Consider the following 72,089-nt stretch of genomic DNA (forward strand, 5'->3'; position numbering starts at 1 on the left):
TTAAGAAGTAACTTTTTACAGCTTTTAAAAGATTTTTAAAAAAATTAATAACTCAGAAAAAAGTTTATCAATTACAGAATAATTATTGATTTAATATAAAATGGCTCCTTTGTAATGTTTAAATGCTACAATTTTTAATTGACCAGTAAAGACCAGTTATGACCAGTATTGACCGGTTTTAACCGGGTATTGACTGCCGGCCCGGTCAATACTCAATTGACCGGTCAATATGCCAACCCTGCATTGAAACCTAATATGCATTTATCTATTATTATTTGGAGACAAATAATTTTACTGTGTGAAGACCCTACATAAAAATGCTGATTTTTTTCTTACTTGGTACCTGGCGACACACATTTTCAAGTCTATTTCATTAAATTTGGCATAGATATTTATAAAAATGGCATCATATGAACCAGTAGTCATAGTATAAGCAACATTGAAGCCTAATATGCATTCATCTATTATTAATTGGGCACAAATAATTTTACTGTGTGAAGACCCTACATAAAAATGCTGATTTCTTTCTTACTTGGTACCTGGCGACACACATTTTCAAGTCTTTTTCATTAAATTTGGCATAGATATTTTAATAAATGGCATCGTATGAACCAGTAGTCATAGTATAAGCAACATTGAAGCCTAATATGCATTCATCTATTATTATTTGGGCACAAACAATTTTACCGTGTGAAGATCCTACATAAAAATGCTGATTTTTTTCTTATTTGTTACCTGGCGACACACATTTTCAAGTCTATTTCATTAAATTTGGCATAGATATTTATAAAAATGGCATCGTATGAACCAGTTGTCATAGTATAAGCAACATTGAAGCCTAATATGCATTCATCTATTATTATTTGGGCACAAATAATTTTACCGTGTGAAGACCCTACATAAAAATGCTGATTTTTTTCTTACTTGGTACCTGGCGACACACATTTTCAATTCTATTTCATTAAATTTGGCATATATGTTAATAAAAATGGCATTGTATGAACATATCGTCATAGTATAAGCAACATTGAAGCCTAATATGCATTCATCTATTATTATTTGGGAACAAATAATTTTACCGTGTGAAGACCCTACATAAAAATGCGGATTTATTTCTTACTTGGTACCTGGCGAATCACATTTTCAAGTCTATTTCATTAAATTTGGCATAGATATTTATAAAAATGGTATCATATGAACCATTAGTCATAGTATAAGCAACATTGAAGCCTAATATGCATTCATCTATTCTTATTTGGGCACAAATAATTTTACCGTGTGAAGACCCTACATAAAAAATGCTGATTTTTTTCTTACTTGGTACCTGGCGACACACATTTTCAAGTCTATTTCATTAAATTTGGCATAGATATTTATAAAATTGGCATCGTATGAACCAGTAGTCATAGTATAAGCAACATTGAAGCCTAATATGCATTTATCTATTATTATTTGGGCACAAATAATTTTACTGTGTGAAGACCCTACATAAAAATGCTGATTTTTTTCTTATTTGGTACCTGGCGACACACATTTTCAAGTCTATTTCATTAAATTTGGCATAGATATTTATAAAAATGGCATCGTATGAACCAGTAGTCATAGTATAAGCAACATTGAAGCCTAATATGCATTCATCTATTATTATTTGTGCACAAATAATTTAACCGTGTGAAGACTCTAGATAAAAATGCTGATTTTTTTCTTACTTGGTACCTGGCGATACACATTTTCATGTCTATTTCATTAAATTTGGCATAGATATTTATAAAAATGGCATCGTATGAACCAGTCGTCATAGTATAAGCAACATTGAGGCCTAATATGCATTCATCTATTATTATTTTGGGCACAAATAATTTTACCGTGTGAAGACCCTACATAAAAATGCTGATTTTTTTCTTACTTGGTATCTTGCGACACACATTTTCAAGTCTTTTTCATTAAATTTGGCATATACATGTATATTAATAAAAATGGCATTGTATGAACATGTCGTCATAGTATAAGCAGAGAAGCATAATAGGCATTCATCTATTATAATTTGGGCTCATACAATTTTACCGTGTTAGCACCATATATCAAGTTGCAGATTTTTTAAATATTCGCCACATACCCAAAGGCATTTTCATTAATATCTCAGAAAAATAGACCTATACATTAATACACATGGCATCTAAAGAACATTTTATCATAGTAAAACATGGTTCCCAGCCAACCTGGAAATCAGGGAAAACCTGGAAAAAGACTTTCACTTTCACTAACGCCCAGTACAAATATATGGACAGAATGATTTTTTCACTTACCGGTATGTGGGTGTATGTTGGCTCCACTTCACAAGATACAGTCATTGTAGTTTAATTGAAAAACGCATCTTACAATGTGAGATGAGTTCTGGGTTCAAGCCCCAGCAGTGCCCTATCATGTGTGATATACAGAGCCATTATGATTAAATATACACAGTTATCTTTTTAAACAATACAATTAAATATAAGGAATAATGTTAAAGGGGCATTGCTGCTTAGCCATTTTTGGGATTGTATTGTGATTTTTGGCCAAATTTGACACTGAATAACAGGGTTTATATACATCCCAAGCATAAATGCTTCTAAATTTGTAAAAAAAAACAAGTCGAAGTGTGCAGAATATTAAAAATTTGCAATTTTCTGATGTCTAAAGGTCATTAAATGCCACTTAAAGTTTACATTTTTTGTACAAAATGACCCATTTTGTGCTGTCCATTATTGGTTAATGTTTTACGCCGTCAGGTCCAAAAACGCTAATTCTGTAGCTTGTTTGGACTATAATCTATAATGTGGCCAAGTTTCAGCAGATTCGACCCAGTGGTTCTGATTTTATACGCCGTGCCTAGCTTTTATTAGTCCACTACCGGTTTCACCGGAGGGGACTTATGGTTTGCGCTCTGTGGGTCCGTCAGTCAGTCACACTTTTCTGAATCCTGCGATAACTTTAAAAGTTTTTAATATTTTTTCATGAAACTTGAAACATGGATAGATGGCAATAAGGACATTATGCACGTGATTTCATTTTGTTCCTACGTCAAAAATTCTGGTTTCTATGGCAATAAATAAAAACATAAAATAAATTCTGACAATGGTGGAGCCGGTAGGGGACAAATTTGCTTGACAATAGTCTTGTTGAGTATTACTCACTGACTTATGCATATACGCTCGGCTGTTTTCGGAGAATACCTGAGGTATTGTCATAGCCAGCTCATCGCGTCGTGTCGTGTCTTTTCGCCGTCCGGCGTCCGCCATGCTAAAACCTTAACATTGACCCATTGTACCCACAATTTTCGTACCCACATTTTTTTTCGTAACCAAAATTTTCGTACCCACATTTGTTTAGTACCCACTTCACAAACAGCGCTAGAGATCCGCCATCTTGTAACGCAACAAAGAAACTCAGTGTCATTAATTCAATAAACACAGAAAAATATGATTGTGTTTAATAATCATTAATACAAATGTCTATATTTTGTGCAGCGGATGTTTATTCAGACAGATACGGCAGAATTATGTAAGTATCTTTGTGTACTTTACAGTAGATTTGATAGTGGTAAACAACTCCGTACCGGTAAAGTTCAATCTAGCCGATTTTACTACGCAAGTAATTTAAGTATCTCACTGGCAAAATGAGCTTGACACATAAACAACAACCGGATCCGATTTACATCCACATAATATTGTGGGAATCCGATGCAATGCAAATTACTCATGTTTGATAACGTTTGATGAATTCGTTATATCAATATGCATTAACTTTCAAGGGGAATAATTTTAAATTGAAATGTGCGATTCAATGACAGTGTTATATTGGGATAATAAGTCGTTTAGCCGTTATCATGATAAGTATATTGTTTGTTGTGTTTCATTTTCATAAAAAACATACTTTTACTGTTTTTTCCTTAAAGTAAAACAGTTCAGTAGTCATTATATCTTGAATTTTAAATATTGAAATAGATGTCGGATATTTCATATTTTCGGACGTTGCTACGTAAGCTAGTTGTCAACATAATTATTAATATACTGATTTACCTTTTACGCATACAGTTGTGCAACTGTTGTCTACGTAATGATACGCTATTTAATGTCTATAATGTCTTCCTGCCCCTGATGATAATAAGTCTTTAACTCAACAAACCCCAGCAATGTCAATGGTCTGTCAACATTAGAAAAATATTAGCTAAAGAAACTTCAGCGTACAATTTATATAGTATTGACATACCTGTACGCTCAAGCCAACCCTGTATCGAAAGTCAACCAGAGTGGTAACATATTTATGTCACGCTATAAATCAAAGAATACTCATTTTCTTGGATACATTTCTACATATATTGATGAATGAATATAAATTACTGCACCGAGGAATATTTTAAGGTTCAAATGTTTCAAATGCATCTTACAATAGATGAAAATAACTCTCATCAGTCTGAAATTCACAATTTTGACACCATTGTCGCTTTGTCCAAGACTAGTTTTAATTTGGATACTTTCGAACGACCTTGACATTTTTTTGCTGAAATTGTAAACATCACTTTCGTTTTGTGAAATCTATTATTTGTGATTAACAACATAAGTCTGGTGGATTATAAAACTGATTTCAGTGTGAATCGGGTAGTTTTAAATATTTACTTTTAGTTTGTATTTACACTACAATTTGTTCACAAAACAAGCCAGAATATTCTAAAATACCGGGAAATGTCATTCTGAATTTGAAAACACTTGAGCACATGGTATGTTACTAAAAGTAGAAATACCATCATATGACCGTGAAATCTCGGGAGATTCGCATTTCAAAAAAGTCTGTCGCATCGCTGTTTTTCTCCATATGTAAGAGCATAATAGATAAATTTTAAATGTTTAAGATAGTAGTTTGTGAAAGAATGTATCAGTTAAATGTGAAAAATGTCAATCTTTCCAATCAAGTGATTGATATGGGCCAATAACTGCATTTAAAAGCTGTTTTGGACCGGTCTTTGTTAACTGTCCACTTTTGGGCATTTTCTGGTTGACTTTCCTAATGGGGTTGGTCCATAACTATAAAGTCGCGCCAGTCAAAAGTCATAAAAAGCGACATTTAAAGTTATGGTAGCCAGAATTAGAAAAATATGTACAACTGAGCAATCAATCATGGCAGACTGATGTCTCAGGTTAGTGCAGTGATTTTTCCACCAGATTCTCACCAAGGTGATCCCGGTTGATTTCACCACAATTGAATATATGTCAGTACACAAATAAATAATACAGCAGGTAATGACAATCGATAAATGTCTTAGTTTTAATTTAATTGTTCGCACAAATTTGGACACTCTTTGTGTCTGAGATATGTTGGGTTAAATGACCTTTACAACAAAACATACATCTCTGAATCTGCGATACATTACAGTTAAAGTTTAACACATGTAAAATACCAGTATTCAGATCTGAAAATATCCTTAAAAACTCGTATGGTATGAAATACATATATCTTGTGATGTATTTTCATTTTAAATCTTGAATTTGATGACTACTTCAATTTAAAGGGATCTTTTCACGCTTTGGTAAATTGACAAAATTGAAAAAAGTTGTTTCAGATTCGCAAATTTTCGTTTTAGTTATGATATTTGTGAGGAAACAGTAATACTGAACATTTACCATGGTCTAATATAGCCATTATATGCATCTTTTGACGATTTTAAAACCTAAAAATTATAAAGCGTTGCAACGCGAAACGATTGAATAATTTGGAGAGTTCTGTTTTTGTCGTTAAATTTTGTGAAACTACGAAGATTGCTTATATAACGTATAAAATACTTCTAGTATGTGTACTCGGCGGAATAGCTCAGTAGGCTAAAGCGTTTTTACTTCAGGACTCTGGCAGGACTCAAGGGGTCACTGGTTCGAAACCTGCTCCGGGCAATGTTCTTTTCCTTTTTTAAATTTTATTCTTGATTTTTTACTGGAGCTTTTACGATCCAATGTTTACAATTATCAATATAAAGCATTTAATGAATAAGTTAAAAAATGCCAAAATCTGTGAAAAGGCCCCTTTAATGACGACAAGTCGGACATGCAGTTAAATATTTTAATACGTCTATCGTGTGACATAATTTCATTTAAACTCTAGATTGTAACGACATTAGTCTGACGCGTGCGGCGTTATTTTGTTTAACAGTAAAACAAAAATTAAGTAGACTATCAAAAAAATACAAAAAGTGTACTTGTAAATAAAAACTCCTTCATTCCGTATAAAGATTGTACGTTACAGCAGAGCTCCAGATAACTTTTCTGAGTAATTTGGTTAATACCCACTACTTTTGAGTTCAATTGGGTATTTTCATATTCAATTGGGTACAAAAAAGTCGGTACCCACTACCGGGTACTTTAATTGACAATTGGGTACCTTTGTTTTAAAATTGGGTATGTTCATTGTCTTAAATTCTCACCTGCTTACCTGAATAAGCTGGTTGTAGTTCCACTCTTAATTGATTAGTTTCAGAGATTTTGTGTAATTATGTAGATGTATCCATAATATACAGTCTTGATTTAAAAAAAAAGTTCAACGATTTTTTCCACCAGTTTTCTTACAATGTAAGCACTGACAGCGATTGCCTCCGACATAATATCGTCAAGAATTAGTTTCACTATATTTTCCGCTTCTGATTTTGTGTTGCCTGCGGTTAAATATCTTAAAATTGAGTTTCTTTGTTCCTAGGATACGATGTTTCCATTTTTAAGGCCTCACGGTTTCAACATTTTCACAACAATAACACGTAGTCACAAAGACACTTTTTTCCGTACATATTATTGTGCGGAAGGTTATACTGAAAGCACTTGGACAAAGCGGAAAGAATCCGGGTATTTCTGACCAGGGTATTTCCGGGACAAATTTACTCGTTATGCAAAGGAAAAATATGATATGCGTAATCGGCAATTTCAATTGGGTTTCGGAACGCATGGTTTTATTTTTCTATGCGTAATCGGCAATTTTACATTGGGTATTTACACAAATGCGCACCTTATCTGTAGCTCTGTTACAGTATTCTGTGAAACAAAGTCATTAATAAAACAAAAAAATATGTTTGACCACAACGGTGGCTAATAATGTTTACGAAAAATACAAACAATATAGATTTATCTATTACATAACATGTTAGAATATTATCATGCATTTATAATCACTCATAAAGAGATTTCAATAAACAGTTACATGCATAGACAGTTTTTTTAAGCCAGTGTCTTTTGAATTCAGAAAATAATCAAGATAAACCATAAAATTGGGAAAAATAGATAGTAAACCATAAAATTGAGAAAAATGAGGCATTATTAATATGATTATAAATAACAGAATTACAATAATATTGTTTAAAAGTGCATGATTGAGTGCATTTTAAAATTTATATTATAAAATGCTGCTTGAATTTATTTTTACCTTTCATATGTAAAAAAAGAAATATTATCTGCTAATGCAAAATATGCGTAAGCTGGTTTATGGTCATTTCGTAGCAAAAGAGAAGAAAATAAGTGCATTAAATAAATGAATTCATATTTTTGTATCTGGAATAGTTGTACTTTAAATAGATCCTCCACCCTTTTATGGCCGAATAAGGGCTAAATTGCTTTCCGACTTGAAATGAAAAGGCATATTGGTTGATCGTGTAGCGTTTATGTGCAAAATTTGAGAGCCAATCAATAAAGCTTGTTGATGCCAAAACAGGTAATAATAATAATTTATTATCAGGTACATGTACACAAGCAAATAAGTATATTTAACCCTTTCAGTGCGGGAACCGAATTTTAAAGGCCTTTGAAAACAGTTTGGATCCAGATGAGACGCCACAGAACGTGGCGTCTCATCAGGATCCAAACTGTTTGCTATTCTGATAGTATTCTTTGAAAAAAAAATGAAGAAAATGCTGATTTTAGAAATTCAGCAGACGACATTTGAGCAGACGACAAATTTCCCAGCATGCAAAGGGTTATTAAGATGCTTAAGGTGTGGAAGACTCATAATCAGGTTTGGTGTCCCTCAAACCCTAAGCGTCTTGTAATTCCTTATGCAGTTTGTATAGATAGTGCCGCATCCTGACACGTAAAGCTTGTGCTTTGTTGGCAGCGTTAGTTGGCTGTTAACAGGTTCATTGTGGTTATCTCCAACATCAGTCTGTCCGTCTGTCCTAGCCACTATCTCCTACACCATAAGCACTAGAACCTTGAAACTTAAACACATGGTAGCTATGAGCATTATGTGCGACCCTGCACTATTTGGAATTTTGATCTGACCCCTGGGTCAAAAGTTAAAGGGGATGGGGTGAAGACGGGTCAGAGATTTTCACTTATTTTTAGCTCGACTAATATATATGAAATATATATAATGGAGCTATCCTGATCACGTCGGCGTTATTGTTAGCGTGCACATGTTAAAGTTTGTGTACTACCCCAAATATTTTCTTTGTCCTTTAACAAATTACTTTTATATTTTGCATACATGTACTTCTTTACCAACATGACCCTTATCTATAAACAAGAGCAGACAACTGTATCAAGCATTTTGACAGGATTATTGCCCCTTTTATACTAAGAATATGCATACACTGTCACTCCAATATAACGCGGATGACGGGGTCCAAGCCACTCAACAGCGTTATAAACGGAAAGCGTTATAAGTTTTGAGCTAATTTATTTAAGGGGCTATAAAAACAGGTAAAGTATAGCCTATAATATAGGTCTTGTGTATCTTCATGCTGTGTTGTCAACCGCAAATACATGCATGTAAACCGAATCAAGCGATAACAGTATAACAACCGCTTTTCTAATGTGCACATTTATCCGATAATCCAATATAATTACATCACTTACGAAAAAATAATGTTTAACATTTATGACAAGAAATATGTTTACGAACTTCGTAAACAAATTCATATGCCTACGCCATTTTTCAGAAAAATTAGTACAGTGCATTATGGGACACAGCTTTCATTGGACGAGCGAATTTAAATTTAGATTGAATGCAATACGAGGCAATACGATACATGTACAAAGAAATGTTTTATTGCGTCATACGCAGCATGTAAAAAACGTGCTTTCCGTGGACTTTCTGATAACTGGCAAAAATTTAAGTGCATCTCTGTTAACTATTACACTGCGTTAGCATGTAAATAAATCGTCAGGATTTTTAACCAGGTTTTCCAAAGGAAAAAAATGGTTATTAGATTGGCGAATGCGGGCGGGCTGGTGGAACAAGCTTGTCCGGGCCATAACTATGTCGTTCATTGTCAGATTTTATAATCATTTGGCACATTTGTTCACCATCATTGGACGGTATGTCGCGCGAAATAATTACGTCGATATCTCCAAGGTCAAGGTCACACTTTGAGTTCAAAGGTCAAAAATGGCCATAAATGAGCTTGTCCTGGCCATAACTATGTCATTCATTGTGAGATTTTAAAATCATTTGGCACATTTGTTCACCATCATGGGACGGTGTGTCGCACGAAAGAATCACGTCAATATCTCCAATGTCAAGGTCGCCACGACTAAAAATAGATTTAAAAAAAAAAAAACTTATAAAGGGGGTTAATTTTGTTTGTTCATTTCAAAAGTTCAGTTTGACTTTTCTCCCTTTATCAGATTTTTTTTTCACAATGAAAACCTGGTTTTGTGACAATTTTGTCCCTTGTTAAATGTATTTTTCGTATACGTACTGAAACATTAAACACACACAAAGATAACTTTATTTATCAAGCATGTGTAGCATATAATAAACAATAACAAACTTACACAGCCATATTTTATACCAACGAAATACAGTACACGATAAATACGGAACATAAACAGGTAATAGTTTTAAATAACTTTAATTTGATAATTATTCCGCTTGCACTTGCCTTATTGAAATTAGCGCATCGAACCGCTCTGATAGGGAATACATGTAATAAACACCGACTCGCTTGTTTTCACACCTTTATTGACATTACACAACAGATTAACACCAATTAGCTGTCGAGTGTCGTTTAACCTCTAATCGATTAAAATCAGTTAAACGGGCGGATAAAGCAATCAAGCTGTGATCGCCAGCTTCTTTGAATTTATGAAAATACATGAAGTTGCATAACATGGATTTGAATCAGAAATGGAAGGTTGGAGAAAAAAAGGGATCCAAGGATCCCCCGCGTTATATTGGACACAGCGTTATAACGGACCGCACTATATTGGAGTTAAAGTGTATTATTGATAAATCTATGTTAAAGTTTGCATACCACCTCAAATATTTTCTATGTCCTTTGACATATTGCTTTCATATTTAGCATACTTCATAACCAACATGATCCCAATCTATAAACAAGAGCAGACAACTGTATCAAGCATTTTGACAGAATTATTGCTCTTTTATACTTAGAATATGCATATTTTTGATAAATCTATGTTAAAGTTTGCATACCACCTCCAATATTTTCTATGTCCTTTGACATATTGCTTTCATATTTTGCATTCTTCTTTACCAACATGATCCCATTCTATAAACAAGAGCAGAAAACTGTATCAAGCATTTGACAGAATTATTGCCCCTTTTATACTTAGATAATTGAACATTTTGCTTAAATTGCCATAACTTCTTTATATATGATCACATTTGATTCATACTTTGACAAAACAACACCTACCTGACATACCACAATGCACTGCACACCCAAACTATCCCCCATGCCCCACCCAAGAATTCCCCCCCCCCCCAAATTTTATTTTTATAATTATTTTTGAAACTTCATCTTTTAAATTACCACCAACCCACATAAACCACCCCTCTCCATGATGGCTTACATTAACCTGTCAAGCACTCGAAATCTCATAAGACAATAGTTACGGTCAATCTCAACCATGCATGGCCGCATTACCAAACCTGGGGCGCCCCCTGGGTCAAACATGCGGCGTGGGAATACGCGTCGGCCTCTGCCGCACCATTCTTCACCAATTGACTTCAAATTAATACTAAAGATTTCTTATGACAACACAGTGTCTCGACCATCCATGTTCACATTACCCACCCCAGGGCCCCGCCCACTTTGGTGGTAAAGATCCCAAGCTATTTCAGCATAATTAAAATCCAAGCCATTTTTGTGGTCAAGACCCGAGCTTTCTCAACATAATTAAAATCCAAGCCAGTTTGGTGGCAGAGACCCCGAGCTATTTCAGCATAATTAAAATCCAAGTCAGGTTAGTGGTCAAAATCCTGAACTATTTCGGTATAATTAAAATCCAAGCCAGTTTGGTGGTCAATTTTTGTGGTAAAGACCCCGAGCTTTCTAACCATAATTAAAATCCAAGCCAGTTTGGTGGCGGATACCCCGAGCTATTTCAGCATAATAAAAATCCAAGTCAGTTTGGTGGTCAAGATCCTTAACTATTTCGGTATAATTAAAATCCAGGCCAGTTTGGTGGTCAAGACCCCAAGCTCTTTCAGCATAATTAAAATCCTAGCCAGTTTCGTGGGGGAGACCTTGAGCTATTTCAGCATATTTAAAATCCAAGTCAGTTTAGTGGTCAAGATCCGGAACTATTTCGGTATAATTAAAATCAAGGCCAGTTTGGTGGTCAAGAACCCGAGCTTTTTCACCATAATTAAAATCCTAGCCAGTTTCATGGCCGAGACCTCGAGCTATTTCCGCATATTTAAAATCCAAGCCAGTTTGGTGGTGAAGATCCTGAACTATTTTGGCATAATTAAAATCCAAGCCAGTTTGATGGTCAAGATCCTTAGCTATTTCAGCATAATTAAAATGCAAGCCAGTTTGGTGGTCAAGAACCCGAACTATGAGCATAATTCAAATCCAAGCCAGTTTGGTGGTAAAGATCCCGAGCTTTTTCAGCATAATAAAAATCCCAGCCAGTTTGGTGGTCAAGATCCTGAGCTTTTTCAGCATAATTGAATTCTAAGCCAGTTTGGTGGTCATGACCCCGAGTTATTTCAGCATAATTAAAATCCAAGCCGTTTTGGTGGTCAAGACCCCAAGCTATTTTAGCATATATTTTTTCGGCATAATTTTTTCTTACCCAATTGTTTTCGTACACACATTTTTTTGTACCCATTTTTTTCTGTTTTTTTACTGAATAATGCCCCCTTTTATAGTTAGAAAATTGAAAATTTGGTTAAGTTTTGTGTTCAGGTCTACTCTTATCCTATTTGTGTTAAGGTCTACTCTTATCCTAAAGTATCAAAGCTATATCGTCTACTTAATGTTATAAGTCATGTAACTGACATTTTTAAACATTTTATTTCTTTCCCATTTTTGTTTCTTTAGGCGACATACATCAACTGTTTAATAATAATTATTAAGTCTACCTTTTTGGTAAAAATAATGTTTTTTTAACCAAATTTTCAAAATGGACATTACGGACACATGTCATTTGCTGAATGTAAAAAGTAGCATAACTGATATTTAGTTAAATTTTCAGAAGAAGGAAAAAACTGCTTATTGAAATAAAATAGGGATACTAACAGAGTAAAACAAACACATGGGATATTTTCAGATTTGAATACTGGTATTTTACGCATCTTTAGGCAGTTCTGTGTACCAAGGATAAATACAATACTTAAACATTCATGTACAATGCACAATACTAAAAACCTGAATTGTAACTGTAATGTATTTCAGATTCGGAGATGTCTGTGTTGTTTCTAAGGTCATGTGAAAAATTAAGTTTATATGTTTATAGGTTTAAAATTGCAAATTGTCCTCTTACTTGCCCTTGTATTTCAAGATAGAATACTTTCCTTCCCAGAGGAAAGAGATCTGGGTTTGAATCCCAGTGGGGGCTTCAGAGGAAAATTCATTTTAAGAAAAATAAATATATTTGCTTTACTTTGTCTCTAACTTAACCAAATAACTCTGACAATGCCTTTACAAGTATGCAGTTTTTGATAATTCAATTATGCAAGAAACATGTATATATTTAGGGTAGACTAAGACAGCAAACTAAGAATGGGCATCCATTTTAGTTTTTTAAGTCAAAACAACAATAAATGCATATAGGAACACATATTTAAATTAAAAATGCAACAATCAGAGGACATAATCAATTAAATAGTAAATGACTACTTTAAATATTTTTGAGCACCGTTTGTTTTTCAGAGATTTGTGAATATGCTGTTTAATGTTCTTCCCATTGAACTAATGCAATATGTGATATGGAACTGGAATCATATAGTGTTGGAAAGCTGATGTTTCACGTCCAGAGGGTCCTTGCTTCCTGAAAGCTGAAAATTGTATATGATCTCCCCACTCATTCCATGCCGCGAAACCCTTAAGGTGTCGCAAGTCTAGTAAGGTGTCGCAACTCTAGTATGGAATGAGTGATGTATTGGACGTCATCATTGATGACGTTCAATTGAACGAATGATAAAGGGGGCTAAGTTTCGTTAAGTTGAGGCATATAGCCGCGATTTGGGCTTCTTGAAAACTGGCCTAACACGTTTGCTGAAATTTGACATGTACATGGACCAGAATACGATCTACCTGTTGGCGTAGGCGTAATACCTGGCAAAAATCAAGTTTTCGAGTATTTTGTGTTAAATATTTTTATGGGAAACGGCACGCGCGCATGACGTCATGAAAAGCGTTTAGGCTAGCTTCCATCTTGTTAATAAACAAAGAAACTAAGTTACGCGTTATTAATTCAATATAAAGTTAGGCGTTTAATCGATAAACAAAGACGTAATAATTGTGTTTGAATATCAATCATAATACTTTAATAATTTATTATTAAATCAGTAAATAAACGTGAGCAGCAAATCAATTAATTTCGTTTCTAAGTGGAAACCGAAAGTAAACAAACCAACCGTCAAAATGGCTGACAAAGCAACGTAGGAATGAACACTCAGAAATTACTTACAAAATAAGATCATCAGAAATGATGTAAAGTGAACGCTAGTTAGTTATTTTGTAGATAAGTCTACGATCCAATGAAAAACAGTAAAATTTGCCATAAAAAAACACCAGTGGATATGGAAATCTTCAGCGTACGAAATAGCAGACATCACGCGGCGTCTGTGGCTAGCAACAACCACCTAGTTTTAAAAAGTGAAATATTATGTACAAAACTATATATTTTCTGAATTTTGACCTTGAAAAGAACATAAAAATGCATAGTTTTACCATATAAACAGAAAACAAACAAAAAATGACGAAATTGAAGTTTAGAAAAAAACGGCTATATGAAATCTGCTGTTTTTTTATTTTTCATTAAAATCTGACCCCATATGTTATTTCAGCAATAGAAAACACTGGGAACGAAAACTAGTGCTCAATATGTATGTCAGTTATGTACCTGATTTTTACCTTGTACATTTCTAGAAATTAATATAATATACAAGTATGAACATACCTGTGATTCTTCAAAGTAATCCCAAACAAACTACACTGAGTAAAGTTATTTTTAACTTAATTAGCAACTTGAATACTGCCCATGAAGTATATGAAAAAATAAAAAGCAATTTATACCAGAAAGGAATTAAATGTGCAGGTGGATTAACTATAACATGTACGTTAAAATTCATGACTTCAGTAAGCTAAAGCATTGCATGCATACACATGTTCATAGACTAGCTATTGGGTTTTATTCACTTAAGTGTTTGTGATTTGTAAATGTCCTCGATGAATAATATTTACATTATTTTAACAATGATAGGAAGAAGATGTTTGATAGCTAGTCTAAGAAAAATAAAATGTATACAATGAGAATACACTGTTGTAAATGACATGCATTGACCTACATTAATTTTAAATTAAACTTCCACCAGAAGACATCTAAATATCTTTAAAAAGAACTAGCAAAACTCTTGTAGTATGAAAAGATATGTACATCAAGTTGTATAGAAAATGTGTGAAGAAGGCAATTGCGTACATTGAGATAACTGCAGACTCTGACTGTCAATCAGCAAAGGATCAATAGTTTGTATGGATACATGTAGTTTTAGCTTTTTAGGGGCTGGTTCAGTAGCAGGCTGTGATGAAGTTACAGTGACACTATAGGCACTGTAAGAAGTTGAAGAAAATTCACTAACCGTATTTTGTTCAGTAGCTGTTTCTGAGTGGTTTTGGGATATTTCTGGTGCATTGGTGTCCCTGTCGTCTGGAGGCAGAGTTTCATCATAGTCTGAAATCTTTTGACAATGAAACATGTTAATTTTCATCAGGTCTTTTAACCCATTACCAAACAATAACGAGATTTTATTTATTTATTTATTCAGGCTGCGTCTCACAGTCGCTTCCGGTGACGGTGTCAAACAGAGTACAATTAGCGACAACCATCTATTTTTAAAAAATGAAATATTATGTACGAAACTATATATTTTCTAAATTTTTGACTTGAAAGGAAAATAAAAATGCATGGTTTGACCATATAAACAGAAAACAAAACAAAAAATTGACGAAATTGAAGTTTATAAAAAAACGGCAATATGAAATCTGCTGTTTTTTATTTTTCATTAAAATCTGACCCCATATGTTATTTCAGCAATAGAAAACACTGGGAACGAAAACTAGTGCTCAATATGTATGTCAGTTATGTATGAACAAATTCCAGCACAAACATTCCCTCCAAGCTGATGAGTGTATTTTTTGTCTATCAAAGACCTTCGGGGACGTGTGAAAATTGCAGAAAATATAGAAATAGCAGGAATTTCAATGATTAGTCTCATAATTTCAATAAACTATCTTATAAATGATGTTAGTTGCATCAATAAATATGTTTGAAGACACATATAATACATATATAGTAATAAAATAGTAATACACAAGAGTTTGTGGATTGCAAATGGTATTGCTTTACCCCACCCACTACCATTACAATGGGGGTAAATGGGGGGAAAATATTATGTGTTTTTTCCCTGATTTTTACCTTGTACATTTCTAGAAATTTATATAATATAAAAGTATGAACATACCTGTGATTCTTCAAAGTAATCCCAAACAAATTAAACTGAGTAACGTTATTTTTAACTTAATTAGCTACTTGAATACTGCCCATGAAGTATATGAAAAAATAAAAAGCAATTTATACCAGAAAGGAATTAAATGTGCAGGTGGATTAACTATAACATGTACGTTAAAATTCATGACTTCAGTAAGCTTAGGCATTGCATGCATACACATGTTCATAGACTAGCTATAGGGTGTTATTCACTTAAGTGTTTGTGATTTGTAAATGTCCTCAATGAATAATATTAACATTATTTTAACAATGATAGGAAGAAGATGTTTGATAGCTAGTCTAAGAAAAATATAATGTATACAATACGAATACACTGTTGTAAATGACATGCATTGACCTACATTAATTTTAAATAAAACTTCCACCAGAAGACATCTAAATATCTGTAAAAAGAACTAGCAAAACTCTTGTAGTATGAAAAGATATGTACATCAAGTTGTATAGAAAATGTGTGAAGAAGGCACTTTGCGTACATTGAGATAACTGCAGACTCTGACTGTCAATCAGCAAAGGATCAATAGTTTGTATGGATACATGTAGTTTTTAGCTTTTTAGGGGCTGGTTCAGTAGCAGGCTGTGATGAAGTTACACTGACACTATAGGCACTGTAAGAAGTTGAAGAAAATTCACTAACCGTATTTTGTTCCGTAGCTGTTTCTGAGTGGTGTTGGGATATTTCTGGTGCATTGGTGTCCAGGTCGTCTGGAGGCAGAGTTTCATCATAGTTTATTATACCTCACTTATATTTACAATGCTAAACTCCCATAGGCCATTGTGACATAGAAATACTGTCAGACCCAGGGGAATAAATTTACTGTCCACAATATACTGTATCCCGCTGCCATAGCAATCACGTGCCACCAGCGGGAAAAAAATTACTGACAAAAAAATACTGTATCCCGCTGCCTTAGCAATCACGTGCGGAATGTTCGAAAATTATACTGTCCCATTCGCGCATGCGCAGTACGCAGTTTTGCGTGTCTGTTGTATTTGGATAATTAAAATATCGATTGCAGCTGAAACTGTGCTGTAGAATAGATTAATGCCATTATTTAAGCTTTGACAGGAGTCAAAAAGAAAATCAATTTAGTATAAACGACACGCTTACCTCAAAGGCAACTTTAATCCAATGCTAATAACAATAAAGTTACAACGATATACACTTCCAGTGTCTGTTCTTAAGGTGTTATGCATGACAAACACACAATCCGAAATACGTTTTGGATTCGTTTGATGCTTTTAACAAATATTTTACTGTTAAAAAAACCCACCACGTCCATATTGTTGTTCCAAAATGTTTCGTCACCGAAATGACGTCACACAAGTACGTCATAAATTGCGTAATCAAGTGATGAAAATAAAATACGGAAAGCCGGTTCTGTAATATATTTTTAAAGAAATAATTGACGACTTAGAAAATTGATGGGATACATTTATTACTAGGTCGGTGCCGAATAAAGCGAAGTTCATTTTGCTCTGCCCGTAAATCTGAACCACTCCACATATTAATGGTTGTTCATTGCTGAAATTAAATTCAATTATTGAATATTAAAATTGTTCATGGTTCATATGAATTGTTCATTTTTGAATAGTTTATTCGGTATAATAAAATTAAAATTACATGTCTGACAGGGTGGCAGTAAATTTGTCAACTTTCGGAAAAATACTGTCAACCTTGGCTTCGCCTCGGTTGACAGTATTTACTCAAGTTGACAAATTTACTGTCACACTGTCAGCCATGTAATATTTATATACTGAAATTTTTTGACAATGAAACATATTAATTTTCATCAGGTCTTTTAACCCATTACCAAACAATAACGAGATTTTATTTATTTATTTATTCAGGTTGCGTCTCACAGTCGCTCCCGGTGACGGTGTCAAACAGAGTACAAATTTTAGCAACAACCACCTATTTTTAAAAAGTGAAATATTATGTACAAAACTATATATTTTCTGAATTTTTTACTTGAAAGGAAAAAAAATGCAGAGTTTGACCATATAAACAGATAACAAAACAAAAAATTCACGAAATTGAAGTTTAGAAAAAAACGGCTATATTAAATCTGCTGTTTTTTATTTTTCATTAAAATCTGAATCCATATGTTATTTCAGCAATAGAAAACACTGGGAACGAAAACTAGTGCTCAATATGTATGTCAGTTATGTATGAACAAATTCCAGCACAAACATTCACTCCAAGCTGATGAGTGTATTTTTTGTCTAACAAAGACCTTCGGGGACGTGTGAAAATTGCAGACAATATAGAAATAGCAGGAATTTCAATGAGTAGTCTCATAATTTCAATAAACTATCTTATAAATGATGTTAGTTGCATCAATAACTATGTTTGAAGACACATATAATACATATATATAGTAATAAAATAGAAATACACATGAGTTTGTGGTTTGCAAATAGTATTGCTTTACCCCACCCACTACCATTACAATGGGGGAAAATTGGGGAAAAAAATTGTGTGTTTTTTCCCTGATTTTTACCTTGTACATTTCTAGAAATTAATATAATATAAAAGTATGAACATACCTGTGATTCTTCAAAGTAATCCCAAACAAACTACACTGAGTAACGTTATTTTTAACTTAATTAGCTACTTGAATACTGCCCATGAAGTATATGAACAAATAAAAAGCAATTTATACCAGAAAGGAATTAAATGTGCAGGTGGATTAACTATAACATGTACGTTAAAATTCATGACCTTAGTAAGCTACGGCATTGCATGCATACACATGTTCATAGACTAGCTATAAGGTGTTATTCACTTAAGTGTTTGTGATTTGTAAATGTCCTCAATGAATAATATTTACATTATTTTAACAATGATAGGAAGAAGATGTTTGATAGCTAGTCTAAGAAAAATAAAATGTATACAATGAGAATACACTGTTGTAAATGACATGCATTGACCTACATTAATTTTAAATAAAACTTCCACCAGAAGACATCTCAATATCTGTAAAAAGAACTAGCAAAACTCTTGTAGTATGAAAAGATATGCACATCAAGTTGTATAGAAAATGTGTGAAGAAGGCAATTGCGTACATTGAGATAACTGGAGACTCTGACTGTCAATCAGCAAAGGATCAATGGTTTGTATGGATACATGTAGTTTTAGCTTTTTAGGGGCTGGTTCAGTAGCAGGCTGTGATGAAGTTACACTGACACTATAGGCAATGTAAGAAGTTGAAGAAAATTCACTAACCGTATTTTGTTCAGTAGCTGTTTCTGAGTGGTGTTGGGATATTTCTGGTGCATTGGTGTCCAGGTCGTCTGGAGGCAGAGTTTCATCATAGTCTGAAATCTTTTGACAATGAAACATGTTAATTTTCATCAGGTCTTTTAACCCATTACCAAACAATAACGAGATTTTATTTATTTCTTTATTCAGGCTGCGTCTCACAGTCGCTTCCGGTGACGGTGTCAAACAGAGTACAAATTTTAGCAACAACCACCTAGTTTTAAAAAGTGAAATAGTATGTACAAAACTATATATTTTCTGAATTTTTGACTTGAAAGGAAAAAAAAGACTAGTTTGACCATATAAACAGAAAACTAAACAAAAATTTGACGAAATTGAAGTTTATAAAAAAACGGCTATATAAAATCTGCTGTTTTTTATTTTTCATTAAAATCTGACCCCATATGTTATTTCAGCAATAGAAAACACTGGGAACGAAAACTAGTGCTCAATATGTATGTCAGTTATGTATGAACAAATTCCAGCACAAACATTCCCTCCAAGCTGATGAGTGTATTTTTTGTCTATCAAAGACCTTCGGGGACGTGTGAAAATTGCAGAAAATATAGAAATAGCAGGAATTTCATTGATTAGTCTCATAATTTCAATAAACTATCTTATAAATGATGTTAGTTGCATCAATAAATATGTTTGAAGACACATATAATACATATATAGTAATAAAATAGTAATACACATGAGTTTGTGGTTTGCAAATGGTATTGCTTTACCCCACCCACTACCATTACAATGGGGGAAAATTGGGGAAAAATATTGTGTGTTTTTTCCCTGATTTTTACCTTGTACATTTCTAGAAATTAATATAATATAAAAGTATGAACATACCTGTGATTCTTCAAAGTAATCTCAAACAAACTACACTGAGTAACGTTATTTTTAACTTAATTAGCTACTTGAATACTGCCCATGAAGTATATGAAAAAATAAAAAGCAATTTATACCAGAAAGGAATTAAATGTGCATGTGGATTAACTATAACATGTACGTTAAAATTCATGACCTTAGTAAGCTACGGCATTGCATGCATACACATGTTCATAGACTAGCTATAGGGTGTTATTCACTTAAGTGTTTGTGATTTGTAAATGTCCTCAATGAATAATATTTACATTATTTTAACAATGATAGGAAGAAGATGTTTGATAGCTAGTCTAAGAAAAATAAAATGTATACAATGAGAATACACTGTTGTAAATGACATGCATTGACCTACATTAATTTTAAATAAAACTTCCACCAGAAGACATCTAAATATCTGTAAAAAGAACTAGCAAAACTCTTGTAGTATGAAAAGATATGCACATCAAGTTGTATAGAAAATGTGTGAAGAAGGCAATTGCGTACATTGAGATAACTGCAGACTCTGACTGTCAATCAGCAAAGGATCAATAGTTTGTATGGATACATGTAGTTTTAGCTTTTTAGGGGCTGGTTCAGTAGCAGGCTGTGATGAAGTTACACTGACACTATAGGCACTGTAAGAAGTTGAAGAAAATTCACTAACCGTATTTTGTTCAGTAGCTGTTTCTGAGTGGTGTTGGGATATTTCTGGTGCATTGGTGTCCATGTCGTCTGGAGGCAGAGTTTCATCAGAGTCTGAAATCTTTTGACAATGAAACATGTTAATTTTCATCAGGTCATTTAACCCATTACCAAACAATAACGAGATTTTATTTTTTTTTCTTTATTCAGGCTGCGTCTCACAGTCGCTCCCGGTGACGGTGTCAAACAGATCTTGGCTCATCAGTACAATGTATTTACAACTGAAATAAATAAATAAAGGTTTTGAAAATTAAAGCCTCATTTCAATTTATCATACATGTTTTAACAAAGTTAATTCAATTACAATATTTATTTTTTATTAGCATATTCAATATTTGACATGATAAGTAACTTCAATTACAAAGTTTAGACATGTCATTGTCAAGTCATTAAGTTGTTTAACCAACAGACAACCAGACAGACGGCACAAAACAATATGTCTCTCCCATGGTTAGGGATAAAAACAATTATGCTTACTACGATAGCATTCTGGCAGAGTTAAAGTAGTTACACAAATCATTATTATCATTGAAAACACGGGTAAGAAATATTTTGGGACGAAAGTGGTCCGAATATAAATGCAATATTTTCCAACAATATAAACGTAGTCACGGTAATTTTTTTATTGCAACTTGTATATTTACCTGATTTGAAACAAACTTGACATCGCATATCAATGATTACATAGAATGCTTTGCAAATTTCGTGTTTATTTACTGTGTTTCCCGCGTGCACGTCGATATGGATAACTGCGCACGTTCGTTTCTGGAGCAAGTTACCTCCCCTGGCGCACTTTCACCCGCTCTTTCCAGCTACGGAATTCAGCATCAATCCCATAAAACTTGCATGAAATAATTTTATAATGAAGTTTTCTTCAAGAAAATTACGGTTTCATCCGCGTATATGCCTGATAACTTCATCATATTGGCTCCTAAAAATTTCCGTGAAAGTTTGTTTACATATTTTTTAACTTTCCGGTTTCTTTTTCATTGAATACGTCAACGGTAACCCCTCACCTTTGCATATTTAACACATTATCATTCGGAATACTCGCATCTGTTCGCTAAAATGCGTAATAGAAAGTAGGGGTCGTGAGGTCGGACCTCATTTGCATATCTGAAAATTGTCTACCCTGATTTCCGGTGACGGAAGGGTCAAGGGTCAAGGTGATCGTGAGGCGCAATCTACTATTCTGTTAACGAAAAGGGTTTATTTTAGGGGGGTTTCAGTCAGGTACTCATTTGTTCGTCTCCAGATAGCATCCACTTCTACCATCCATCTGTTCCACGAAGCGAAGCATAACTCTGACCAGCTTAACACCTGCAAAAACGGTCATGTCAATAGTATCACACATTTCGGACAAACATTTCGGATATCAACGATTGATACATTAATCTGAGAAAGAAGCACATCTCCTGAAATGAATCTTCATACATGTTCTTACTTCTTATTCCTTGTCCAGCTAAGACCACCAGCTGATTCGACATATCCAGGTCTTGAATCTTACTTCCACAACAGGATCACACAATCTAATGACTGCCACCCTTACCCAGGCCCAACATACAGATTCCCCGTCGTCAGTGCCAAAAACCTTGTTAATCCAACCAGAATGCTGTATGTTGTGACTCCTGCGATACCTGTATCCACACCAAATGCCTGAACATGCCCATTGCTGTTCTCCAGGGCATAAAAGACACTAGCTGGGTCTGTTTTTGTTGCGGCCTGCCAAATTTCTCAACTTCTCTGTTTAACTCAACAACTGCTGACTCCATCAACACCTCTGTAGCGACAGAGAACTCCTACAGTACCTATGGTAGCCACAGTCACCAAAGCCAACACTCAAGCCCACTTGATAATCAGACATCAAGCTTCAGCTCTGTACAGTCGTCACCGGGCCCGCCACAATTTTCCTCGTCCCCTGCCAAGAATACCAGACAACGTGCACAAACACAAGCATCATTTAGGATATTGCTGATCAATTTCCAGAGCATGCGAGCCAAACGATCTGAATTCTGGCTACTCCTCCAAGAATCCAATCCCGATATCGTTTTTGGCTGTGAAACATGGATGCACAACGGCTATTTTGAAAGAGAAGTTCTCCCTGTAGGGTACAACTTCGTTGCCAGACGTGGCAGACCAAACAACCACTATGGCGGAGTGATGATAGCAGTCAAGGACAGCATAGTTGGAACTGACATGGCACTGACAACTCAGACTGAATTCTGTGCTGCACGTTTCGAATGCCCAGGCAAGCAAACCCTGATCATCGGATCACTATACAGACCACCTAACAGCGATCACACATACATGGAAGAAATGAGAACTGTAATCAGCAACCTACATCAACATAACTCAGACGCTACAATATGGATTGTTGGTGACGCCAATCTGCCTGACATCGATTGGAATACCAATACCATCAATGGTTATTCTTACTCCAGCAAGATTGACCAAACCTTTCTTGACATGATTGCTGACCTGGGGGCAGAACAGTGCGTAACATTTCCAACAAGAGGTAACAACATCCATGACCTCTTCATAACAAATAGGCCATCACTGGTAGAGAAGATCAAGCCAGTCCCAGGCGTCAGTGACCATGACATTGTATTTGTGCAGGCCTCAACACGTGTTCCCAGAGCCAAACCACCTCAGAGAAAGATTCTGCTTTGGAAACATGCTGACCTTGCCACCACCCAAACAACCATTAACAAATTTCGCGACATCTTCCTCAACAGACATAACTTGGATACAGACATCAACACTCTTTGGAATGAATTTAAGCAGTTCTGTATCAACACCATAGAAGAACATGTTCCATCCAAACTCGCAACTCAACGTTTCAACCAACCCGGGGTGAGTCGAAAAATCAAGCGCCTATCAAGACAAAAGAAGAGGGCCCTCAGGAGATCCAAACATACAGGGAAACCAGAAGACCTCACTCGATATAAGTCCAATACGAGTGTAGAAGGGCATACAACACTTACATCAGCGATACCGTATCTGAAGATCGCAGCCCTAAGAAGCTGTATTCCTTCATCAAAACAAGAAGATGTGACAGCAGTGGTATTGCCCCCCTGAAACATGATGGACTCTTATATAACGACCCAATGTCTAAGGCTGCAATCTTGAATGAGCAATTTACAAGTGTGTTCACAGAAGAGGACTCAAGTAACATCCCAAAGATGAGCGGTACACCATACCCTTCAATGGCAACATTCGACATCGGAAATGAGGGTGTTCACAAACTCTTGCGGAATCTGAACCCACACAAGGCAACAGGACCTGATGCCATCCCTACAAGGTTCCTTCAAGAATTTGCAAGTGAACTCTCACCCATGTTGACCATCATCTTTCAGGCCTCTCTGTCACAAGCCTGTGTGCCTGATGACTGGAAGCAAGCATTGGTTGCTCCAATATTCAAGAAGGGAAACAAAAGCACACCTGCCAACTACAGGCCTATCTCCCTAACCTCCGTCTGCTGCAAAATCATGGAGCACATCATGCACAGCCAGATAATGCAGCATATGGAAGACCTGAACATTCTGTCAGACGCACAGCATGGGTTCAGGAAGCGTCGGTCATGTGAGACGCAACTACTCCTGACCCTACAGGACCTCTCGTCAGCTCTTGACTACAGTGAGCAGATAAACGCCATCTTACTTGACTTCAGCAAGGCGTTCGACAAGGTTCCGCATGAACACCTTGCTGTGAAACTGAAGCACTACGGCATCAGTGGAAACGTTCTCACCTGGATTAAAAGCTTCCTCTCAAACCGAAGTCAACAGGTACAGGTCGAGGGCGTACAGTCAAAACCAGCACCAGTAACTTCAGGTGTCCCTCAAGGCTCGGTGTTAGGACCCTTGCTCTTCCTGGTGTACATCAACGACATGCCCTCCAAAGTTCAATCCACAACAAGGCTATTCGCGGATGACAGTCTTCTGTACAGAAAGATTTAGTCTCTAGAGGATGCACAGATACTGCAGAATGACCTCAATGCCATCCAGGAGTGGGAAACAACTTGGAAGATGTCCTTCAACCCAGACAAATGTGAGGTACTGAGGATCACAAGAAAGCGAACCCCGACTCAAGCAGACTACAGCATCCACGGGCACCAGCTGGCCTTAGTCAAGACAGGAAAGTACTTAGGCGGGACACTTGCCAGTGATCTTTTCTGGAAACCACACGTGGACAGCCGCACTAAGTCTGCCAATAACTCTGTCGCCTTCCTCCGCAGAAACCTCTCAAGCTGCCCAAAAGACATAAAGTTGCAGTGATATAAGTCACTAGTCAGACCTGTCCTCGACTACACATCAGCAGCTTGGGACCCTCACACACAGGCATGTATTCAAGAGTTAGAGGCTGTACAGCGAAGAGCAGCGCGATTTATCACAGGCAACTACAGGACTACAAGCAGCACTAGCCAGATGATCGCAGACCTTGGGCTACATACCCTTGAACTCCGCCGCCAGCACTCTGAACTTCTGATGATGTATCGGATCACATATGGTCTTCTCGACATTCCAGCCACCGATCCTCTCCGGCGATCCATCACATCTACAAGAGGACGTGGTCTCGAAGACATGGATGGTGCAGTGGTCCGTTACTGGATACCCTACTGCAGAACAGACACCTACCGCCACTCATTCTTTATCTCTGGAGCTCGATTGTGGAACCAGCTACCAAAGTACCTCACAGTTCTACAGACCCCAGAGTCATTCAGGGAAGGACTGGCCGGCCTCCAATTCAAACATTGAGCTTTCCTGACTGTACATATTATAAATATTAAATGTTTTATTCTTTTAACTGCACTCTCACGATCACCTTGTATACAACAAATGTACGAGTATGCTCCAGAGTGAGATTAGTACATCACATGGAAGAAGAAGAAGACGCGGTTGTTGCTACTGTGGCTGCCAATACACGTTCGAAAAGAACGCGAGAAAGTATTAACAAAATAAAATAATTAAAAATGATGTAAAGTGAACGCTAATTCGCTGTTTTGTAGATAAGTATACGATCTATTGAAAAACCATATCATTTGACATAAAAACACCCGTGGATATGAAAATCTTCAGCGTAACGAAATAGCAGACATCACGCGGCGTCTCATATGAGTCTACGCTGTTTGCCAAGGCCGATAATATAATGAATGGAAATGCACAAACTCAGTAACTGGCAAGCATATATGCATTAGCAGGTTGTTTCGTGATTATTTAGAAACGACTACATAATTCTTTTGGTTCAGCCAGTGCAACTAAACAGAAATAAGTATAAAAAGTTTCTACACCTGGCCCAACACGTTTGCTGACATTTGACATGTATATGGACCAGAATGCGATCTACCTGTTGGCGTAGGCGTTATACCTGGGAAAAATCAAGTTTTCGAGTATTTTGTGTTTAAATATTTATGGAAAACCACACGCGCGCAGATAAACATTGTGACGTCACGTCATGAAAAGCGCTTAGGCTAGCTTCCATCTTGCTACGAAACTAAGAAACTAAGTTACGCGTTATTAATTCAATATACAGTTTAGTCAGTTCGGCGTTTAATCGATAAACAACGACGTAATAATTGTGTTTGAATATCAATACGAAGTACACATGCATGTCTTTTGTGGAGATCGAGTGTGGTTGTTTAGATATACATGACATTAATCTATGTGTTATTGTGTGCGACGAGTTGAAGAAAGGTTTACACGGGGAGGCTTTCCGAGACGTGTCGGATAAATGTAAGTACACACTGGTAATATGATAATAGGTGCTACCTAATTTACGGGCAAAAGCTTATTTGATGTTTGTTAAAGATAACACGGGTAATATATGTCTGCACATTATCATGCAACAAAACATTCAATTTCTTTACAAAACAATATGTAATTTTTCAAAGCAATAAAATATAATTTGTTCAAATCTTAAACAAGTTAATGAAGCTATGCTTTTTGTATAGTAACCCATTGTACTGTTTTCAAACTCTTAAACATGTATTTCATTTTTTGTTTACATTTTTCAAAACAATGTTAGAATTAAAAAAATAAATCTTACGAAACTGTGTTTTATTGATGTTTTCCATATGCAGGGATGCCATTTATGTTTTAGGGCGAGATTATTTCTAAAACGATTTTATTTAATTTAAGCATACAAAAGAATGGTGTCGTACTTCATTATTTTGGTCCCATGTCTAAATCATCGACATCATAAATGTATCCCCTGCATATGTAAATGAAAAACATTTTGTACTTAATTAATGTTAATAAACATATAAATGCAACAATGCTTGCGGGAGTATTTGCGTCTATCTTGAAAGAAGTGCATAGACCTCATTCACTGCGCAAAATTACACAGACCAGAAATATCACCTTTGGCTTTGGACACAATACTCTTTGCATATCTTCCGCACTGTTAGAGCTTATGTCATGAAATGTGGTAAACTTATTGTATTTTTCTGAATCCTCAGGAATTAACAGTTGGTAAAAACTATCGCTTATGGCATACAGAGATTGATCGAACATTACTAGGTTGGTGCTAAGGAGAAAATACTAGTAGCAAAAATTTCGGTTTATGATGAAGACCCACATCATAAGCTTAACGCTAAATATATGAGTGTACCTGTCTCTTTATGTGTGAGACAAAAAATAAACAACAACATACTTATTATCACGAATTTACTGTTATCAACAAGAATTGTTTTACCAGTAAATAATTTACCAAACCATATTTAAATAAAATATAATCAAATATTTTTCGCCTGAATTTAATTACATTATTTCGTTTATTTTCATTTCATTTAATTCATTGTCATGTTTTGAAAGTAAAGATATTCAGTCATTATGGAATGTGGCATTAAACATATAGACAGCAGCTGCGTATTGCATGTGAATGAGGCAGTTTCCACATATGATTATAAAATACCAACCCGATTATTAAACTGCATGTACATCCCAATTGATTAAAGTCAAGTTTTTGTATGTTCAAGCTCATAAACAAAATAACACATTCAGTATGTTCATTTATACCCTTATCTTCTCGCCCTTGTTTCTGTGCACTCAATCATGTAGTATTAGACACACTGTTATGAGTTTGCATATATTTGGTAAGTTCCTACCGCGCGTTTGTTAGTTAAAAAACACGCTCAGTCATGGCACTAAATGTCAATGAGTTGACTTCATCAAAGATGTAAAACCAAAAAAAAATACTCCACTTATCCAGTACGCCTTCTATGAAGAAATTATAACAAGCAGTCATCAAATAAAATGAATACCGTATCCTACACTTTCGCTTCTTATATGGTCTTCAAAAAATTAATCAGAGACAGTTGACAAGACTAAACTTCTGCTTTTCGCTTATTTACAATTTTTTCAAAGTGTCAGCATAATGTGCAAAATAATAATGGAAATACACATGGTCTCAGGTGTGTCAAATGAACTTTTAGGCAAGGATTATTAATTATAGGTATACGTTTACTACTTACTCTTTTGTAATAAAAATATTGCAAAGTGTGCTACTGGCACTGCATTATGCACATTTATATTTAAGCAAAAATTAACATTCATTTATATAATAAACAAGAAATCTGATACTTAAAAACAACTTAGTAGATATTGTTTAATGTACAATGTATTACTCAAAGTCATCATCACACAATGAGACAACACAATGGTCTCTAAACAGAGTGTGCTTTTTAATTGTGGCATACATTTTATGAATTAATACTAGTAATAGAAATACAGAAAAAAACGTATAGAGCTGACTGGGAACTATCATTTGTAATATCAACAATTCATTTGACATGCCTGATTGCAAATTGTTAATTTCACTATGCTTTCACATTGTTTTCACACCTGATATTTGTTATGCTGTATATTCTTTTTGCTTACAGACATACAGAGTCTCTTCACAATAATCGCAGTTTCTTTACAGTCCACTAACGTTGAACAGTACAGAGTCACAATTGCTAATGTTTCAGTCCCGGTCAAGCTTTATAGGTCCAGAATTGCTTCGTTGTTGAGTACAAAGCACGCAGTCAGTTTTGCTCAGCAGAATGCTGCATGGAATGTGTGAAGTCCAGCATTTGACAGAACAGCTTCTAAAAGAAAATCAAAAAGAATCCATAAAATGAACATATGAATTAGTCTCTTTCCAATGTGTTTGTAAGCACAGTTTGATTTTTTACAGTTTGAAACAGTTTGGTACGAAAATGATCGAGTATGAGTCGGAGATGCAATATTGTTTACAATCACAACGTAACTTAATACATCACAAAAGAAAGGGTCTTTAGAATAATCACGTAGAATATACTCAAGAAATAACTCCAAAACTTAATAAAATGATAACTTTTATGTTCCATTAGTTTGACTGAATAATAATGACCTTAAATTTAAAATCGGCGAAATTTTGTATGTGCCGAAAACAGTTCCCATGTTATCAAAGTTAATCTTTAGTAATATTATATAGATTGATGTTTTATGTAACCAAACGCAATATTTTAATTAAATAATGACTTACCAATCGAGTGCATTCCATTAATTTATTAAATTTCAACAATGTAAACATCCACCAGAGTATGTCAGTTTCAATTTTTACTTCTTAATGACGTATTGACGAAAGCAGTGACGTCACACAGACATGTATAGTTGTCGACGAAAGAAACGCGGCCGTTGATGTTGTGAACAAATTAAACTTTTAAACAATTGTTTATTTATGTAAAGGAATAATATTAACTATAGAATATTTGGTTCATTGAAGAAAATATTTCGAAACTAATCTTATTCGGTATTGTAAACCGGAAGTACGCAAATAATTTAGACGGGTTATCTTTTTTTATGATTTTGTTAACAGAATCTAGAGCAATTTTCAATTTGCAATGCATTATGGGAAACAAGATGTGTCACACAGGGAGGCAAACAGACGTATTTTGATCGTAGAAAATCAAAATACAATAACATAGAGTACGATTCGCTACTTAATAATTACTGCCATGCCGTATTATTTCATGAGGAATGCATCTACGTGTCATATAGCGTTTGTCGAAGTGTCTATGTGCTCCAGCGCTCTATGATTTTCCATCGCGAAAATAGGTGACGGCAGAAATTATTTGACTTGTATCCCTATAAGGTAATGTCTCTTTGTATTTCAGAAAAGTGATACAAATTAACGGTCAACGCCCGCCTCGCGGTCTTTTGCCCGTAATATGCATGCTAATCATTAGACAAATACATTATTAATTTAGGGTTCAATTATTGAATCAATAAATAAACGTGAGCAGCAAATCAATTTAGTATAAACAACACGTTTACCTTAATGACGATGATAATCCAATATTTATAACAATTACAATTATGTATGATAAACACACAATCCGAAATACGTTTATAACGAAAGGATTCGTAGTCGAAATATATGCTTTGCGTTTCTTCACAGCTACAGTATAATTACCTCCCTTAGTTTTACATTTGCCACGTTAACAATATTAAATTGTAACTTGTTCTTCATAAAGTAAGTTAATTGTATGGCTAAAAGTAATATATTAAGCATTTAAAGAGTATTTGATATTTAAGGAATGTTTCTAGTAAAATCCGGCGTATATATTCGGCTAGTTTCTGTGTTAGTGAAGGAGAAATGCTGATCGGTGATCTCCGTAGAGTGCGGATGGAATTCGGAAACGTCGGTAGTTTCCGGATCGTGTCTTTCCGTTAGCTAGGTGGCGCTCTGTTTGCCAGTATATAAAAGGCTTGCAAAAAGGCAAGTTGGGGGAGTCCTCCGGTGTATGCGAGCGGATCAACATCTGAAGAAAAGGGACGTTACTCTAAAAGAACAGTTTTCTGGAGCAGTTGGGTATTTACGTTGGCTTCAAGCTTTAAACGGTGCTGCCCGGGCTGCAGAGTTCCTGTTTCTTGGAGAGGGTCTTCAGAGGGTTGGAATCTACGGACGTCGTACAAGGCAGTGACGGAAGCTTCACCTAAGGCCTTGGGGTGACGTGAGCCAGTGTCTTCGCGGAAGCCAGTAGCCTCACGGAGGCGGTGACATGTAGCTTCACGGAAGCCAGAGGATTCGTGGAAGGAACATCGGCATTGTGAGGCCGCGCACATAGCGCTCGGTGGCGGCCTCAGGTAGTCGGCGGCTCGCGCTACATATTTGGTGGCAGCGGTGGGATAGGGTACAGAAACCTATCGACAGTTCTAACCTGTCAAGCCCAGGCCTCAAAATGGCTCAAGGTGGTGACGCAAGTCTTCTTGAAGCAATGGAGCGGTTGAAGCGGGAAAATGAAGCCCTCGTTGCAAATTGTGAAACGTTGACTTTGGAGAAGGAACTTGATAGATTAGAGCGTGACAAAATCCAGACTCGCTTCTCTACTCCTGGTCTAGAAACAGAGACACCTAAGCCTCAATCAAAGTTATTTTTCCCGGAGAAAATGTAACAACAAGAAAGAAGACTTCATTGAATCCTTCAGCTTCCGTTAAGGCAGCTACGTATGATGGACGATCATCTTAGCGAGATTATAGAGAGCACTTTGAGACGTGCACTGAGATTAACCAATGGGACTACAACGACAGGGGATTGTATTTGGCAGTGTCGTTGCGTGGCCAAGCGCAAGGGGTATTGGGAAACCTTGCACACAATTCCAGAGATTTTGATTCACTGTTGCAAGCCATAGAAGAACGTTTTGCGCCTCCTAACCAGACGGAACTGTACAGAGTGCAGTTACGCGATCGCAGGCAAAAAGCATCGGCGACCTTGGGAGAGTTGGGGCAAGACATTCGACGGTTAACCAACCTGGCATACCCCTCTGCACCGGCAGACTTGAAAGAAACATTGGCCAAAGAACAGTTCCTTGATGCTCTTCATAGTGCGGACATGAGACTACGCATCAAACAGGCCCGACCAGTAAGCCTCAATGATGCCATCAGGCACGCTGTGGAGCTCGAAGCCTTTAATCGGACAAAAAGAGCAAAGTCCGACGGCCATGTGTCTGCGGTAGGTACAGATGGCAATAAGCCAATGAAGCAACTCGATGAGCTTCAAAAGATGGTTGACATGCTCAGCAAACAACTAAATCAGTTCATGGGCACCGCAGAAACTTCAAAACCCAGATATGGTTCAAGGCCAAGCGTCATGGAACGACGGTGTTATACCTGTGGCTCAAAGTTTCACGTGAGGAGGCAGTGTCCTAATAATCGACATGGGCCTCGCGACAAAGAAAGGACGACTTCAGAAAAGCCAAGTGTCTTTGACGCAAATGCCTCTTTGCGGGAAAGGTCGTCATTGAAGCCTTTAAAGGTTGCTGGTGCAACAGTGTTTGATAGTCATGATTCTCCATCGGCCCATGCAGAATGTTGCTGTTCCTCGTCAAAACAGATTAAGAAGCTGGGTATGATAATGGAGGCTGTGTGTTTTGGTTCAGTACGAACCATGTTAAGTAGTGAGTAGTTTTATTTTTGGTACTGATGTTGATACATTCATTATCTCAGGAAGAGATTCGCTTTTGCATTGTGTATGATAGCTCTTGTTGAAGTTTGCTTGTGTACAGTTTTTGGATTAGTTGTAGTGTTTGATTGTATTAGTTTTGTATATTGGAATCATGAGGGGACTCATGTCAAATCGGAGGCGTGGGTAATATAACGAAAGGATTCGTAGTCGAAATATATGCTTTGCGTTTCTTCACAGCTACAGTATAATTACCTCCCTTAGTTTTACATTTGCCACGTTAACAATATTAAATTGTAACTTGTTCTTCATAAAGTAAGTTAATTGTATGGCTAAAAGTAATATATTAAGCATTTAAAGAGTATTTGATATTTAAGGAATGTTTCTAGTAAAATCCGGCGTATATATTCGGCTAGTTTCTGTGTTAGTGAAGGAGAAATGCTGATCGGTGATCTCCGTAGAGTGCGGATGGAATTCGGAAACGTCGGTAGTTTCCGGATCGTGTCTTTCCGTTAGCTAGGTGGCGCTCTGTTTGCCAGTATATAAAAGGCTTGCAAAAAGGCAAGTTGGGGGAGTCCTCCGGTGTATGCGAGCGGATCAACATCTGAAGAAAAGGGACGTTACTCTAAAAGAACAGTATTCTGGAGCAGTTGGGTATTTACGTTGGCTTCAAGCTTTAAACGGTGCTGCCCGGGCTGCAGAGTTCCTGTTTCTTGGAGAGGGTCTTCAGAGGGTTGGAATCTACGGACGTCGTACAAGGCAGTGACGGAAGCTTCACCTAAGGCCTTGGGGTGACGTGAGCCAGTGTCTTCGCGGAAGCCAGTAGCCTCACGGAGGCGGTGACATGTAGCTTCACGGAAGCCAGAGGATTCGTGGAAGGAACATCGGCATTGTGAGGCCGCGCACATAGCGCTCGGTGGCGGCCTCAGGAAATCGGTCGAAGGCATCGATTCCCCTCTTTTGGTCGCATTGTATATATTTAAGGCGACTCAATTACTCTTCATTTTCCAATCATAAGGCAGGTAGCCTGAGAAAAATTAGTTTTTATTAATTGTTATTTGTAATCGGCCTTCCGAGGGTTTCGGAAGGCACATCGTCATTGTGAGGTCGCGCACATAGTGCTCGGTGGCGGCCTCAGGAAGTCGGCGGCACGCGTTACACGTTTTTGCATTCGTTCGATGCTTTAAACAAATAAATAACTGTTAAAAACATCCAGAGAATTTAACTTAAAATTGTTTGTTTTGACAAATAAATTACGTCACACAACATGTATACCTCATAAATTGCGCAATCAGTTGCATGCAAAATAAAGTACGGAAAGCCGGTTTTGAGAAATTTTTATATAGATGAGCAAAATAGTATGATATAAACAATAACACACGGCAGAGCGGGGACGGACTTCTCAAAATAGCATTAATTGAAATAGTTTCATGTATATTAAAATCTCTGCGATATCTTTGGTTACCATCATCAAATACACAGAAAAAATTAAATACAATGTAAGTATCACGTGTACTTGAATTTGTCCGACGAGTTGAAGAAAGGTTTACACGGCGAGGCTTGCCGTGAGCAACACATCATTAGCAGCATAAAGTGCGTAACAAATAAACAAAATAATCAAACATAATTATAATTTAACGTTGCACATTAAAATATCTATTGCAACTGACACCGTTTTGTAGCGAAATTTGATATCATGACTCAATTTCAGCTTTAACAAGAGTTATAAAAAACTTTATTTAGTATACACGTCACGCTTACCTAAATGACATCGTTAATCCAATGTTTGTAACAATAAGTTGACTACTTTAATCCAAAGTTTATAACAAACACCTTGAAACGATATGCACTTCCACCTTTATTAATCCATGTCTTTATCAAAACTTAGTTCAAACCACACAATTGTATTGGATTCCTATCTATGTTTACATTTATGCATGATGAACACACAATCCGAAATACGTTTTGCATTCGTTCGATGCTTTAAACAAATAGTTTACAGATAAAAAAACACAACGTCCGCGACATGTCCTTAAATTCCAGAGAGAGTAAATAAAACTATTGTGTTTCGTCACCGAAATGACGTCACACAATGTACTGCGTAGTACATTTCGTAATATAAAATCAAAGCGCTGATTGCATCGCAAAATGAATTCAACACTATCTTGAACGCAAAGCTATAATGATGTTTAAATAAAATACACAGAATTTTGTAGGCACAGAAAAAGGCTTAATGCTAGTCGATAGTGTTTAAGATGGGGATGTCCGACAAACTGAAGTTGTTTGCTCTTTTCACGTTTTTAATATTATAGTCATGGGAATTGAAGTTCTACTTTTTAAGGATAGCGTATCGAACGGCCTCGAAAAAATAAACATGTCTGCGAGTATTATGGTTACTATCATGTGATATGTATAATAAATCTTTGCGAGAACTTTGGTTACCATCATTAAATGCACAAAAAGAAATAGGTTTTCAATTTGATTTCATCTCCCCACTCATTCCATCACGCGAAACCCTTAAGGTGTCGCAACTCTAGTAATATGGAATGAGTGATGTATTGGACGTCATCATTGATGACGTTCAAGTATACATAAGAGTACCCGGGGTACATGTAAGTAGTACCCGAGCCCACAATGACCAATCGAGCATTAGTTATAATCAAGAAATGTCATTGTTTTGAATTTATTGTTTGAATTAATTTGGACACTCTTCGTGTCAGCGTTGTAAGCCTCGTGTTTAATTTATCTTTTTTATCTCATGGTTGATTCAATGAACCTCTAACACGTTCAATTGACTCTTTCATGAAAAATAAAACACATTACAGTGTTACGCACACTCCCACCTTTGATAACTTTCATTACCGGTTATATGCAAAATATGTTGTTTTTTTTTTTTGTTTTTTTTGTATTACATTTTATTGAAGTTCTTATTCTGCTTATTTATTGTTTGTTATGTTCATTGACGGTTTTAAGTATTCAGACCACTTTTATTCTGATGCTGATGACTACATTGTAACTATCGGTAGTATTTTTATAGATTAAATGATGATTTTTTTTATTATAACTTACACTGTTAGAAAGTGATGGTGTATACACCCTCAGTGCATGTTATTTCATACCATACGAAGCTCTCGTATGGTATGAAATTACTGAGGGTGCATATCCCATACACCATCACTCACTTACTAAGGCTTTTTTGGTCATTGTCGGCTCAGGTAATACTTACATGTACCCCTGGTACTCTTAAGTAAACTTACATGTACCCCGGGTACGGTAAATGTACTTAAACGTTTCCGGTGATATTAGACTGTACCTGGTTGTTTATCTGCCCAAAATCTGATGTCGTAAAACGCGCTACTGATTACCATAAATGATATTGTTAACCTTAAACAAACTACTCTTTTAAAAAATCTGCATCAACAGGCTTTTTGAGTATGAGTTTCGATAATATAAAGGCCATTTAAATTTACATAATGTGAACATAATTTTTACAAAATAGCCGACAACAACCGATTAAGCGTTAAAATTCCCAGGTACGTTTTTGTATTTTACCGTACCTAGGGTACATGTAAGTACATGTAGTACCCAAGCCAACGATGACAAATCAAGCCTTACTAACTGTATAATCAGTATAGCTGACTGACTTTACTATCAACAGGAGATGTGCATATTATGCCGGTTATGGTTAGATGATTTTTCACAGAGCTATGGCTCTTTGAAATTTTCTTTAAACTGTACATATAGTGCAATTCTTGTCCAGGCTATTTCTCCCCAACTACTGACTGGGCTTCAATGAAGCTTTATGGGAAGCTTAACTACCTTCAGGAGATGCGCATGTTATTAGTGGGTTCTGGTTAGATAATTTATTTACAGAGTTATGGCCCATTGAATTTTTAAGTTGCTTAAACATCCATTGTATTATTTTGTCCAAAGTTATGCCCCTCTTGACGTTTCTTCTTATCTGAATATATAGTGCATTATTGTGACCAAAAAAACTTTGGGGAGCATTACCCGTCTACGACGGTTTCTTGTTTATTGTTTGTTATGTTACATTGTCGGCGTTAAGTAAACAGATCACATTTACTCTGATGCTTATGACTAACTACTATTTTGATAAGGATGATAATTTGTCATTGTAAGTTACACTGAAAGTAACTGATCGTGTGTGCTGTATTCACCCTCAGAACTTTGTGATCTGTGTTTTTAGATGTTATTATCATATGAAATTATTAATAATTTCATATTAATTAGACAGGAAAGTTACACGGGTGTGTACTTTGTTTTAAATTAAAAGAAAATTAATAGTTTTTGAATTTTCCGCATCACAAAGTGGTTCAACGTTGCCACTATATTTTAACAAACATTATATGAGTTATGATAAGTGTAAATCTGATGTTAGGGTTGTATTGTTGTATATTAATTCATAGATATACATGTACACCTGTTGTATTGATGTATATGAAGATACAGACAAATGTGGGAAATTATTGAACTTACATTATTTGTGCTGGTAGAGCATGGTTAAATAGCTCCCCTCTATAGTATCTCTATTGCATATGGGCATTATTTTTTTTGGAAAATATGGTTAATAATGTAATTGTATTGTACTTTAGTATATACTTATAAGAGTGGTTTAATGTGGTACACTTGCAGACAGGGAGTATAGCCATAATGTTCCATCTCTGTATGAAACTTCAAGAGAATCAGGCTATGAAAAAGAGACATCACCCCAGAGTGGCGGTATAACAATATTTAAAACAAAAGTCAAAAATAATATTTATATAATAAAGGTTATGACCATTCTGTCTTCAAACAGTCACCTTTATAGGGCGACATAAAAATTAGAAAGTAAAACAATGTACTTTACAGTTAAAATTAGACAAAACAACTATGTTTATACATAACAGTAGATTAATTACATCATGTACAGTACTATATCGATACCGTCGTTATAAAATGCCGGAGCTGCACATTTTCACATTTTGGGGTTTTCCTATTTTCCGAAGCTACGCATATTCCCGCTTCTTTCTGCCCGGTAGCCATTCAAATAAACCAATCAAAACTTGTAAAACTGAACATGTGATAAAATGCTGGAACTCCATTGGCTATTTTTTCTATCATATATAAAATACCGAAGCTGCACTGAATGCAGCTCCGGCATTTCCATGCGAAGAAAAGTCAACAAAAAAATGCCGGACGGAAAAGTGTGCTGGTAAATCGACTCAAACACAAAGGTAAGTTGATTAAATAATTTGCTTTTATACTTTTTCATTAATGTATGTATCCTTGATGCAGTATATGTTCTAGAAACCATGTTGTAAATCATATTCAGGCGAATAAATGTCATTTAAAATGTCAGTCTGAAGAAGTCAAATCCATGCGCCAAGAAATAGACATAAACAATGAATATGCGATTGTTTTTAGATGTAAATTGTAGTGTTATAATTGTGAAATAATTCTGCATGAAACATGGCAAAAACTAATTAATTAATCTGTGTTTTTAATTCAAATGTGTAGCTCCGGCATTTTAAATTTTTGCTTGAAAACGTCATACTGCATTTTCATATGTAGCTTCGGCATTTCATATAATATAGGTTATTGCATCTGTTTGGGAAAATATTGTGTAAGACGAACTGTCGAGCTGCTCTGATCAACTGTTAATTATCATGTAATCCTTTCTTGTTTGATTTATTGTTGAAACTAAGCTCGTAAAATGTACGGAAAGTTTATATATATTCCGAATAACAAGTCCAATAATTTGCCCCCAACAAGATCGTACCCAAGTAGAGTGCACTCTTACCCTAGTTGATCTATTAATTTTCCTTCATTATTGGCACGTTAAAGGTTCGCAAGTATGCAATATGTGATTTTGCAATATGGAAAAATGAGTGCACACTTTCTTTATGTGGAATAAAGAAGGATAACTATAAAAGTAAACAATAAATCTACACACGTTTTGGTTGTTACTCTGTAGTTCGTTTGGATTCAATAAAGGACTGTGGAATAATTATTGTCTTTCAATATACATGTACAAGTACATAGCACTGCATCTATTTTAATGTGATTATATTATAAACACTATGGGTCTGTTTGTGATGTTAGAAATTTAGGCATATTGTTAAGATCCAAACTGCTTGACCTTTGATAGCTCTATTTTTTTCTACATGCCGATACTACGCAAAAAGGCAAATTGTCTACAGTAATACGATCGGGTGTATCCAAAAGATGAATCTCATATTCCAATAATCCGTAAACCACATAGAAAAAAATATCATGTTTTGCGTAAAAGGTTTCACTCGGTGCGATAGAATGCTTTAAGAATAAAGCATCCTAGGTTTTAGTAAACTATTGTACGAGTGGCAAACAGGTCGGGTCTGAATGTGATTCCTAGTAATCTAGCATCGATATCATATCCAAGATATTTGCCTATGCTAGGGATAGAGTACTGAACTTAAATAAATTAAAATGATAACCGGAACCGTACCAAATCGTTTAAACATAATACTTTATTGTTCAATATTATCAGAGTTGTATATAAATTGGATCCCGTTAAGACGCCTTGAAATTCAATGTCTCACCTAAGTCGGCGTCTCACTAGGCTCCAAGCTATGCACATCTCTTGCATAATATGGTGAAAATAACGACACAATTTCAATTTACCGGAACTTGAGTGGAACCGGTCCGGAACCAGTAATCATGTCAATTTAATAATGCGCAGCACTGTAGCAGTGAGCGGATTTATATCACATTACTTGCATCTTTTTATTTTTGCTGCAGGTAACCCATGAGTGGAGAAAGCGACACAGAAAGTGACTTTGAGACAAATTTGCAGACATAGACATGTCACATTTGCAATTATAAACCAAACTTTGGGAACCTGATTTATATATTAGAACAGATTGTGGAGATAGGACCATACCTAATCAATTTGCAAATGGTCAATTGTATGTCCGGTGTCAGTTTGATGACTGCGAACGTTACTATCATTTGACATGCATTCATCCGTCATTTCCGGACGAGTCGCTCAATTACGATCATCTAGACGATCAGCGTGAAAACGGGATACATTGCCCAAAGTGTGAGCCATTTTGTGTTGTTTGTAAGTCCTTGCTCTTAGCTACACTGTCCCTAAAGGAGGATACCTTGGACAACTGGCTTGCTAAAGAAGATTCTGAACATGATATTCCGACACCAACACCAAGTTAACCTCGTGCTAATAATGAAAACACACAGGCAAGAGAATCAGCTGTGAAGTATCTCAACGAGGTGCCCAGAATGCCGTCTCATTATTGTAGAGCCCGAACCTCAAAACTTTATTTAGAAACTGAGTTCTCAAGTTTGTCTGAGTTGTATCAGCATGACAAACATAGTACACTTGAAAGATCTGAGCCAGTCTATTGCAGGACCCAATTTAATAAGCTATTCTATGAAATGAAGTTAGCTTTCTGTACAGGTTTCAAAAATAAAACTGTAGACCGTGAAACATACAGTCAGCAAATAAGGCGTAAAACTGAATCCGCACAAGAAAAGCAAAATGACAAAGAAAAAGCTTCCACTGAGGGCAAAGTTAAAGTAGTAACGATGGATTTGCAAAGTATTCTTCTCTGCCCAAACTTAGAGGCAAGTTGTTTGTTTTATAGAACAAAACTGTGTTGTCACAACTTTACATTCTTTGATCTGACAACAAAAAAGTAGTGTGCTACTTCTGGAATGAAACAGCTGCAGAACTTTGCGCATGTTAATTTGCATCATGTATCATTGACTACCTGGAAAACTTAGATGTAACGGGGATAGATAACGTGATACTGTTCAGCGATGGCTGCACTTATCAAAATCGCAACGTCACTCTGGCTTGTGCCTTACTGCAGTTTGCAGTTAAACATCAGATAGAAATTGAACAAAAATTTCTAGAGAAAGGACACACGTACCTCGAGTGTGAAAGCATACATGCCACAATAGGAAGAAAGATCAAGAAAAAAGATGTGTATATACCCCAGACGTATGTTGAGCTTATCAGAGATTCAAAAGCAGATAGTAATAATCCACACATCGTTAAGTACGTTGATCACCAGTTCTTCAAGGACTATTCAAACCTAACCTACTACAACAGCATAAGACCAGGTCATGGTGTGGGGACTCCAGTCGTCACAGATATTCGTGTGCTGAAATATTCTGTCAAGGGCGACATAATGTATAAGCTTAACTAAAGTGATGGTGATTTCGGTGAATACGTAAGTCAAGAAATGCCTCACCATCATTTGACGAACGCGCTCCACCGCTGCGCGTTAGGCCATTGTCACTTAAACAGGCAAAGTATCGACATCTGCAGCAAATCAAAGAAGTACTCCCGAAAGATTACCATGCATATTATGATGAGTTGCCGCATGCTGAGTGACGAAGACACGTGCTGTACGGTTGCGTTAACTTTTAAACTGCATCATATAGGCACTGCCGACTGGGAATGACTGCTCTGAATTCAAACACTTTGTAAAAGTTTATGATGGTTTGCCATCAATGTTACATATTTTTTTTTTAAGTTATTTCAATTCTAAACCAAACTTAAATGCATTGCTGGCAGCTGCGAGTAACGTTACCATGGTTGAGTACTAAGGTGATGAAACTTCTTTTATTTAAAACAAATCACATTTTTTATACCGGTATAAATACACGTAACAGTATAACATTATAACTATACACAAACAAACAGTTTTGAAAAAGCCAAGAACGAATAAAAGTTATAGATAAAACTCAAGCTGTTTGCCACCAATACATTGTTTTTTAAATAATATAAATGTTGGTTGCATTTTAAATAGTTAATTGTGTTTTATCTTGTTGGTAAATGTATTTAATTTGTGAATTATTTCTTAAGGAATTCCTTTTCTTTAATGCAAATTATTGAATTAAAAACGTAAGTGTTGTGTATTAAAGAAAAGGAATACCTTAAGAACACTATTCACAAGATACATTTTTAAATACATTGTAAACATTTATCAGACAAGAGTATTATGAAAAAGTTATTCAAATATCGATTTAAATAATCCATTGTGAAAATTTTTCTTTACGAATTGTTATTTCTTTTCTTTAATACACAATCCTAAAAAAATATTTGTGTATAAAAGAGAACGAATACCTTTGGAACAGTTTTCACAAGACAAGATATATAAATGTTAGTTACATAGTTAATTATTTATTGTGTTTCAATGTTAATAGTTTACTGTGTTTCATCATGTTGGTAAATCTACATGTATTTGACTGTTTTGCCCGTTTAATAATAATTACCATGTTTTTCTGTATTTCTTTTAACAATAAATATGTTCGCATAAGCTCTTTTTTATAAAAGTACCTGCTATAATCATACGATATGAATCCTCCTGCACTGGTTATTTTACGAACACACAATATCTTGTCTGCTTTAAATAAAGCAAAATAAAATAAAGGTCCATTGTACTCCGGATAAACGCTGTTTGTGTAAATAAGTTTTAACCTGCAGGACTAGGGTTAGTGAGGCTCAATGGGCCATTGCCCACCTGAAATGGCCCACAAGTCGCCAGGGGGTGACTGAAAGCCGATTCTTGTCACCCTAGGGTGACTTCAAGCCGACGCTAGTCACCCACGGGTGACATTAAGCTGATTGTAGTCACCCGGGGGTGACATGAAGCCAATTCTTGTCACCCAGGTTTGACTTCAAGCCGATTCTAGTCACCCTCGAAATCGGCAGAAAGTCATCATCGGCAACAATTGTACTTTTTCAACAAAAAAATACATGATTTGGTCGTTCATATACTAGGGACTTTGTGTAATAATACTACAAAAACGAAAGTAGAGCTAAATGTCTAAAACAACTTAGTCAAAATAGCCTATATTAGATACCTGGATGCGGTGCCGTTTGATAAAAAAATACATAGGTGACCCAAAGCCGAATAATGTCAGCCTGGCCTGGGATGACATAAAGCCGATTCTAGTCACCAGGGGGTTGACTAGCGTCGGCTTTAAGTCACTCCATGGTGACATGAATTGGCGTCCAGTCACCCCTAAGTTTCTAAAGACACAGTTTAAAGATCAGGAATAACATGGTTACCGGTATATCGGCCTTATTATTATACAGGAGGAAGTTGTGGCTAACATCTCTTAAAAAGTTTTCAGTAAACGTTTTCAAATGAAATATACGCCAATTTATTTCCTGTTTTGAATTATCGCCTCTGAAAAAATTGATTGTAGTAAAACTGTTCTTGCAAGAATTCATTTTTCAATGTCACCTGCTATAAGCAAAGGTGACACTAATTAAGTGATCACTTCTCCTAGCGCCTGCACATATATCTGTTTGTCTGTCTGCTCGTCACGCCTTATATTTGCTTGTTCTTTCTTAATATAGAAATAATATTACGGTAACAACTATGCAAAATTCATGCAAGTAGTTTTTTTATCGTAACAATACTCAAGATGTCTTTAAAAAATGCTGTACCTACAGAACCACTGTTCATAAAAAACCGTACCTGCATTAGAAATGCCGAAATTATCGGCCCAATATTCATAAAGTGCCGAACCTGCATTATTTATTAATAAACTGTATGCCATTATAATACTACGTAACTCAGAAAAAAAGGTGTTATGTTTTAATGTATTTTCGTGTAAAAAAGTTTTTAAAAGCATGTCTGTATTTTGTATGAAACGGTTTTTTCATTCTCCTGAAAAGTTGCTTTTTTCAGCTCCGGAATTTTATAACGACAGTATCGATATGCATTTATTTTTAGATACAATATAAACTGCAACCCCGTGGGCTAAAAGGGGGAGTTTTGGAAGTGTAGGCTGGTGTGGGTTGGGGTATCCAGCAGGGGAAATACATCTGGGTTGGTCTAAGGGAGATAATTAGGGTGTATAGGAGAACTTTTATGATGGTTTTGTCCCCTGGACCAGAGGGAGTGCACGGTAAATGGAAAGAAAAATCAAAAAAATCACACAATATGATATTTGTGGTACTGGGATATTCCAGTAAAATATGAAATTGGTAAAAACACAGATAAAACACAACCTTCCAATCTTATTCTCTAATCGACTATACATAAAACACATGATTTGACTATATTGGAAACTGGCCAATAACTTTTGCTGAAAATTGACATGTATACGGACCAGAACGCGATCTACACGATGGCATATTCGTCATTTCTGGGGAAAATGTAGTTTTTGATAAAATGACGAAAAAGTGGTGTTTTTTATTGCGCAATCGCTATAAACACGTGGCTTGGCCGAAAGTACATGCAGTGTTAATAGCAACCCCAAGACAATTCACCCCCAGGAGACAACTCACGCGCTAGATAATTCAAATTTTATTTTATTTTTTTTTCGTACCCAAAATATTTCTTACCCATATTTTTTGGTACCCAAATTTTGTTCGTACCCACATTTTTTCGTACCCCAAATTTTTTTTGTTACCATTTATTTGTACCCAAATGTTTTTCGTACCCAAATGTGTTCGTACCCTAATTTTTTGTTCGTACCCATTTTTTTCGTACTAAAATGTTTTTCGTACCCAAATTTTTTCGTACCCAATTTTTTTTCGTACCCAATTTGTTTTCGTACTCATTTTTTTCGTACATAATTTTTTTTCGTTACAATTTTTTTTCTACCCAAATTTTATTTTCGTACCCATTTTTTTACCCAATTTTTTCGTACCCAAATTTTTTCGTATCCAAATTTGTATTTGTAACTTTTTTTTTTCGTACCCTATTAGTTTTTCGTACCCTAATTTTTTACGTTCCCTATATTTTATCGTAACCAAATTTTTGTTCCTAGCCACATTTTTTTCGTACCCATTTTTTTTCGTACACAAATTTGTTCGTACCCAAATTTCTTTGTACCCATTTGTTCGTACTCACATTTTTATCGTACCCACATTTTTTCATACCTTAATTTTTATTTGTAGCTATTTTTTGTGTACCCACATAGTTTTTCGTACCCTTATTTTGTTCGTACCCTTTTTTTCGTACTCAAATTTGTTTTTTGTACCCAAATTATTTTTTTTTCGTACCCACATATTTTTTCGAACCAATTTTTTTTTTTAGAAATAATCGATTTTCAATTTGATTTCATCTCTCCACTCATTCCATCCCGCGAAACCCTTAAGGTTTCGCAACTCTAGTATGGAATGAGTGCTATATTGACGTCATCATTTGATGACGTTCAATTGAACGAATGATAATGGCGACTAAAATTCATTAAGCTCCAGGGTATAGCCGCGATTTGAGGCGCTTGGAAACAAGCCCAACACTTGTGCTGAAATTTGACATGCATATGGACCAGATCTACACGATGGCGTATTCGTCATATCTGGGAAAAACCTAGTTTTTGATTAAAAAGTGGTTTTTTTTATTGCGCAATCGCTATAAAATGAGTTCTCGCCGGAAGCGTTAATAGCAACCCAAAGACAATTCATCCCCAGGAGACACTTCACGCGCTAGACACTTCAAATTTGATTTTAAATAATTCATTTTGCGATTTTATTCCCAAATTAAGAATAAGTTCATATTGCGTTTAACATACGAAGCTGAACCCGTCTAGAAAATAATAACAAAACAAACAAAAACAAACAACAGTTAAATTTCATTGATGTAGATACGGTAACCTGATTACATATCCACTAGCGTACACATAAAAAAATAGTTCGTGTGTAAGCAACAAACAATCAAATTTAAACGCAAATAACTTAACAAAATAAAAAAAATAAATGGAGAAATCGATACTTAAAATTAAAATTTCTGCACTAAAAACATTTATGAGAGTCATTAAAACACATACTTTCGGAAGTATGCAACCAACAATCAAAATGGCTGCCAACGAACGTTCGAAAAGAACGCGAGAAAGTATTTACAAAATAACATCATCAAAAATGATTAAAGTGAACGCTACTTCGCTGTTATGTAGATAAGTATACGATCTATTGAAAAAACAATAACATTTGACATAAAAACACCCGTGGATATGGAAATCTTCAGCGTACGAAATTGCAGACATCACGCGGCGACTCATCTGGCCCACTGGCCCGCATTTTGCGCTGTGTACGGTTGTTCAGAAAACTTGGTAAGCGTCATTGTGTTCTTGAATTTGTCCGATGAGTTGAATTTTATATACCATTACCATGCGAGAAAGTTTGCACACCCATTTATTTCTTACGAAACTTACCTTGAAAAATAAACAACACAAATATCAGTGGCACGAAATGGTAGTGGCACGGGTAGTGGCACGAAACGACCATCAACCGTTAAAGTTCAAGGGCATAATTTTAATGGAAATGTGTTGAATATTGGATAAATTAATTGTTTTGCCGTTAAAAGGATAAGTTTTTGGTTTGTTTTGCTTTTTTTTTATCAAAACACAAGTTTTATAGTTGATTTCTTAAAGTACAACAGTTCAGTAGACATTATAATCTTGAATTCATGAGTATCGAAATAGAAGTCGGATGTTGCACATTTCGGACGTTGCTATGCAAGTTAGTTCTCGATAGTTAATACTGTTTTTCCTTTTCGCATACAGTTGTGCAGCTGTTTTCCATATAATGATGCAATGTTTTACGTTTGGAATACCCCCCTCGATGATTATAAATCATAAACTTCTCAAACCTAAGCATCGTCAACTTGACAAGGTTCTGTTAAGATTTAATTAGCAAAATATGTAAAGCTGAGTAACATTAATTTCAGACTGATGTCTGATAAGGGCAGTGGTTGGTTCACCTGATTCTCTCATAGGTGATCCCGGTTGACCACACCACAGTGGAATATATATCAGTACAAAAACAAATAGCTTGTAAGTATAATTGATTAATGTGAATGTTTAATTTATTTGTTTGCAACAATTTGGGACCTTTTGATTTGAGCATTGTAAGCCTTGTGTATAATTGCCCCTTTGTTCAGCACACATGATATGGAATACATCTATATCTCTTGTGGCGTATTTTCATTTAAACTCTGGATTTTAATGACTACTAGTCGGTCGTGCAGTTAAATATGTTTTAAAGCATCGAAAGAATCCAAAAAAATTTTGGATTTTGTGTTTGTCATGCATAATTAAAATTTTCATAGGAATACAATAACTCACAGCGACAGGATTACGGCTTTGTTATGGTAAGCATTTGATACAAATGTTATTATGAATTAGTGTGGTTTTAAATAAATTTTGAGAAATGAAACGCAAAAAAAACAACAGAAAATGGAAGTGCGTGTATGTTACTGTATCTTGCAACTTAATTGTTTAAAGAATTGGATTAAAGTTTAAATGTAGGTAAGCGTGTCGCTTATACTTAATTAAGTTTTTTATGTCTCCTTTGCTCTTATATGGTATGAAATGCGTATCTAGTGTAATGTAATTTCATTCCAACTCTGGATATAAATGACGACAAGTCAGACATGTTATTTTATTTAACAGTAAAATGTTTTTTTAAACATCAAAAGATTGTAAAAAATATTTCCGATTGTATTTTTGTCATGCATAATTTAATCTTCCATAAGAATAAAATAACTTGCTGCGTCGAGATTTCGGTTTCCTTAATCATGTTTTAGGTAAGAATGATTAGCATTTGATACACAAGTTTTTAAAAAAATAGTGTGGTTTTTAATAAATTTTGAGAAAGAGAAGGATGACCAGAATTGGAGGTTCATATCTTTGTAACTTTATTGTTTTAAGCAAAGGATTAAAGTTAAAATTGATGTACATGTAAGCGTGTAGTTAATACTAAATTTAGTTTTTTATGACTCCTTCGCTTCTGTATAGTATGAAATACATATCTCGTGCAACATAATTTCATGTAAACTCTGGACTTTAATGACAACAAGTTGGATGTACGGTTTCCTTTATTGTGTTTTAGGTCAGAATAGTTAGCATTTTATACAAAGTATAAAATACGTATCTCGTGTGTCGTAAATTCTTTTGAACTCTGGATTTTGTGATCGCCTTTTGTCTGTCGTCTGTTGTTCATCGTCAACATTTACCTTGTTAACACTTACATGTAAGAATGTAATGTATTGCAGAATCAGAGATGTCTGTTCTTTCGAAGGTCATGTGAAAAATTAACTTACGGGATGTTTGCATATTTTAATACCATATAAATATTGTTCAAATCTATTTGTTGATAGATTTAAAATAGCTAACTTTCCTCTTACATGCCCTTGTATTTCAAGATAGAATACTTTCCTTCACAGAGGAAAGAGGTCTGAGTTTGAATCTCAGTGGGGGCTTCAGAGGATGATTTATTTTTAGAAAAATGATTATATTTGCTCAATTTTGTAAATGACTTAAAGCCACACACCTTAAAATTAACTGCATGGCATAGTAAATTTAAGTATAAATGAGAAACATATTTTATCTTTGCCATTTAAAATATATCTGGTGATTACAAGTTAGAAATCCGTCTTTTTTGCGCTTTAAAACTTAAAAATAATCACGTTTGTCGAAATAGACGTATACGTCTACAAATCCTACTTTCGGTTTAAAAGCGGTACCGTTTGAACAATAATATATTACTAGGCTATAGATTTAATTTTATCTATGCCAATTAGAATATATCTGGTGGTTACAAGGTAGAAATCTGTCTATTTTGCGCTTTAAAACTAAAAAATAATCGCGTTGGTCGAAATTTGAGTATATGTATATAAAAATCCTACTTTCGGTTTTTAAATAAAAAAAAATAATAAATTACTTTCTCACTAGGCTATAGATTTAATGACAATTTTGCACACTTTCGAATTGCATCTTTATGTATTGATTAACATGTATTTCGTTTCAAAATGTGTGGCTTTAACCAAATAACTTTGAAAATTTCTTTTAAAGAATGAGGTTTCTGAAAATTCAATTATGGAAGAAACATGTATAATTTGAGGGTAAAAAAGACAGTAAACTAAGAATAGACATCCATTTGAGTTTTTTTATCAATTGAATATGCAAGGAAGAAATTAAATATCAGCAATACAAAAGCCTGTAATATGTGCAGCGTGTGGTTTTTCTATCTATCTATAGATCTATATACTCAGTGACAGTCAAATCCAAACTAGGCAAATATTTACTGGACAGTAGGTCGTGTAAAATGGGAAAAAATACAGCACCTCCTCTTTTTTATAGGACCTACTGGCTACAGAATATAGTAGTAAAATGGTTTAATTGCTGGGATCAAGGTGTTTATGATATAAAATGATGAAATTATTGAATAGCTATTAATTTCAAGGTCACACATTTGTATCTGACGTTTAATAATAATACACGCCATACATGGTACTAGTCTTGTTTAGTTAAAACATTTTTTTTAAATGCTGAACGCATGTTAACAGTAAATATAAACAGGAGTCGCTTCTTTTTAATATCTTGAGAACAATTTCCAAAACAAAAGTAGCTGATACTTTTTAAACTAAGCTACGCTTAGCGCGCATGTCAGGTATGAGTCTGGTAAATACAGCCTAAACCGACAACGGCCTCGATAAATGACAACCGACCTGTTTCACGCATGGACATTTATAGCCAAGATAATAACGGTTTCAATGACAATGATCATTATTATACATTACTATTGCTATTAAAACCACACAAATTGATATCTGCATCATTTAAATTGTAATAATCAGATTTATGATTATCTTGTTAAGCAACTAGGCTGTCATGGATTTGGACCGTCCTGACCCACATTCGTAAGATGCACATAAATGGACCAATCATGTGCGCTCGGAAAATTCCGTCATCAGAAAGAGCGTCGGTACGGAAAAGCACGTGTATAAAGACCCTATTGTTTTTTTCACCTCAGAAAACTTTCAAAGCCATAAACAAACCTAAACAAACCTATTGATTCGTTTTGTTTTTTTCACCGGACTATCGGTCCTGTAAATTTGACAGACAGGCTGGGCCTTACACAATTTTACAGGACATGTCCGTCGGTCCGGCCATGTTTGGCCAAGACTGATTATACTGTCTTACTCCCCTTTCGGGTATTATTGACAGGTTATAGATATGACAGAATACTCTGTAAGTATAATTGTGCACTGGAATTTTTATGACGAGTTAAATTGTATATACCATTTCCATGCGATAAATTTTAGAAACCCATTTATTTCTCACAAACTGAGCTTGAAAAGTAAACAACAACGGGGTTTGATTTTACATTTATACTTTTTTGGGGGATGTTTAATACATCTATAGTCATTCAATTTACTAATGTTTGATAAGGTTTTATTAATTCTGGGTATAGTTAAAAATGTTCCGTCAGTTTTAAACCATGGCCATTTTACATTCTTGTTTACCAACATGACCCCAATCTCTAAACAGGAGCAGACAACTGTAACAAGCATTTTGTAAGAATAATGGACCTTTTCCCACGTAGAATATGTATATTATTGATAAATCTATGTTAAAGTTTGCGTACCACCTCAAATATTTTCTATGTATCTTGTCATATTGCTTTTATATTTTGCATACATCTTTACCAACATGACCCCAATCTATAAGCAAGAGCAGACAACTGTATCAAGCATTTTGTAAGAATTATGTTCTCTTTTTATACTTAAAAAATTGAAAATTTGGTTAAGTTTTGTGTTTAGGCTCACTTTATTCCTAAAGTATCAAAGCTATTGCTTTCAAACTTGCAACACTTACTTACTATCATAAGGGGACTGTGCAGGCAAAGTTATGTAACTCTGACTGGCATTTTGCAAGAATAATGGCCCCTTTATACTAAGATAATTTAACATTTGTTTAAGTTTTGTGTTTTCCCTTACAGAAATGAAAAGGTTGCCGTTATGTAGCTATTGGTAGCCGCTAGCGGTTCTTATAGCCACTAGCGGCTCATAGTAGCAGCTAGCGGCTCATAGTAGCCAGAAGATTGCCAGAACATATTCTTGTATACAAAAAGTGCAATTATGAGCCAGATGGTAGCCACTACCAATACTTTAATATTAATCATGAAAACACAAAAGGCTTATAGTAGCCACTAGTGGCTCTTAGTAGCCAGAAGGAAGCCAGAACATTTTCTTTGTCAATAGAATGGCACTTGTGAGCCAGAAAGTAGCCACAATTGTAGAATGACATCATACTGTGTATGATGTCATGATATCACTGACGATGTCATCAGATAAAAATTCAAAATGTCAGAATAATCTGACAAAAAAAAAGAAGTTACAGGGGAAGAGTTAAAGTCATTGTAAGTAAGTTGTAGTGATAAATACAGTTTCAATTGGTGTATAATAATGAAAAAGCATGGTTTTGAAAATAAAAGCCTGCACTATTGAAATATTAAATTTGATTGTTCATACCCAAGAAAGAACTCAATAACTATTACAATCAAAATATTTTGTGAAATGAAATGATTGTTGCTCTTTAGATGGTCTACTACTAAGATTGTTCTAATTGTTCGGGGTCTCTCAATATATAGATCACTTAATTGAGCAAATTAATCAAGATTTTGAAAATGTTTAAATGTTCATCTCTGTATAAGAATGTTGTTCTTTAAAAAAATGTGTTAAATTAAAATGAATGAAATTTGTTGTTATTAACTAGAGCAAATAATAAAATGTTTTCTTAGCAGAGATTGCATTGCTTTGCAAATTATAATATGGTATTGTAGGTTCATATATGTTTGTGGATGTCAAGGATTGCAATCATCAGTCAGTACTTGGTAGAATACAATGGTCAGGTATACCTAAATAACCCCAAGGGAAAATTGTGAGGAATTGTGCATCTGCTTTTAAGTGTATATATCATGCAAATTGTTAATTATTATGACCCCCTTCGAAGAAGAGGGGGTATATTGTTTTGCTGGATGTCTGTTGGTAAGCAAGTTCATTGGCCTTGGACATTAGATGACCCCTATTGAAATAAGGTCAAGGTCACTTTCACAATAGACCATAGCCAAAACTAGTAGCGGCAACATAGCCCGAACAAGTTGTAAGAGCACAGCCAGAACAAGTTGCGGCAATATAGCCGCAACTAGTAGCGGCAACCGAGCCGCAACTAGTAGCAGCAACATAGCCGCAACTAGTAGCCAGAGCAGAGTCAGAACTATCAGCAGCAACATAGCCAGAACTAGTAGCAACAACCGAGTCGCAACTAGTAGCCAGAAAACTCATTTGCATTAGAAAAACTACTGAGCGGCTACAAAGCGGCAAGTAGTAGCGACAACTGAGCCGCAACATTGCGGCAACTTAGCCTCTAATAGTTGCCGCAGGGCCTAAATTTTCGTAAGGGTTGGTCTATTTAACTTCTAAAGTATCATAGCTATTGCTTTCAGACTTGATAAAATCGCTAGCTATTGTAAGGGGACTTAACAGGGCAAGTTGCATAACTCTGGTTGGCATTTTAATGGAATTATGGCCTTTTTTTGTCTTAAGTAACTTTGAATATTTTGTTAAATTGTGTGGTTAGATCCACTTTACTTCTAAAGTATCAAGGCTATTGCTTTCAAACTTCAAATACTTGCTTACTATCATGAGGGTACTGTACCTTGCAAGTTGAATTTGACATTGACATTTGAATGACCTTGACTCTCAAAGTCAAATTAATAAATTTTGCTTAAATTCCCATAACTTCTTTATTTATGATCAGATTTGATGCATACTTTGACAAAACAACACTTACCTGACACACCACAATGGACTTCACCCAAACCATCTTTCCACACCCCACCCTTGAATCCACCACAATTTTCTAATATTTTTTTCCCGTTTTTTTTTCAATTTTTTGAAAGATCATCTAATAAATGAACACGCACCCACATTATACCCCTTTCCACCCACCCCACCCCACCCTCTCCACCCAAAAAGAATTTTTTTTGAAACATTGTTAAAAAAAACAATTTTTTAAATATTTATTTTATGTTTGAAGGACCGTCCAACCATCCCACACAAGCTATTGCTATCAAACTTGAAATAAAATCTTATTAGTTTGTTTTATGTCTTTCGATGTTCAATAGATTTTAGAAAATATACCTGAACTCAGAATTGTCTATAAAGTGCAACTTCTTTAAAACATAAGTGATCAGTATGTTTCAATTATGGTCATCTTTCATTTAAAAAAGGATGTACACAATACACATACCATAAATAAACGCATGTGTCGTAAAGGGATCATATCGACGGAATGTTCATGACAGTTCATAATTCATTCGCCCTGTTAAAAAGAGTCGTGTAGCTCATTTGTTGAATACGTTTTGTTTTCAGACAGCATTCATTATTGAAAACGCTCAAATCATTGTGTGTCTAAATACAAGTAGCAATTTTGTGAAGCGAGATGAATTATGTTTATATGTCAGCAATTCATCAAAAGACACAAACTCGTAGTGTTCTAAAAACTGATGGACAAATTTATATGGTTGAGCCGAAATACAATTTCAATCACTATAATTACCCTTAAAGGGATCTTTTCACGGTTTGGTAAATTGACAAAATTTTTAAAAGTTGTTTCAAATTTGCAAATTTTCGTTTTAGTTATGATATTTGTGAGCACGGAGTGTATATTGATCTAGAGTCCGTGTTGTGAGGAAACAGTATTACTGAACATTTACCATAGTCCAATATAGCCATTATATGTATATTTTGACGATTTGAAAACCTAAAAATTATAAAGCGTTGCAACGCGTAACGATTGAATAATTTAATGAGTTCTGTTGTCGTTTAAATTTACGAAACTACGAAGATTGCTTATATAAGGTATAAAATACTTACACTGTGTGTACCCGGCGGAATGGCCGAGAGGGCTAATGCGTTTTTACTTCAGACTAACTCCAGGACTACGGGGGTCACTGGTTCGAGCCCTGGTACCGGCTACTTTTTTCCCTTTTTTTAATTTTATTCTTAATTTTTTACTGGAGCTTTTAAGATCCAATGTTTACATTTATCAATATAAAGCATTTAATGACAAACTTCATAATATGCCAAAATCTGTGCAAAGGCCACTTTAAAGGCCACTTTAAAGAATGAGAATTATATTTACCACTAGACTTCAGACGAATGTATTAAGTAACATAAAACCTACCTTCGCATTCCGAGTCCCGAACAAATAACACTAATCGATCAAAACCCGGCATTTTACAAATGTTGAATACTGAGCGCCTTGACCTGTAATATGAACACTAAGAGATATCATTATGTAGCATTCAAATCTTAAATATCGTCTGACGTCAGCTATACCATTGGCAAATGCCTTTGGGTTGTTTACAATATGGTTTATTAATTATAAGAACATATTTTAATCTATCACGCGAAAGCGAATAAGGCATTTCAATAACATCATCGACATGCCGTAAGATAAAAAATCATTGAAAAGAATAAAAACTACTTGTTGCGAATACAAAAAGTGTTCTATATTACTAGTAGTTCTTGTTATTATAACTGTTTAAATTGTCAGTTACATAAAAGTGCCAACTCATGATATAAGGTACATTTTATTGGGACAATGAGGTTATGTCACTTTTTTTTTCTGAAGTCTTGCGCTATACCCTAAATACGCGATTTTGTGTTTTTTGTTGATACCATGTTACGAAAATCATTATAATTTATGTGTCATGTTAACTTATATATATGTGTTGGGTCTTTCTATGTATCTCACTTATGAGAAATTCATCTCAAATATCAATTAGTAATGTATGTTATATACATGTTATAACACTCGCACGTTTGTAATAAATCTGTAAGATTTAAATCAAATTTTAATTTTGGCGTACGTTTTGGGCACTTTTATTCAATCGTTTAGCAGGTATTTTACACACAGAATATCGGCTCGAATGCCTTCATGATACTAGCTCCTTTGATGGCCGTGTTTTAACATCTAAAGCAGAGCTAGTCCTTAAAATACCCGTTCAACATTATAAAACCTGATTAGCTGGGATTTCTGTGAGCATGATTTTGTGCGAAACAAATAAGACACAACGAAAACCATACTTATAACGGACGAAATTCATATGTAGTTATATTTAAATATCGCACCCATACAATAGAAATAATGGTATGTAAGTGGTCCATTATTTACTAAAATCCACATTTCCGCATGGCATCAGACCATCTCACTGATAGGCAACAACTTATCTAATGATCAGAATTAATTAATATTAGATTAACAGTCATTGAAACACAAAATAAGGGAATAATTCAATTGATTGACTTTAATTTTGAACGTTTAAAATATGGATTTCAAACAATCAGTAACCATTTTTTTCGGTTTATGGTGATTTCAAATAAGTTGTATAAAAAAAAAATGGACAGGTAATTTCTTCATTGCTAAGGCAAGAGAAAAACGTGTTTGAATTTACTGTACATATCAACAATTAATTCCTGATTAAACCGTGTGCTGTTCAGGTGCTGCTTACTAACTGTAGCTGTTTTCCTTTAAGTGTATTTTTTTATTCACTTGAATCAGATAGTCATATACTTGTTAATATATGTCAAACATCTGATGATTTAATAGACATCCTGTTTTCTTATTTTATCAATTTAATCAAATAGTTTTTTTTTCTTAAATAGTGTCAACATGAAACGTAGATGTTAACCGTCTGAAGTAATATTGCAGTGAGTTAAATTATGTTTATGCTTCAGCAATAAGATCAAGACAAAAATTCGTCGTGCACTACAAATGGATATACAATTAAGTTCAAATGTATATGGCTTAGGCGGAATACAATTTCAATCACTATAATTATATTTTTATAAGGATTATATTAAGAAACGAGTAGAAGTCGGAAGCGTTAAGTAAGTAAAAAATCACCTACCTGCGCACACCCAGTCCTCAATCAATTACACAACTCGATCGTTACCCGGCCGTCTACAAATATAGAGTGCCTAGCAATCGCAGGTCTATACAAAGCCCACGTAATATGAGAACCTGTGCATTTCATTATGGAGGATTCGACGATTAAATATCGTCTGACGTAAGCAACTCCATAGTTAAACGCATTTGGACAGTTTACACTTTGCTTATTTTTATTTTAAAAAAACACAATAATATTTATCAGTCGATACTTAGTAAGGCATTTCAATAAATACTTTTACATATGTATTTATTTTAAAAATAAAGGTTATGAATGAGCCATACTAATTTATGAACCAAAATACATATCAAGCGTATGGTGGCACAGACATGCCTAAGATAACCATTTGCTGAGACGTAAAAGTAAAACAATGATTTTTACGAGTAAAACAATGCTCATTATTATTCATTATTATTTTAAATGTTTTAATGTCAATTACATAAAAGTGCCAACTAGAGATCTATTTAACATGTATTTGGAGTTTCATGCTATCAAATATCTCAATTGATAAGTTTTATCCGAAGTCGAACGCAATACCCCAAAATAGCGTGTTTGTTGTGTTTTGTGTCATTATTTGTGTTGTTGTTAGATAGAATGTAAGGTAAATCCTATAAATTATGAGGGTATTAACTTATTTGTGCGTCGGGTCGTTTGATGTATCTCACCTATGCGAATTTCATCTCGATTATTTATAAACAATTCATACTATGGTGCATCACGCTCAAGTTTGTGATAAATCCGTCAGATTTGATTAAAACTAAAATTGTGGCGTACGTTTTGGGTCATTTTACATAAGCGTTTCGTGAAGCACGTACATTTCACACAGAAAACCAACATGAAGGACTACACGGTTGTGGTAAGCTAGCTCCTTTGAAAGATAAGAGGACAACACATCCGAGGATCTTTTGGTTCTTGAGCCGCAAACATAGCTGTTTTGTCCTTGATCAATTCTTACAACGATTAAGCCCTTACCATAGATTAAATCAAAGCGCTGAAGGCACTGCAGTTCGTCGCTATTTCATAAACTAAACTCAGGTAACACAATTAAGTTATCGCTTTTTAAACTGAGAGTGTGTCTAAACGCATATGTCAAGATGCATTTGCACTGACAGTATAACAACACCAAAAAAGTCCTTTTTTATGCTTTCTGAAAGCATAGAAAATATTATGAAACTTGTATTATGACAACCATTTATTACAAAATAAACCTATATACAATAACTATTTTACGAATTTCGTTTGAATATTGAATACCTTTCACACTAAGAATAACATTTCATCGTGGAAATACAAAACTAATGTTTTTTAAAAACGATATGGAATTTGTAGAAAAAAGAAGATAATTGATGAAAAGAAATATATTTTAAAAAATCTGCGAGCAAGACTTTAAACTCACGAATTAGGAAGTCATTAAGACAGCGCTGTCAACTCGCACTTTGGTGTTGACCCAGTTCACACGGTGTCATCAAGTCGACCTTAATATCATTATAGCACACCAATGCGCGATAGATATTTTATTGTTTTATATTTGCTTTTTGCGATTATAAAGTAGCTGAGTGTTGCAGTGATCTTTTTTTAAATCAATTTGTTTATTATAGTTTTTGTGTAACTTAAGTTAAACGTTTCATTAATCTACAACTACGAACACATTTTACACTTTACTATTTAATTGTTATCACCCGTGCAAAAGGCCGGTGAGTTTGTTAATGAAGTCAATTCTACCTGCCGCTGTTCCCAATCATATTCAAATCGTTTAACCTAAATTATGTTACGTTGGCTATTCAAACCACGAAAAATTAACAAATACGCCTCTACTACAAAAGCTCAAAACCACTTCTCCTGGGCGAAAATACAGACAAAAATCGTCGCTACTTGTTGAGAGCCTATGTACATTTCCCAGATTTCAAAACGCTGTACTAGATGAAATCATTCAAGCACTATCAACGAGGTCACGCGGAAGATACGTTATTGTATGTTGGACTCTCGATATCTCACTAAACTTGTTGATCAGGGAAAGTTTAATTTTCCCTATCTATTAATAGCCTCAGATTTTGAATGACCTGTGTTTCGCATAAATACCACGTGATAAATATGTCGCACACAGTGAACTATTCTAATCTTTTTTAAATATACTCTTCCTCGACACGTGTGCGATCCGTTCAAAGTTATTCTATTTAACACAACATTCACGTAATGTGTAAATTTGTGAATTAATATTGTTAAACAACTCACATCTCTGGCATAAATGATTGAATAATTTTGTTCGGTGATCAGTAGTTAAGCTCAGACCGAGTGTGATATGTCAGTTAATAGCGAAAGCATGAACAATTATTACTTGTAAACCTGCTGAAAAGGAAAGGTGTGAGTAGTTTAACACCGCCGTGAAATGAGTGATATCAATATTCCTGTATAAAACACCCCTTTAATTTTTTTTTTCTTTCGTATAGCCATCACATAAAAATAGATGGAGCTCGATTGTAAACAGTAAACAAGGACGGAGCAAATATCTCCTTAAAAGTTGTAAACACATAAACGCATTTACAACATTAAAAATATATTCCAATATGAAAAACAAAACAAACGTTCCAGACGCAATACTTAAATTAAGCAAATTGAATTATGCCGAGTTATAACTACAATCTGAACACTTCGGACAGTGGGCTACACCACACCGTCTCTCTGATGTACGAAGGCGGCCGTCATATTGGATTTGAAACTACTTTTGAAAACAAGATGGCGGCCCCCTCGGTTCAAACGCATCGTAGAGGAAAATTAAAATGTGTGTTTTTAGCTCGTCTGTTTCAAGATTACATTCTTTAAGTAATAATCTAATATATATCTGTGAATTCCCACCACATACTTACAAACTTGTTAAAATTTAAAGATGCCAGTATTGACTTTGAGGTACTTTAAAAATTAAATCGACTGTTTTCGTCATATTTTGTGACACTACGAGGATTGCTTACATAAAGTATGAAAAACATCACTCATTGTATGAGCATGGATGGCCGAGTGGTCTAAACGGTAGACGTTTACTGGTCAATGGTTCGAGCCCATTTGAGGGTTACTTTTATAAAAAAATAATTTATTCTTGTTTTTTTTTTATTGCAGCTTTTTATATTCAGTGTTTGCATTTATCAATAAAGCATTTAATGAAAAAAATAATTTGGAGAGTTCTTATGTTTGCTTACAAGGATTGCTTATATAAAGTATAAAATAAACCACTGACTATATGGAAGCACTGATGGCCCATTGGTTTAAGCACTTGACTTTTAATCCAAGGGCCAGTGGATCGAGCCCAGTTAAGGGAGACTTCCTTTCTTTTTATTATTGTTTTTTTTTATTGAGGTGTTTTGTTCCAACGTTTACTTATCAATTTAAAGTACTTATTAACAAACTTCAATACATGTCTAAATCTGTGAAAAGGTTCCTTTGAAATTGCTAGTTTTCCTCTTACTGGACTATCCTCTTACATGCCCTTGTATTTTAAGATAAAATACTTTCCTCACCAGAGGAAAGAGATATGGGTTTGATTCCCATCGGGGGCTTCAGAGGATGATTCATTTTGAGACAAATGTTAATATTTGCTTTAGTGTATCCCAAAATTAACCTCATATTAAATAAATAACTGTGAAAAATAATTCAAAATAAAGTTTGTTTCTATATATCCTTCTTTTCTATTGTTTCATCCATTCCAATAGATTCATTCACCCCCTAATTTTGGTAATAATGACATATTTCTGATAAAACTTAAGTTAGTTATGCTTATTTAAAAAAGTCTATAACATACATGTTGTATTTTCTAATTAGCTTAAAAACATGCCAATGTTTTTATTTTTAGGGAAAATTTAAATTAAGGTAAAAATTAAGTAAAATCAGCTACACATGCTGTGTAAATACCAATAAGTCTGAAAATATTCATGTTTAAACAGTGTTTTTGTGTGTATTAGTCTATTAGAATATTTATTTATTGATTTATATCCAAATTACTTAAAACGTTTTATGTTTTCCTATAAAAATAATGACTGAACAGATTGATAGGAAAGATACCTACATACATGTATCAGGGTTGCTAGGGTGCCCACCTTGAATTGGCATGTTACTAAGGAAATACCTGCGTTGAAAAAAAATTGCCATACTTTTGTGGGGAAGATATCAAATGTTTAATTAAATGTCTCACTTGTGCTGAAAATCTTTTCATTCAGTAGAAAAAGTCAATTTCACTCTTTAAGTGGCCGAATATACAGGAAAAGAGGCTACATTGTGATCCATGGACATGAACATTCAATTATGCAAGAAACATGTATAATTTGAGCGAAGAATATGACAGCAAACTTAGAATGGACATTCATTTTAGATTGTTAAGTGACTTATACTATAAATGACTAAATAATGTTGTAAAGCTTGTGTTTGACGTCCTTGCTTCTCACAGCAGAACAGTTTAGGCATAAATGATTACTCTTTTTCTTTAGAATCAACATTGATGCATTATTACTTAAGCAAAGTTGAACTCTTAAAAAACACGATGACTGGGGAACTGAATTTTTCATGTTGCTTGCAATTTACTGAACATAATGTTACTGGTGAACAAATGCCTTCTCTCTTTACAGGGAGATGGTGTTTTTCATAATCATCCAGGTTCATTTGTATAAATAAGACCTCATAACATATTTATATACATGTAGTATAAAATGAATTCTAAGCTATACAATTATGATGATGACATTATGTGTTTCGCTGTTAATTTACAGAGAAAATATACTACAGCCGCATGTCCTGAGCTATTTCAGAATAATTAAAATCCAAGCCAGTTTGGTGATCAAGACCTGAAACTATGAGCATAACTAAAATCCAAGCCAGTTTGGTGGTAAAGATCCCGAGCTATTTCAGCATAATTAAAATCCAAGCCAGTTTGGTGGTCAAGACCCCTAGCTTTTTTCAGCATAATTAAAATCCAAGCCAGTTTGGTGGTCAAGATCCTGAGCTATTTCAGCATAATTTAATTCTAAGCCAGTTTGGTGGTCATGACCCCGAGCAATTTCATCATTATTAAAATACAAGCCAGTTTGGTGGTCGAGACCCTGAGCTATATCAGCATAATTTAAATCGAAGCCAGTTTGGTGGTCATGACCCCGAGCTATTCCAGCATAATTAAAATCCTTTCAGTTAAGTGGTCGAGACTCCCAGACATTTCAGCATAATTAAAATACAATCAAGTTTGCTGAGCTATTTCAGGATGATGAAAATCCAAGCCTGTTTGGTGGTCAAGATCCAGAGCTATTTCAGCAAAATAAAACCCAAGCCGGTTTGGTGGTCGAGACCCCGAGCTATTTCAGCATAATTAAAATCCAAGCCAGTTAGGTGGTCAAGACCCCGAGCTATTTCAGCATAATTTTAATCCAAGCCGTTTTGGTGGTCAAGACCCCAAGCTATTTCAGCATTTTTTTGGCATAATTTTTTCTTACCTAATTGTTTTCGTACCCACATTTTTTTATACACACATTTTTTTCATACCTATATTTTTTTTGACAGAATAATGCCACCTTTTATAGTTAGAAAATTGAAAATTTGGGTACGTTTTGTGTTAAGGTCTACACTTATTTTAAAGTATGAAAGCTATGTTGTCTACTTAATGTTATAAGTCATGTAACTGACATTTTGATACATTTTTACTTTTTTCCCATTTTTATGTTTTTTTAAGGTGACAACTGTTTAATAATATTAAGTCTATCTTTTTGGTAAAAATAATGTTTTTACCAAATTTTAAAAATTGACGTTACGAACACATGTCATTTTCTGAATGTAAAAAGTAGCATAACTGACATTAAGTTAAATTTTCAGGAGAAGGAAAAAACTGTTTAATTAAAATAAAATAGGGATACTAACAGAGTAAAACAAACACATGGGATATTTTCATATTGAATACTGGTATTTTACGCATCTTTAGGCAGTTCTGTGTACCAAAAAATCATTACAATACTTGAACATTAATGTACAATGCACAATACTAAAAACCTGAATTGTAACTATAATGTATTTCAGATTCAGAGATGTCTGTTTTGTTTCTAAGGTCATGTGAAAAATTAAGTTTATACGTTTATAGGTTTAAAATTGCAAATTGTCCTCTTACTTGCCCTTGTATTTCAAGATAGAATACTTTCCTTCCCAGAGGCAAGAGATCTGGGTTTGAATCCCAGTGTGGGCTTCAGAGGATGATTCATTTTAAGAAAAATGAATACATTTGCTGTACTTTGTCTCTAACTTAACCAAATAACTCTGACAATGTCTTTAAAAGTATGCAGTTTTTGATAATTCAATTAAGCAAGAAACGTGTATAATTTTAGGGTAGACTTAATATTTTTTCTGCGAAACACAACGCGCGTAGATAAACATTGTGACGTCACGTCACGAAAAGCGCTTAGGCTAGCTTCCATCTTGTAAAGAAACAAAGAAACTAAGTTACGCGTTATTTATTCAATATGCAAAGAAGAAATTGTTCTGCTTAAATAGCATCAATACAAATGACTGTATTTTGTGCAGCGGATGGTTGTTCCAAAAGATACGAGAGAACAAAACAGTGCATAAGTGTGTTTGTTAGCCTGGGTGGTTACGCACCGGAAATAAATAGTTGCAGTTTTTGTCTTGGCATTTCCAGCCTTAAATTAATAGTTTAATCGTCTTGCGAACCCTTAAATTAACATTGGCGACGAGGATTTGTGATTGGCGAGTGTCGGCTGACAGTTTTAAACGTCAACTCGGCATTTTCAAGTATAAAAATTTGATTTGTTTGTCGTCAACCGGTGTCTTGGTAAAAACATTCATTTATAACCTGATTACGTTTTAGTCAAGTAGGACAAAGCAGGATGCGGTGACGGTGTTGTGGTGGAAGGACGTACTTATTATGCTCTTAAATTTTTAAATTTTTAACTGATTTTTAACTCATTATTCTGGTGGAGGAGGTGCGGCAATACAAGGAACAGCTTTAAGAGAAAGACAGGACTTTTGTTCATTGCCCAAATTCCCAATTTTGTGTGCTCGGTGTAGATAAATAACTGCGTGTGTACGTGGACAAAGGAAAACGATAGTGGCCGCCATCTTGGATTTTTTTTACTTTGGACATTCTAAAACTGTTTTTACGCTTAGTGACCCTAAATATAGAAACTGTTATGACATTTTTAGTAGTCTTATTGCCGTGCCTATGTTTTACTGTAGATAATTCGTAGTTTTTTAAGCTTTTTAATGACTTTGCAACTTTTATTGTGAATAACTTTGATGCACGTGGTGCAGGTCGCGAGTGCCGTTGTGAAAAAAAGAAAACTGTCTATGGTCCTTAAATCTAGTCCCTTTTATGACATTTTAGAAGATAATTCGTAGTTTTCAAGCTATTCTATGACTTTGCAACTTTTATTGTGAATAACTTTGTTGCACGTGGTGCAGGTAGCGAGTGCCGGTGCGAAAAGAAAATTGTCTAGGGTCCTTAAATTTAGTCCTTTTATGAAATTTTAGTAGCCTCATTATCATCCCTATGTTTTATTGAAAGCAATCCATTGTTGTTGTTTTCTTTTTTCAAACTATTCTAATAGCCTTGCAACTTTAACTGATTGCAACATTGTGAGTGCCAGTGTAAAAAAGAAAACTGTCTAGGGTTCTCAAATCAGACCCTATTATGACATTCTAAGATGCTTTATCGCCGCCCCAATGCTTTACTGTAGACAATTTGTTGTTTTTTAAACTGCTTTTATGATTTTGTAACTTTTATCGATTGCACGTGGTCACAGGCCGTGAGTGCTGGTGTGAAAATAACGCTGTTTAGTGTCCTCAAATTTAGACACTTTTACGACTTTTCAAGTAGCTTTACTGTCGTCCCTATGGGTTATTGTAGGCAAATCGTTGTTGTCCCTTATTAAGTCATCTTAATGATTGTGTATCTTTTTCTAATTGCAACATTTTTGCACTTGGTAGCAGGTCGTGAGAGCCAGCTTGAAAATAACACTGTTTATCCTTTGATTAATTCATATTATTGGTACGTGAGGGGTGGTCGTACGGTAAGCATGGCCTTGGAAGTTCGAAATAGGAAACCTCTGCCGAAAGCAGAAACGCAGAAGTTTGAAATCTATGCCCTGAAGATTGACAAAATGCTAAGGAACAAACTTGAGGCCGCTCAAAGAGCTCAGGTCGTATCATACGAACTCAGTGAAGGCAATATAGTCTTTTCAACCGACGCAGTGCTATTTGAATTAATTGATATTGCCCTCTCTCAGTACTTTAATAAACTGTCTGAGCAAAATTGTAACGTGAAAGTCACAGACACATTTGACAATACTGGAGTCAATCGAACCAAAAGGGTCTATAGAGTCTTTAAAGCCGATGGTGTCAGGTATACGCTCAACGTTTATGTAACCACAAGTAGATTTCTCCTTAATGGTAAAAACTGTATGGAATTTCAGGAAGACGATATGCCAAATATAAATGCTATTGTAGACTTTCTGTGCGTAAGCAACAATATAGATTTGAAAGTTTTTAATGACCTTCTGGTTGAAAAGTTGACTGAATTTCTGTCAAAACGAAGTACAAATGCTCTGTCTGCAGTTTGTGCAGCGATAACCATCAATAACTGTAGAAAAGACTCTGATAAATGCCCAGGTTGTAACCGTGCATGCAAAACAAATAGTGTGCTGTGTACCAAAGGTTCTCATTGGATCCATTATCATTGCCAAAAGCTTAAGAAAGATGAAATTGAACAATTGGCTTCGTCTCCTGACGAGTCGTTATGCTGTAGATTTTGTAAAACTTCCGACACAAGTGCACCGTCTAAAACGTTAAATGAATGCGAACAAACTGATGATAGCCTTGATGAGCAAACATCTTTAAAAACATACTGTGTTGCATCACATATTGACAAAAAGAAACAACCAAAACTTATGTCAAAATCTAAATCAGACTCTAATTTACGCTTACAAATTCCAAAGGTAACCAAGGTAACAGAGAGCACGGTGGCTCTCGATATCTTACACGATGAAATGGACAGTGGTCAGTTACAAGAGTCAGAGATAATCACTACTGTTTGTACTGCAAGTGTCGAGTCGCGCGAAAGTAGCAACGATACCTCCAGGCAGAAGCTAGTGCAGAGTGTTGAAATTAGTAGTGCAGAATGTTCTTGTTTAACTAAGTTGAGTGATATACGAGAACGTGAACTGAAAGTAAAGAAAAAGTAAGAAGAGGTTAAGATACTCCAGCTTAAAAACCAAGAAAAACTTAAAGACCTTAATAAATTAGAATCCTATTGTAAAAGTTTAGAAGCCCGTAATGAAGAATTACAAATTACACTCCAAACGGTTGCTAAGAGACTTGAACGTCTTGAGGCGGGCGAATGTGTTAATGATTAGCGGCATGATGCCGGTCCAATTCCTAATGAGTCTTCGCGAGAAAATGTGCAGACTGGCTGTAATAGCACGATACAGGCTAGATTGACTAAATTACAAGATAGACTAACTAACTTTGTTTTTGACAAAATAGAAAGTGAACTTGAGCAGTTTATATTTAAAGACAATTTTTTGCATGATACTAATTGCGAGAATATCTCTGTTCCGCACAATAAGCGCCATATTGTTTCAAGCAATCGTGTACTAGAAGCCGCGAGCGTTCCCCCTGTAACTCGGTCAACGACTAGTGTGGTTTCGACAGCCGCCAGTGTTTGTGATATGCCGGACCTAACGAACATGAACAGCGTTCCCCCTGTAACTCGGTCAAAAACTGGTGTGGTTTCGACAGCCGCCGCCAGTGTTTGTGCTACGCCGGACCTTATGATCATTAGCAGCGTTCCCCCTGTAACTCGGTCAACGACTAGTGTGGTTTCGACAGGCGCCAGCGTTTGTGATATGCCGGACCTAACGAACATTAACAGCGTTCCCCCTGTAACTCGGTCAACGACTTGGGTGGTTTCGACAGCCGCCGCCAGTGTTTGCGCTGCGCCGGTCATTACGAACATTAACAGCTGTCCCCTGTTACGCTGTCAACGACAAGTGTGGTTTCTACAGCAATGCACTACAGCGACAGAGTAGAGAGCGTACCGAACCGCAACAGTGTAGACCGTGATAGCGAACATGTGTCAGTAGTGCCTAGACATGTCCATGGTCAACCGTTGATGTATCTACCGGCGGGCACAAGTGTAAGGAGCTTTCCTGATCGACATCCTTTTTTGTACCACGTCAAACATCGGAACATTCCCAGATAGCGCAAGGGTCGGAACAGAGTGTTAGTTGTGAACCTTGCAGCGAGTCTTCAAAAACGTTAGGGATAGCTTCTTTTAATTGTAAGAAAATTGTGACTAGTACACTCGCCATAGCGGACATTTTTAAGTGTAACGATATTATACTTGTGCAAGAACATTGGCTATTTCAGTCTCAAATTGATCTCTTAAGTGAAGCTCACGAAAACATAAACTCTGTTGGAAAAGGTACAGATTATAATGACCCATTATTGCCTACACAGCTTCCGCGAGGTTTTGGCGGGGTAGGTGTTTTATGGAAGAAAGAACTTGATCCAAAAGTGACCGTGCTTGACGACGGAGGAAATAGAATTCAATGCCTGCAACTTTCTAACTTCAATGACAATAAGGGATTAGTCATAGTGTCTGTATACATGCCCTGTCGGGGGTTGAGCGGTAATGTGACTGAGTTTTGCGATTGTGTTTACCAGTTAAGGGAAATCATTTTAAAATATAACACTAACAATTATATCCTTTTGGGCGGCGACTTTAATGAAAATCTTGGAGGGGCTCATGGATCTAGAAGACTCAATTACTTGAAAGAACTGGTAAATGACTTTGATCTTAAATTTGAGAAATCCGGGGAAACATACCTTGCCCCTCGAGGCAACGAGTGCACCGAGATAGACTTTTTTCTGTACAACGTGCCATCAGTGCTAATCACTTCAAGAAAGGTCGTACTTAATGACCTGCGGACAAATACATCGGATCACTATCCTATTAAGGTTGAACTTTTGTGTAATTTTACTTTAAATATAAAGCCAGAAGACAGTGTAATAAGCACAAGGGTGAACTGGAGAACTATTGATAAACACGTATATTCCATTAGGACGGTCTCGCAACCCTAGAAACTGAAATTGATGATGATAATGTCGAGGAGGTTGTTAAAGATTTCTGTGAGCTTATGAGTGAATCTGCGTCAAATCTTGCCAGTAGAAGGAAACTGTTTAATTCTAAACCTAAGTTAAAGGTGTGGAACCCAGAAATTAGAAACAATGTCATGAACATGAAAAGTGCATACAAAGCTTGATAGCGCGCGGGTAGACCGCGTGGAGAGAGTAGTTTGTTAACTGAAAAGAACTTGGCTAAGAGGGCACTACGATCTTGTGTTAGGCAGGCAATTGCGAAAAAAGACTATGAACTAAAACAGAAGATAATTGAAAGCAGGAAATATGACTCTAGAACATTTCATAAGCTAGTGAATAGCCAACGTAACAAGCAGGGCAGGTTTATTACTGATTTATACGTAGGTAACCAACGGTACCAAGAAGATAAAAAAATTGTATGTGCTTTTCATGATCATTTTGAAGCTCTTGGGCAACAGACTGCCAATGACCTCTTCGACAATGTTTATGATGAAATCGTTAATATTGAATACGGACTGACTGTGAATATGAACCGCAATCAATACGTCCAACCTGTAACTAAAATTGAACTTGAAAAAGCAGTTAAAAGTCTGAATACTGGTAAAGCGCCTGGTGTTTACAACATGTCAGTCGAACATATATTGAACTGTGAAGACAGCACCTTTGAGTATCTTTTAAAGGTTGTATCCCATGTATTTGCTAGTGGACTGTTTCCTGCGGCTTTGAAGAGAGGTGTGGTGACTCCCATTTTCAAAAACAAAGGTGAACCCAATGTTTCAGGGAACTATAGGGGCATAACAATTCTACCGGTGTTTGGCAAGGTCATTGAAGCAATACTGCGTGAAAGGATAGCACCAAACATAAAGAGCAGCCAGAATATATTCCAACGGGGCTTTACTAAGAACTCTTCACCGCTAAATTCAGCTTTTATAGTAGAAGAACTGTATCGTGAATGTCATGACAATAGATCCGAAATGCATTTGATCTTTCTGGATGCGAGATCTGCGTTTGATGTGGTAGACCACAAACACCTTATGCGACGACTGGGTCACATTGGAGTATCCGACAAACATTGGTCCCTAATCGATAGCTTCAATAGTGATTCCACTAGTGCAGTTAAGTGGAAGGGGCGTGTCTCGGCTGAGTTCAGTGTTCAGCAGGGCGTTAGACAGGGAGGAGTACTGAGCACCGACCTTTACAAGGTCTACGTTAACCCGCTGCTTGATCGCCTACAAGAAGCCAGGGTGGGATCCACTATCGGTGACGTCAAATGTTCGGCCAGTGCTTGTGCGGACGATATATGCTTATGTGCCGAGACGGTCAATGAAGCTCAGGAACTGTTAGACATTTCAGCAGAATTTGCCAATATGACGCGATACCTGTAACAACCTACCAAGAGCATGCATATCCATGTTAGTCACCAACGTAAAAAGGGCGTGTCTACTCCCCTCTTCATGAACAATGACGAAATCCCATCTGTGCCAAGAGCTATACTGCTCGGTATTATACGAACTGGCTCTATGCTGAACAACCTCAAAGCTAATGTGGATGAAAATTCAAAAAAAGCAAGAAGAAAAGCATATACTATATTCGGTAGTGGTTACTAAGGGCAAGCGGGACTAAATGTACTGTCAATTATTCATCTTTACAAATCTTATGTTCTTCCCGTGGTTTTATATGGATTGGAACTGTTATTACCTACTGAACGCATTATAAACTGTCTCGAAGCATTCCAAAGAAAGTTTGTTAAAGAAATTCTTAGACTACCAGACAACACAGCCAATGCGGCAGTATATCTTCTATCCGGACTTTTACCGATCGAAGCACAAATTCACATACAGGCACTGACTTTCTTACATACTATATGCTCGCAAGATAAAAACAGTATTGAGTGGGCGCTACTTGTACGTCAGATTAGCTTTAAATCAGATGACAGCTCAACCTGGTTCATACAAGTGCAGCATATAATGTGGAAGTACGATACGACTGTTGCTGACTTAGCTGACAACACACCCACGAAGGGAAATGGAAGATACGTGTACTCAAGGCGGTTCATAGCTACTGGAGTGATCAAATAGACAGTTTAACACCCTTATATTCCACATTGTTTTTCTTGAGACAAGATAAGTATGTGCCTGGTAAGATTCTCCCTTTGCTCTCATTGGAATATACGGCCAGAGAGTCAGAACGGTTAAAAACAAAGGTACGGTTACTCACAGGGACTAACATGCTCCAAACAAAACGTAAGAACATTGACCAGTATGATATAAACCCAACATGTCAGATGTGTGGTGAAGAAAATGAAACCGCAGAACATTTTGTGCTCAAGTGTAGTGCCCTGCATAGTGTTAGACAGTCAATTATGGTAGACATAGAACGTCAGTGGGAGGCGATAACAGAGACTTCCTTTAATACTTTACCCGTAGACGAACAGCTCTACATACTCATCAACAGTTGGCCAACTTTAAAGACTTTCCTGAAAACCCATTTGTCTACAGAATTTCACGAGTTTGAGAAGCATTGTGGACGGTTGTTGTACGGTCTGGACTGGACACGTCAGTTGCTCTTGGTGACCAATGCAAGCCAGCGACCACCCCGTACCAAACACAAAAAAAACTAAAGAAGGGCATAATTCTTAATTAAAGTGGCAACAGTGTTTATTGGGTATTTTTATTCAAGGCAATACAATTCTAATGTATGTACAGAAGCAATCTCCGACCTTCCGTAAATGAACTTTCACTTTATGTTTTATTTTTATCTCATTTAATATTTTAACAACTAATGAAAAATCGCGCGTACAGTTCTAAGTCGCATATACTCGCGATTAGTGGATAGACTTATATTCTAGTGAAAGGTGTGTGATTTAAGGAGTGAATAGTGTGAACGTGTAATATAGAGTGTTTATATTCGATTGAGGATTATTCACTGTCTACAAACGATTGTTTGGTTCCTCTACAAAGGGGGTTCAAGAAGAACACAGAACAGAACAGAATGGCGACATTCATTGGAAAAATTGATATTTTCGATGACACAACGGAGTCGTGGAACTGTTACAGTGAAAGGTTGGAGGAATATTTTACTGCTAATGAGATAGCCAACGAAAAGCGTGTGCTAGCTCTTCTGTCATTAGTCGGTGGAAGAACTTACCAGATTTTGAGAGATTTGACTTCCCCAGACAAACCAGGTACAAAGACCTATTAAGTACTATGTGAACTGTTACAGAAATACTTCAACCCTAGACCATTAGTGATAACGGAACACTTTTGATTCTATATGGAATGAGTGATGTATTGGACGTCATCATTGATGACGTTCAATCGAACGAATGATAAAGGGGGCTAAGTTTCGTTTAGCTGGCGAGAATCACTGCGATTTGGGCGCCTTGAAAACTGGTTGGTAACTTTTACTGAAATTTGACATGTATATGGACAAGAATGCGATCTACCTGTTGGCGTAGGCGTTATACCTGGTAAAATCTAGTTTTTGATTAAATCACGAAAAAGTTTCGCAAGTTTGACAAAACCGGAATTACAAAAGCGGTACGTGGATATACCGAAATCTTTACCGTAATCCCCGAAATCAAACTTTGATAAAAACAATATTTCATTAGTGATTTCAGTGTATTTCGCAACAATCTATATTAAAATACGCAGTTTTTCGATAAATAATCAATATTAATGGGGATTTCGTGGGATCTCGGGGATTCCTGGGGATTTTGGTAATTACGGGAATTTCGGTATATCTTCACACCCGTCAAAATGGCCGACTTCGTCAGAAAGAACGCTAACAAAGTATTTACAAAACAACATCATCACAAACGATGTAAAGTGAACGCTACTTATCTGTTTTGTAGATAAGTATACGATCCATTGGAAAACACTAACATTTGACATAAAAAGACGCCAGTGGATATGGAAATCTTCAGCGTTCGAAATAGCAGACGGCGTCGACCAATGGCGGCCAATACAGGTTCGAAAAGAACGCGAGAAAGTATTAACAAAATAACATAATTACAAATGATGTAAAGTGAACGCTAATTCGCTGTTTTGTAGATAAGTATACGATCTATTGAAAAACCATAACATTTGACATAAAAACACCCGTGGATATGGAAATCTTCAGCGTACCAAATAGCAGACATCATGCGGCGTCTCATCTGAGTCTACGCTGTTTGCCAAGGCCGATAGTATAATGAATGGAAATGCACAAACTCAGTAACTGGCAAGCATATATGCATTAGTAGGTTGTTTCGTGATTATTTAGAAACGACTACATAATTCTTTTGGTTCAGCCAGTGCAACCAGAGACGTAGATAACAGAGATAAGCAGGTCGCAAACTATCGGTAAACTCTCGCCCGTCACGGGTTTCGGCGAGATTAGCGCGCAACTGTTTGTCGGTTGCCAGGTAGTTAACACGCTTATCAAGATTTCGGAAACACGCTTTCGCGTTCGAGTTTTTTAATTGTTTTTTTTTTTACAAATATTATTTAAATTAGAATGTATGCGGCATTATCACACAATTGTAATGCGTCAATTTAATAGTAATTAAAATAAATCACATGCCGATTTGTTTTATTTCGCAATTAAAACAATGATTATCGGTATTTAAGGATGCTTTTGAAATACGTAAAGTATATAATTAAAGGAGCTATCGGAATCTTACGACAAACAACTGATAATAGAGTGGTTTTAATTAGATGTTTGTTTTTCATTTAAATTGCAGTGTTTTAATTTTGTTAATCCGAAATGCCTTTAACCTGTAGTATAATTTGAGCAAAGCTGTGAACAACATGTGCCTATTATGGAGAGAATCTATTCTTGGTCTGCTCTAATTGAATGTTTGTGTTCTTTGTACACTTTAATTACCGCTACATTAAAAGCACAATTTTATCAATTAAAGCATAATCACATAGAGTATATGTATATAAATCTACATACCCGTACACTATGCCATTCTGTGATATTTAGCATCTCCATGTAGTTATTTAGTCGCGTGTCTGGGTGTCTTCACTATGTCTAATACGGATTTTGTGTCATGGGATGATGAGGATTTAAATCTGGATTTACTTCTAGGGGAATATACCGATTATGATGAACATTGTAATAGTGAATCTGTGCGGGACAATACTCAATCAATTGTGTATGAGTGCCCGGAATGCAACAAGTTAATGAAAAGCATATCTGGATTCCGTGGGCATGTTGTAAAGAAGCATAATCTAAACTTGAAAGGTATGTCATCTTATGTACATATACTATATGAAATGCGACAAGGCTTCTACCATTAATGTTTCACGGTTGCATAATAAACCTTTTTGTGACAATGTTATTCTGTGTAATGAAAGCAAACGTGAACATGGTTTTACTGTTTATTGGATATAGGTATTTCATCAAAACCTTAATAATTCAGTAACAAATATTTAAAGACCTGGCACAACAAAAGAACACCAATGTATCAAACATGACACTTATTAAGCAATTTATTGTTAGTACAAATGAAATATTGATAGTAAACAGCTAGCTTTCTGAAGTTATGCAGGACACATGCATGTAAAGCATAAGAGAAGTGGCAGGTTATGAAGGCTAATTACTAATAAAAATAATATCTAAATAACATACGAATGTTTGTTCACAACCAGTTTTCAAACTATAGTAACTAATCTAAAAAAAGTAAGAAATATGAAAATATGAGAATGTAAACAAAACTGTCATTTGTATAATGTAGTTTTTGGTGTTAAAATGAAAATCACACCTACGTTTTACAATTTATGTGTAAGGATTAATTAAACAAGCAAAAATATAACCACTACAAAATACGTAGAAATTTGTTGTAAAGATAAAGGCAGGAAACCCTAAACATGTGGATAATAAATGTTCTACGTTCAAAACTCCAAATTCTAACAAAAAAAACATTAGCTTATATTAAAACACTACATTTTGTGTATTATGTAATTTA

The 72,089-nt window shown here is 35.4% G+C and overlaps 1 protein-coding gene across 2 annotated transcripts; it reads right to left on the minus strand.

Annotated features, from left to right (window-relative positions):
* Nucleotides 1-14,938: 14,938 nt before the first annotated feature.
* On the minus strand, nt 14,939-55,074 carry LOC127854242 (uncharacterized). Of its 2 annotated transcripts, XM_052389260.1 has the most exons (6): nt 54,965-55,074; nt 53,236-53,318; nt 20,780-20,878; nt 19,219-19,317; nt 16,627-16,694; nt 14,939-15,162 (listed from the first exon to the last, which is right to left on the minus strand). In XM_052389260.1, exons 3-6 carry the CDS (start codon nt 20,840-20,842, stop codon nt 15,015-15,017), a joined length of 378 nt encoding a protein of 125 aa, XP_052245220.1. In that variant the 5' UTR covers nt 20,843-20,878; nt 53,236-53,318; nt 54,965-55,074; the 3' UTR covers nt 14,939-15,014. The 2 variants fall into 2 exon arrangements, with proteins under 2 accessions (XP_052245220.1, XP_052245221.1); XM_052389261.1 differs by lacking the exon at nt 16,627-16,694.
* Nucleotides 55,075-72,089: the final 17,015 nt, after the last annotated feature.

The sequence above is a fragment of the Dreissena polymorpha genome, chromosome 12, assembly GCF_020536995.1.
Source record: "Dreissena polymorpha isolate Duluth1 chromosome 12, UMN_Dpol_1.0, whole genome shotgun sequence".
Lineage (NCBI taxonomy): Eukaryota > Metazoa > Mollusca > Bivalvia > Myida > Dreissenidae > Dreissena > Dreissena polymorpha.

What these genes read in the sequence shown, in the direction of transcription:
- LOC127854242 (XM_052389260.1), bottom strand. Translation starts at nt 20,842, where the DNA reads ATGGACACCAATGCACCAGAAATATCCCAACACCACTCAGAAACAGCT. An exon ending in CAGCTACTGAACAAAATACG is followed by an intron (nt 19,318 to 20,779) that starts GTTAGTGAATTT and finishes CATTGTCAAAAG; the next exon opens with ATTTCAGACTATGATGAAAC. An exon ending in CAGCTACTGAACAAAATACG is followed by an intron (nt 16,695 to 19,218) that starts GTTAGTGAATTT and finishes CTCTGCCTCCAG; the next exon opens with ACGACCTGGACACCAATGCA.